We start from the raw sequence: 72,089 nt of genomic DNA, 5'->3' as shown, positions 1-72,089 counted from the left end.
GTTACCCGGGCCCGGCCCTATTCTTTATGGTCGGGTTCGGTTCGGTATTTGTTGGATACATGTGACCAAACCCTACCCTAACCCTATATTTCGTGCAAATTCGGGTTCGGGTTCGGGTTTCGGTATGGTAAAACCCAAATATATGAAATAAAAGAATATTAAATCTCTTCATCGTGAACGCCATTTTCGGTTATTAGATCTCAAGATCTCAAGAGAAAACCTCTTTTTCATCTAATTAATCAAAAGCCATCTTCTTTTATTGGATTTGATCTGTTTAACTTTAACATCGTAAAGCCACCCAACAGTCATCAAAGATTCAAAACACACAGGATTGCATTTTTTGAAAAGCAAAAGAAGAGAAAAGTAGACCAAGCAAAGCAAGCAATTCCAAGACAATAACTCAATAAGATTGATGGTTTTTTTGGGAGTTTCGACTTCTTGTGGTGGTGTGAATCTGACCTGTTGATTTGACAATAAGATTGATGGCTTTTTGGGAGTTTCAGTTTCTTGTGGTGGTGTGAATCCGACCTGTTAATTTGCTCAGCCTTGGTGACCACATTTAGAAAGAGATATTGAGGGAGGTGCTGCAAATTTTCTGAGTGAATGCAAACTTAGCAGCACCATCAAACCCACCAATCTCTTCATCATGAACGTGTGATTGGGTTGTCTTGTTCTTGGGGAGTTGTTGGAGGGAAGAGAGAGAAGAGTAGTAAGGGTACGGTCAAAGGTAATTTGTCTTGAAGACCAAAAGTAAATAGTAATGAGCAAAAGACTAAAAGTTTGTTGAAGATAAATAGATAATAAATGAAAATATAGTTGTTGGGAATTATGGTCTGGTTCGGGTTCGGGTTTTGGTCGGGCATTTTTACCCTATATAACTGGGTTTTGGGTTCGGGTTCGGTCTGGATATGGTTTCGGGCTTTTTAACCCTTTTAACGGGTTTAGGGCCAAATTATCGGGTCGAGTTCGGGTCGGTCCGGGTTTAGATAGTGTGACCAAACCCGACCCTATGTATTTCGGTCTGGGTTCGGGTTCGGGTTTTGTCAGGCTCGGGCAGGGTTCGGTGCCGGTTTTTTTTTCGGGTTTTGGGCGGGTTTCGGGCAGAATGGACATCCCTAAGTTTAGTCCAAGTCCTACAAAATCACCAAGGCACACTTTCAGACTTACTAAATAGGAATTAATTAATTAGTTGGTCTCACTAATATAAAATTGGGCGTAAATATGTAACATTTGCATATTTATCACTTTCGCAAAGAGTCTATCATTCCAAATTAAGATTTTAACTGGCTTATCGTGATATGGGCATTATACAATACTATTGTGTTAATTAATTCCTTAAATATTAGGGGATAACATAATGGTTTGCTACATTTTTCATTAGTTGTTTTGATAATTCACTTTGATTAGTTGATAGCGAATGATAGGATACTGATGGATAACAGTTGGGGAAACCAAAACAAAATGGGTTAGTGCCTAGTGCAGTGGTGGTAGACGGAGTGTGGAACTGAAGATATCCTTAGGAATGTGGTGTAAGTGTGCGACATCATATCAGCGTGCAGTTGAGGTTTAAAAGAATATCTATGCAGCCTAATAGCCTTGTAATAAAGCCGCTGAGTGGATTGAAACTTGAGAATTTGAATTTTGAAGTGCAGTTATTTTTTGAAAATCGAGATACATTCTAGTTAGTAATTCATCGAAGATAAATAACATCGTTACTACAAGTGACAGTTTCCCCAAATTATTGCCAAGAAGACAGCTAACCCAGCCGTAACACATTCGGATGCAACTTCCAAAGCACGCAAAAATATTTTCATTTCATCGTTCACTTATGCTACTCTTAGAATCGCTTAGGAACCTTTTATATCAATTGACAACCACCAACTCAGGCTGGATTAAGGTTAATGATACTGAGGGATCTCATAACCATTCCTTTGTTTTTTCTTTTTATTATAGTACACCATCCGTATAGGGAACCTAGTTGGTGATGCCCAAGGAACGTTTCCTGCAGGCTACGTAACAAATTATGTGGCCGAAGTATGGCTTGTAAGGGAAGGACGTACTAAAGCTAATTTCACCTGTGAGTACCCTCCGTTCCACACTACAGTACACATGTCCACATAACAGGTTGTCCTTCTTCAGGTCATCCAACACCATCAGACCGTACCCAACGACCCAACACCCAGGTCGACCAAAGCATCAACTACAGCCATTTATGGAAGGATATCAACTAGCGCAATCTCGGAGCTCAATCAACGCCACAATCAAGGAAACATTAACTTTGTAACAACACATTAATGGCGAATCATCAAGATAGCACACAAGGTGGATCTACACTTCATAACGGTCCAAAGCAAATATGGAAAGTCAACCCACACATCTATAAATAGAGAGAGATGAACTACGTAAGACTTGATTCAAGTTTAGCCCGAGAAACTTGATACGTAGGCAACTCTTATCCCAAGAAGAGTGCAACCATTCCCAATTCTCCATATCATCAGGTTGTTGTCCAGTAAACACAACATCTACATTGGCGTTGTCTGCCAGTTCATTTCCTTAAGAAAAGCACACTTACTCTTTTCTCAAGCCCACGAAGCTGGTAAAAAATCACCATGGATACCTCTCTTCAGATGTTGGCAGAACAAATAAAGATGTTACAAGACGCTTTCGTCACTTTACAACAAGAGAATCAGACGATGCATGACCAGGCCACCTCCAACGCAAACAACGGCACGACAAAAGCAGTGGAGCACAACGCTGTTGCAGCCCTCACCAACACCACCAATCAACGCTTAGAAGACTTCGCCCAAAAATTAGAGAAGTCAAACGAAAAAGCCAACGCGATCCAGATCGCTTAGAAGATGCTAGAAACGTACAAGGCATCACCATTCACCACAGAAATCAGAGACAAGCAGCCTCCTTCAGAGTTCATCCAGCCAAAGTTCCCATTAGCGACGGTACCTCCCGCCCAGCAAGCACGTAGCTTCGCCTAAAATCCTTGCACTTCTCTACCCATCCGGACTTCGCCTACCCCAAGGGCAAACTTTTTCCAGCTAGTTTGAAGGACGAAATTATCAATCAAATACAAACATAAGGGACCCCCCAAAAGGACCCAAAGTCAGCTCAAGGCCTTTGAACAGGGTTAAGCTTGACTCAACTATAACTACCACTCAAAGGCTAGTTATCAGTCAATATGAGTTCCCCCAAAAGAAATGACCCAATCAAACACACACGAGGAGACCTAGGTGATAGCTACGCTCATCTAATCAGGTCGTGAACCAAACAATCACGACTTTCGAACATCAGACGATCTACCATAGTTCAACAGGTCATCATACAACAAATCAAAAAGCAATGAAAGCAATCACATTCATGCAACATTCAAAGACGATATCAAAGCAGAACAAGTAAGTAATTTAAATATTTTACTTCTTACAAAATTTTGGTTAGATACTAGAGTCCCCCAGGTTATCCTGAGAAAATGACCTCAGCACCCCCATCATAAAAAATATCAGTTATCAGTATCAAACAAGAAAAATATTTAAACTTTGTTCAAAGAAGCTTCAACAAAACCTCAAAACAAAACAACAAGATCAATATCAATCAACACGGGAAAGATTCTCTACATTCAAGGGATCCATTGGTCCACCCTCTTCACCAACAGGGCCACTAGTTTGATCACAACTTGCATTCACAACTTTTGTGGAAACCTCTTCAGTTGACAGAATATATGGTTGGAGCAGCACCAAGGTCGGATGGTAGATCAAGTTGTCTACTAGCATCTGCAACATCACTATCCACAGCTACTGTTGCAGCCCTACTTTCGACCAACTTCTTGAGGGTCTTGTACTTACGTTCTAGTTCCAGATAGTCATCCACTAGAACGTAGACATCCCCACTCTCCACCAGATCAACCAGGTCGTTGTACTCTTTCTGAGCTCGTTCAGCAATTCCCTGTGCATTTTTACACTCACCGACCCAGCGTTGAACCTCCACTTTGGAAGCATCAAGAGATAGTTGCAACAAAGCCACCTTCCTAGCAAGATCCCCAACCTGCGACCTCAGCCCAGACATTTCAACCCGTTCCACCTCTTGAACAGCGATCAGCTTGTCATAGGCCTCTTTGGCAACATCCAAATCCTTCTTGTAAAGGTCGGAGATAAGGGCCATCTCTTTCAGCTTTCTATACATAGCCAGGACCTGACAACAAGCAAAGTAAATCAGAAAGCAGTAAAATCAAAGAACAAGACAAGGCTTAAGTCAGAGAGACACTTACAAAGCAAAGGGAGCGATCCATATCTCTCAGGTTCACCCCCCAACTCCTTCCCGGTCTCCAGCTGGTGCCTATCTCCATCCAAGGCAATGCTCTCCAGCAATCCTCCAGCAACTAACGAGGACTTAAAGCTACAGTTCTTATTCATCACAAACTTCCTCAATCCACTCACTGGGTTCTCATATGTGACAAGCCTATCCAGGACGTCCTCTCCACTCTTGTAACTTGGGGCCGCACTCCCCGACCCCTTGCACGTCTGGGCAACTAGCTCAGTCTCACCGGCTTTTTTCTTGCCCTAGGTATCAGCAACCCCCACATCAACAACAAGCTCCTTTAGATTCATCTTCCTCAAAGGAGCCCGACCAGAAAAAGTACGACCTTCCCTAGCACTAGCTAGGTCATTCCTTATACTCATTTCAGGACCTATTCCCCCCCTCAGACTCAGCCACCTCAGAGTGCCTCTTCAGTTGAGGCCTTCGGAAGGGTGCAGGAGCATCACCACCTCCCCCTCCACTTCCACCAGCATGACCATCTTGGTCACCATCACCTCCCTCAGAACGTCTAGGAGCAGAACGGTTATTAGCAGCTCCTCCAGCCGTTCTCCCTTCAGAAAGAGGTGCCCTCCTTTGGCTCTCCCTCTCCATCTCAGCATCCGAACTAGAATCAGAGATGTCAAAAACGAGCTTACGAGCCTTTTTCTTTTGCTCCACCTTCTTCCGGTTGATTTTTTCCTCTCCACGCTTCTTAAAGTAATGGGCAACCTCCCCCAAGACAGTTTGTTTGTCCTCCCAACTCAAACAAGCAAACTTTTCTATAACGTCAAGCTGAGGACGACCCCGAATAGAAACCTCTACACAAAAGGAAACAAAAATATCAGAATGTACAACATATTAAACATAATACTTACATACGACCTACAAAATAACTACCTACCAGCCCACTTTACAGAGCGGGTATTCAACTCACACCCAGAAGGGGTGTAATTACCCACAACCAACAACGGCCTATGCCCCCATTCCTCCTTACTCACCCCCACAATCACAGCAGACTTCCCCCTTACAACCTAAAAACTAAAGTTCAGTGCAAACAATCTCTTCACAGAGAAATGCTCCAACACATCTCCTAAGCAGATGTTATAACCCCTCTCATTCAACAAATCCAACACGTGGAACACCCTCCAACTATTCCCTACGAACTGACAAGGGGCTTTTCCACAAAAATTCAAAACCTCAACAATAAGACGGGAAAATGGCAACTTCATCCCAGCTTTCAACTGCCTATAACAAACTACCACTCCCCCATCCAGAGGAACATATTCACTGCTATACAACCTCCTCTCTCCACTTAGGTCGTATATGGCCAGGTCGGCATCTACCCAACCAAACTCCTCCTTCAGATTAGCATAAAGCGACCTAGGCCCCAACTCCTCAGCCATCGTCTCCACTGAAGAAGACGATGAAGCCCCAACTCCATTACGAACTCTAACCTCATCACCCCCATCACTTAAATCCTAAAAACTTGATAGGAAATTAACCAGCCTAAATAAACAGGCTAATTAAATCCTATTTTACTTATACTAATACTCGCAAGCGCACGAGGTCTATCGTAATAGGTGCGCAAGAACGAGGTCGATCCACAGGGATTGCTATTTAGGAACAATTGAATATTAAAATACTACTTAACCTAATCCGAACTATATTGGTTTATGAAGTTTTGATTAACTAATAACTAGTCCTATTTAACTTAATTATGAAAACTATAGAACTTATATTAAATTATCAATGGAGAGACTACTAAGGCATTTGAATCCACCCTAGACTGTTGTAAGAATCCTAATTCAATTAATTCAAAGTTCTATTTTAATTACGAGTAGCACGAAGGAAAGGAAACTCTAGCTTTCTCGGAGATGTGAACGTTGAGCTCTTATATAAATCTATATATTGGTTTGATCGAATTTCAACAAACGAGATTATAAACTCCTAGCAAAAATCGTCTTCTTACAGCACGACTTCTCACAAGTTTACATAACCGATAAAAACGATGCTTTGATAAGAACAGAATATTTATCTAACGATTAACTAGTCAAGTCATGAACTTTTAACATGCGAGATGTAATCAATGAAAGTATTCTACTAATATCAGCGAAATCAATCAGTTATTAATTAATATGGAGAACTATGAATCAATTAAACAGTATAAACCTACGCAAGTCTAGGGCTTCCTCTAAGCCCTAGCTTTGATTTAGTTAGACATAATAAGTAGAACTGTAAAAACAGAAAAGAATAAACCCATTGATAAATCCAATAGAGTACTGCGGCTGGTTTATCTTCTTCTGCTCCTGTTCCAGCTCAAAGTCTCGTTCTTCTTCTGCTCCTTGGTTCCAAATTTGAAAGTCTCGACCTCTCTCCTCGTTCTCTGGTTCGGTCTCCAAATTTCCCGATCTTCATCACTGTGTTCGCACACCACTTTCAGCCAAGAGACGCGACGCTATTATTGATGCTTTGCTTGTTCCTCGCCAAATGACGACCCCCACTCGTTTTCTATCCTCCTCCTCGAACCAAATGACCAGCCTTTTCTCCCTCTCGACTCCCTTTATCCCCTCTTTTCAGTTCTTTCCCTTCTTGGTTTTGGTATGGGATCGGCAGTTTTTTGTTTTCTTTCCGATTCACGAGAGTCCTTTTTAGAAGGAAACAAATTCTTTCCTTTTGTAGTAGCAAGAGTAGGTAGCCTTTTGGTAAGGAAGAGTGTGGGTTGTTTAATTGTTTGGTTCGAATTTGTAAAGTTTGAATGGAGGAAAGTTTCTATGTCTCGTCGCGAGAGATGAAGATGGAAACTAAGGTCCGATTCGGTGCTCTTGGTTGGACATGAACCGGTATGGCCATTAGTTGGTTTTGGGACTTTAGTCTTGAATACGGGTTGGTTTGCAATTCTTGGGCCTGAACCTAACTTTGGCCCATAAGCTAACAAATATAATCCACGCCTTGACTCATGATAAATCTTTAAAGTAAGGTTCCACCTTTTGTTGGTCACATGCCCACTGAACTAGATCAACGTACACACACTAATATCTTCGAATCTCGACAGTTTCAACACTTTTAATCAAGTTATTCTAATTCCTGTAAAATCACTGAAAATATACTAACTTAATAAAACAAATAAAATAAACGGACTAACTGATATAAAATTGGCCGTAAATAATGTAACATTTACATGCTTATCACTCCCCCATCTAGAGGAACATATTCACTGCTATACAACCTCCTCTCTCCACTTAGGTCGTATATGGCCAGGTCGGCATCTACCCAACCAAACTCCTCCTTCATATTAGCATAAAGCGACCTAGGCCCCAACTCCTCAGCCATCGTCTCCACTGAAGAAGACGATGAAGCCCCAACTCCACTACGAACTCTAACCTCATCACCCCCATCACTTACCGTTCTCTCTTTCCACTGATCTACCTCCACTTCCCCACTAAAACTATCACTGGTCATAGACATTATGAAATCAAAAATAAACAAAGATCAAGTTTTTTCAAAGAAATGCACCTGGAAAACAAAAGGACGAGAAAGGTTGGTTTGTTTTTCTTTTTCTCTCTGCTTTTTCTTCAGGTGAATTGGTAGAATGAAGAGATGAAAGGCCTTTCCCACACGAAAACCCTTTGACTGCACAAACCTCGAGAAAAAAAACAAACCATTTCATATTCCCACAAATGTAATGATAACTCGCCCACAAACCGCCGCGATTTCGAGCCCACGAATCCAGCCCAACAATTTCCACACATTTTTCAAACACCAATTAAACCAACCAGCTGTCCGACACGTGTTTTAAAGCTTTATTTTACCTTTCCTTTTTCATACCATAACTGTCCAAAGAACGGATAAAATTAAGAGGGTTGTGTAAGTACCTTCCATTCTGTACTATAGTACACGTGTCCACACACCAGGTCGTATCTCCATAAGTTCGTACCACAATGCCAGTACGTCATAACGACCCAGACTCAGGCCGTCCCAAATCTCAGTTACCACCATATATGGAAGCAAATCATCTAGGGCAATCCTGGAGCTCAGTCAACGCACCAATCAAGGAGACATTAACTTTGTAACATCAGGAGTAATGGCTAATCATCAAGATAGCACACAATGTAGATCTACATCTGATAAGGCCCGGAGCAAATATGGAAGGTTAGCTCAAATATCTATAAGTAGAGAGAGATGAACTACGTGAGACTTAATTCAAGTTAACCCCAAGAAACTTGATACATAGACAACTTTTGTCCTAAGAAGAGTGCAACCATTCCCTAGCAAACAGAACACCAGGTCGTTCACCCCAAAACACCAAACCTCTACAAACTTCAACTTAAGTGTGGTTGTTTAAGTGGCATCAAAAAAGGATTTAACAAAATGGTTCTACAATTATACCCACACACGATTTTATCATTGTTCACTTGACAAGTTCTTAGTCATTATTGGTCGGAATCACTGAAGTTATATCAGAGATTCAGAAGGAGAAGAAGGTTCGTAACTTATCTACTTACCAATATCTACTTTCTTCTCTAATTATCACAAAAAAAAAAGTGTACAAAAAATAATGTTTGTCAGTGATATATTTTAACCTATCGATCCTCTATGCCCTAGGACTCCGGGAGTCTTTGCTCATCAATAATCACGGGGAGGAAAAATGAATAAGGAAAAATATACACGAGAGAGCATAAAGACAAGTTAGGGAGTAGAATACTTCTATAGTGTTTATAGTATTTGTCACTAATTCTTTTATTCAAGTGTTTATATTGATGGGTATCATTGAACCCTCTTTCTTGGTGAGTTAGGTTGTTTGACATTAATATTATTATGCATGTTGTTGAAATTGTGAGAACCTCTTTAAAGCATGTCAAATTCTTTTCTATTCCTTCTTAGATTCTATTTCTTAGATTCCATGTGATGGGTGCTAGACTACATTATTCTTTTAAATTGATTGATATGTTGTTTATAGTTTGAGTTGGTTTGGGACTCAAATTCACATATAAGTATAGCCTAATTTCCTTTGATTTCGGATATGGGTAGCCCGAAACATTATTCCATTCTATCTAGGAATAGCATAAAGACCATTTGAAAGATGAATTAAAATTTGGGTAGCTTCGAGACTTCTTCTTGCTCTTTTATTAGAGCTCCTCATTAATCCGTAAACTATTAAGCTACTCAAAGATTTATTTCTTATAATTTGTACAAGTTATGCTTATTTCTTGCAAACATTGAAGTTGATTTGTTTCATGCATATTGTGGTCATATGTCGTGTTCAAGTTTTGGAAGATGCTAACTTCTCATTATCAGACATGTTCAAGCTTTTCCCATTACAAACTCTGTTATTATATTCATCGTTGTACCCCCCAAGAACATGAGCAAAAAATCATTTTGCTTCTTCGGATGTTGTCCATTGCTCACAAGGAACTTAAAACTGAAGTTGAAGGTTGTTTCCATGACACTTGGGTGAAGGGGCTATTCGTTGTTTTATATTTACTTTCTCTCCTCCATATGTATTATTATTTGCATGGAATAAGTACAACTAATTTCTCTTTCAAAAAGCAATGAAGCCCTTTTTTTTTTATTGTATTGTCCCTGTAGAAGAATCACACAAAAATACATGCTTTGCTATATTATATTTTTATATATTTTTTCCTATTCCTTTCTGAACAGGAACACCTTTTATACAATTCTGAATCCATGGGTAGATTATGTACCTAGAGAGGAAAGGTGGTTCATCGCTTGAAAGTTGACCCGTACTTGCTTACATCTCTAGGGTGTTTATATAAGTTCTCCTTGATATGACACTTCTTATCTTTTATTATTTTGCTATGGTTTAGTGGGTAACTAGGGTGTTATTGATTCCAAAAATAAATGGGGAAATGGGGGTGTGTCCCCAACTGTCATGACATATGAGTTGTTAGTTTGTTGGACAAATCTGTGAAATATGCATTGAACTAATCAAGGGAGTTCAAAGCTTTGGCAATAATGAAAGAAATTAAAAATTATATAATTGATAGTTAAAATAACATGAGTGCTGGAGTGATGGCTTTTGCTAGAAGGGGATGGTTTGAAATATCTTGATGTACTACAAGCAATGAAGAACAATTGCTTAAAACCTTTTTTTTTAACTTTGTTGTTGTTCGCTTTGGATGGTCCATGTGAAACAGTGAGAGTGGACTAAAATACTTACTATATATCTAGTATTTTCCTAATTTACTACATTTCAGATTTTGTTTGATCATCTCTATGATATTGTTTGGAGTTTGAATATTATTAAGTGATCACCCTTACATTTCCAATTATGCCCAAAACTCCTGAGTTTTGACTTAGTTTTTGAACTAATATGTTGTGCTTAATCTTTCAATCTTTAGGGTAAAGGCCAATGTTTAAGGTTCATAGTCAATTACATGTTTTGGACTGCTTTTATGTTGTAATATTTATTTTTTCAACCGTTGCAATGGAATGTTGTTTTTCCATACTAATTGAGTAGGTCTTTTGTGTTTCAAGATTAGCTTTGCATTGGATTAGCTGAACGAATGTGAACAGAGAAGAGGTTCCAAGATTGAATTGTCATTTGTGAATTAGGAGGGTTTGTTAAATACTTTGTTGAATATGACCGGAGAAAGACAATACAACATTTTTGTAAAATCATTTGTGTTGTAGTTATTTAAAAAGCAATGTAGAAGTTTGTTATTGAAGTACTTTACACATGTTATTATACGACAACTCTTATCGTATAGAACAAATGAATTGGAATGTTTATTCCTTCAATTGTTTTTTTTACTTTTGACAGCTTGACAGCACTGTAAGAAATTTTAAAGATATTTCTTGCCTTCAATTCCGTGTTGAAGGCACGGGGACTAGCTAGTCAATATAACAAGGGAGGGAAGTTTTATGACCCACGACTGGGATTCCATCCTATGGTGGGCTGAGTGGTGGTTGTGATTACATATAACGCCTCGATTACTGTGTTGGAGTTTGATGGTAATTAAGACTTCCCATTAATTTAGCAAATCAATTAATAGTAATTAAGGCTTTTATCTATTAAATCAATAAATAATGATAGTTAAAATTTTCTATTAATTAAGCAAATCAATAAATAATGGTTTAATTGGTAATTAAAACTTTTCATTAATTTATTAAATCAATAAATAATGATAGTTAAAATTTTCTATTAATTTCGCAAATAAATAAATAATTGTTTAATTAGGTAATTAAAAAATAACTTTCCAATAATATCAAATTAATTAATGCTTTTGAGCAATATTTCAAAAATTAAAATAAAGAACTCAGTTCAATCAAAATTTTCAATTTTTTTATTTATAAAAGTTGATATTTAAGGAATCAAAAATCCTACACAACGATTGTTCTCACATAGTCACCACAGTTGTCAGGAGGTCACCCGTCTTATGACTAATCCTGCATGAGCAAGCTTCACTACATAGTTCCCACGAATCCATAAATCCGAAAAAAAATCTCTATGTTGGGATTTGGCGGACAAATTACTTATGTCCCAAATCTCAAACAACTTCATAGATGCTAGAATTCATACATGAGGCGACCCTTTCCCCACAGGCTAGGCACCTTTCCAAGTACATGTTTCAACCTCACTTCACAGGCTAAGCGCTACAGTATATTCCCACGGGTCGGGGTATTACACTTTATGCCAAAAATTTAGACTGTCTAAAATACTAAAATAAAAGTAGCATATTATTTAAGGTTTCTACCATTTTTCCAAAAGCAATTTACTAAAAGACAAGTCTACAAAAAAATCAAAATAAAAAATAAAAAATAACAAGTTTATTGAGAATTTCTTATAAAGATGATCAACGGTTCAATGACGCTTTTTCACGGGTATTTTAATTTCTTAATTGATAGCTTAAAAGAATTTAAAAACTGATCGAAAAGTTATGATAAGTACGAATTGGATATTACTTACAATTAACTTGTTAAAATATGGGATGAGACATACTCTAAAAAAGTAGGATTTCAATCTCAGTCAATAACATGCGAGGTGTTAAAATATGAGGACGACAAAACCATTATGCAACATTTTAAAATGGATAGTTAGTTTACATCGTCTCGATGAACAATTGGAATTATAGAAAAACTATGAGTTAACGAAAATGAAATAAACAAAAAAGCAACTCAAAACCATAAAATGAAATCAAATTATGAAATTTAGGAAAAGTACATACCTCCAGTGCATGTAGTCTTCGTTATATATATATGAATTAAGTTTCTTTTGAACTACAAAATTTCATGTTCAGTCCATTGAAGTATGTTCAAAATAATTTTTGAAGAGTTAATTTGACACAAATCTTTTTCGATTTTTTATTTCATGTCTTATACTTCACAGTTACGCTGAAGTAAGAGATGAGTCAGGTGTGTCGTCACTAGTCGAATAAGAGCAAATTAACATTTGTTGATATATCCTTACAATGTGCAAAGGATTGCTCAAAGTGTAGTTAACCGTTGCATTGAATATTCTCAATTATATAGCATGGTTCAATTACCTGGCCGGTAACTTTGGTATATTTGCAATTTACATAGGTTTTTTGTTTACATTTTTAGTGTCAACAGTGGTTGAATTGCTTCATTCCAAAGTAACAAACACAAGGGAGGTTTTGCCAAAATTCTTTGCGTCATGGCGTTCATGGGCTTGTTATAACACCCCGTTTATTTTCTTTATATTTTTCCCTATTTATTAGGGTTTAAAAATTAATAATATTATTTTTTTTTTAAAAAAAAGATAAAGATAAAGATAAAATATGATAAGATAAAAATGTGGGAGAGTTAGGATGGTTTGGTTACAACCGAACTCTCCCTCTCTGTTAGTATTTTTGGGGTTTTTGAAATACAAGAGAAAAACAGAGAGACGTACAAGAAAAAAAAAACAGAGAGAGAGATATCTATTGCTTGAGAGTGCTTGAAAGAGAAAGGGGCGGAGGAAGACAGCACCTTGACGTCAGTTTTCGAGTTCGCCAGATTTCAAGTTTGTTACATAAACAAACGTTTTCGCTTTTCGATTAATTCCGATGAGTAGTCTAAATCTTTTCTTTACAACTTTATTTGATTAATGAGCATATAACTTCTTTTAGTTATTTACTTAACTTATTAATTGGAATTTTGGGATGAAAAATTATTAATTTGATCAAAAGAGATAAATGCCGTACTGAGTTACTGACTCATGGTTTACTTCTACTATATCTAGATATTCGTGGGTATGTTGTTGTAGTCATGGGTGTTCTGTAGGCTATTGGTTGCTTTGAAGTATTTCATTATATATGTGAGAAGTTTAGATTTCTTTTGTAAGGCTTCGACTATAGCTACTGTTGGAACTATTAATGAATTGTATAAGTGGTAATGATTGATATGAATGCTATGCATGAGATGGCTACAAGTGCAAACCTTACCGAATACTATTTCAATTAATGATATGTGACCATGAGTATAAATGATTTACTTATGTACATGCATTTTATCCCGTTTCATGAATTTATTCAATGTTGTCTCTTTTGTTTTGACACACCATATGGTAGAATGGCGCTGGTGAAGTTGTGAGTAATCATTCTATCAATTTCTTGTGGATTTTGAAATTTGAAATTTTGGATTTACATATATCATTTGCCTTTACCTATATATGGTTATTGTCATACTAAAACGTGGACTGAGGTGGAGATGGTATTTGAATCAATGAATATTGCTTAGTTGGTTTAATTGTTTGAGTTCATACATATATTGATTTCATGAAACTAACAACTGGAACACTTATACTTATATCCTATTTTGGAGCTGATTTTCTTATAGTTCAAATTTAAGTTAGATTTTCCTCTAAACACGAAAACGTAAGGTTTGAAAGTCTGCTTTCCAACCCAATTGACCTCATTGCATTCCAAGGTCTGTGGAAATAGATATAATGTCTGGAAGTTTGGTTGACATAAAATAGCGCGTCAGAAATCAGTTTCTGTGCACTGTGTTCAAGTCCAGTTTTAAAATAGTTAGGGTGAGAGTTAGAATTTTTATAAAACATAAAAGAGTAAGATCTAGAAGTCTGCTTTCTATTCCAATTGGCCTCATCGCATTCGAAGGCCTATGGAATTAATTATGATGTCTGGAAGTTTGACTGGCAGAAAACAGTGCGTCAGAAATCAATTTTTGTGCAATGTGTTATAACCTAGTTTTCGTACACTTAGAATGAGATTGAGTATTTTCATAAAACATAAAAAAGTAAGTTATGTGTGTTAGCTTTTCAACACAAAAATCCTTGATGTATTTGGATACATGTGGAAAGAGTTGTGCCATTCGGAAGATAGTCTATCAGAAATCCAAATTGCTAAAATTAGGATTTTTACTATTTTCAACCTAAGTTTTCTTTTAGATGGGCTGAGGTTGGGACTTCGAGTTCTATATGAAAAATATGTCTACATACTCTAGTTTCTAAATAATTAAGTTACATGTCATTTAGATGAATGTCGGAAAAACTATAACATTGACAAGTTGGCTAGAAAACCTACCGTGTTATCCTTTATGTGTATGAACCTATTTTGGGAAATATGTCTAGTAATGAAATAAAAGTCTCTTAAACTCTTCTTGGGTGTTTTATATAGTGTTTGTAGTCTACTTTTAGGCTATGGTTTTATTTGGAACCAACATGGTTCATAAGATCATTTTTTTTAGAATCAAAAGTAGAGAAATATCCATTTGTGAGTTTTTGGATTTAAAGGTTCATAGTGTATCTCTAGTTATGAAACTTTACGTATATGATTGTGGGAGTATTTGAAACTTATTGTATGTGATTCTATATAGTATAAATTGTTGTTTTCTTTAAAGGTACATACAAGGATGTTGATATTTATTGGTTAGGAGCTACGTAAGGCTTGATTCTAATCTTGAAAGATTGGATACGTAGGCAGCCTTATGTACAGGTGCAACCACTATATTATATATTAGTTTTTGTGATAACTATATGTGTATAATGTTATCATTTAATTGTGTACGTGATTGTAGCTGTTTGAATTGTATTTGATTGATGACCATTTGTGTTGCGTTCAATAATATTTAAATGCGTGATTGATTTACATTGATGCGTGAAAATAACTATGCACATGTGATCAATTGTTGTGTATGATTAATGCTAGTACAATGATAAGTGAGCTGAGAATAATATTTTCAACGAGTCGACCGCACCTTTAGAACTCTCCATGTCTCAGGATTTGGTAATGTTATATTATGACTTGAGATGTCATGTGATAGGAAGGTCTTTATTGAATGTGTCATGAATGACCTGTTAGTGTATGGTGGGTATTCCTTGAATGTGGCTGGAATGACCCAAGGTATTCATTGAATGTGCCATGAATGACCTGAGATATTGGATGCCCATAAGAGGCTGTGATTATGCGCATGAAAAGCCCAGAAATGATTGTGACTCATAAGTTACGAGTTTGCAAGATGTAAATATGTTTTTGGAAGCGATATCCTCGCTTGGGACATATGTCTTGTAGTGGTACTCGGTGTGAGAGAGAGACACACGGGTATGTGTGATTTGGCAAATGTGTGATATGCAAATTGATAAACGTAAAATTGAATAATTTATCTACGAAATGAACGATGAAACTCAATCCGCAAGTGAAACTAAACTTAATTACGCATTGCTATCAAAGATTTCTATACTCTCAATTCTATCGAAATAGAGTGGAGTAAAAAGTTCGTTCCACTCTTAGTTCTTTAGTATTCAAGTTTCCTAGAGTGACTAATCTATTCAAAGTCTAATGAGAGCAATGGTGGGAATTATACTACGATGTGAATTAAAACTAGACATAATATAAAGATTATAATTTTATTAAATTTAACTAAACAATAATTGAATTCTAAATTAATAACTAAGAATTGAATAATAACAACTGAAATTGGATCTAACAATTTTAAATGACAAAATCGAAATGAACAAGAAATAACTATTTTATTTATCTACTCAATGAAGAACTATGATTCAAATAATTATTCTAAAACAATGTATGAAACTAATTAATTTAACTAATTTAATTCAAAAACTAGATCTACAAGCTATTTTAATGGATACTTCCTATTCTAGATTCTCTAACTATCTCTATCTTAAGAGCTAAGTCTTCTTTTATGTAAAGGAGGAGACCAGATCCACAATTTCGTGCATGGGCTGAGGAGCCATATTTTGGGCCGGAAAATCGAGCCCAAAGCCCAATTTTTTCAGTCCACAGAGCCCGTTTCAGCTGGCATTGACTTCAGTAGACTTTTCGTCCACTTTTGCTCCTCTGATTGGGTCAAGGCTTAGACCATTGGAAATCTCTTTCCGAGCCGGTCGTTTTGACATAAGGTAGGCCCAAATCTGAGGCTTGAGTCCAAAGATATGGTCTTCGAAGTTCTCACGACTTGTACAATCGTTTTACGCCCGTGTTGACTTTTCAGCTTTTGGCCGGGCTTCATAAAGGCTTTGTCTCCTTGAATCTTGGCCTTTATCACAGAACTTCTTAGCAACCAACCCTTTGCTCCTTTATATATACCAAAGTGGCACATTTCGCACATAATTGAGTTCCATACACGAAAATACATAAAATCAATGATTAACATTAACTCTTATTTATTACTCGCATAATTGGTATAAAAATAGTATTATTAAGGGGTTAAAACTATAGTTTTGGGCTCTTATCAAACCACCCCCAAACAGCATTTTGCTTGTCCTCAAGCAAATATGAGAAATTAGCATAAGTGACTAAAAATAGAGTTCTAACTAATCTCGTTTTCACGAGTCGCGATTGCATTGACCATATCGCAACAAGACCTTAAACCACTAGAATTCCCTAGTGGACGAGTTATAGCCTCGTGAGAGTTTTCCAGTGAAGGTACTCACAAACTTTATCTATACTACAACGACTCAAAAATAAAACTATTGTTTCCTTATCTATGTCTCAATTATCTATACATCTCACTAGCAATGAATACAGAATAATCAAGTTGAAACCTAAGCTAATATATGCATAATAATCTATTATCTACGAATAAACATATTTACAATGAGTAATACTATGAGATGAACTAGCAGGTCCGTTTCTGAAAACTCGGAATAACGTCCTTAAGTAGGTCCTCACATAAATGTCAAGACAAAAACCATTCTAATTTATCCGCTCAAGTTTCGCTACTCCAGTGTGCAGTGGGTACACTTTACCTTACAAACTCAATGACACACAAGGAAGCCGAAATCAAACACATCTGCCACTTACTATCACACTATCATATTCCTAATTGAGCTAGAGGTCTTTATTAGGTGTTGCGGAGATTAGAAGATGGTTTAAGAAGGAAAGAAATAGATATTCAAAGAGAACAAGTCTGAGATAATAGACTCTTCATATTATGTAACTAGAAAAAACCTTATTCTTTACTTTTACTCTACACTTTGTTTCCATCCTTAGCCATATTTTTTTTTCTTTGGCTTTTGACTCCTTGATTCTATTTTTGGAGTTCTAACTCTTTATTATTATTTTTTTATTTTTTTATTTTTTATTTGAATAGAAACTTACTTTTCTCTTCTGAAGCGACTAACGAGTTCTTGATTTCAAAGGTTATTCTCTTTTCTATTCTTCATCTCTATTCTCAAACTTATTCAAAGAATTGGGTAGGTTAATTTTTTATTTTGTTTTGTTTTGTAACAGGATAAAGGATTTGTTGTTTATGAAAGGCTAAAGAAAGGCTCAGAGGGACGACTAGCGGAAAATAATTCATAGGTTGGAATTTTTGGCTATATCGATCCAAAGAGGGCCTAAATTCTCGCTTAGGATATGGTATAGTGATCTAGCAAGTGGACATGTGATTTCTCTATTCGGATTTACTTCTCCCTTGTGTCATTTCTCAAATGTGTCACTCATATAAGACTTTAGGCTATATTCTCACAGGATTTGTAGAATGAGTGCTCTAACCTAGATTTCAGAAATTTACTGCCAACAATCATAGATACTCATGTAATATATTTATAGGTATATGCAGGATTATTACCTACATATTAGCCTAAGTTTCTAAAAACTATTCTAATGCAAAAGCTACGTGAGACTTCTAGATTATTGAGAGCATAGAGAAAGAAAACAATACCAATATTCCTAAGTGTATAACATACTTTTTATTTATCTTTTTTTTTAAAAAAAAAAATTGATTTTTTTTTAGCTAGAAAACAAGTGCATATTATACATATCTATATCCTAACAGATGCCTTAATTACATGTGTTTCTATGCCCCCAAACAAGAAGAATGCTTTGTCATCAAAGTATTTTAAATAAAGAGGGTAGGAAAATACCATTGAAACGCGTGAAATTCCGGAACATCTGCAAAACAAGGTTATAACATATGATAAATATAAAATGAGTAGTTTACCTACGAAATGAACGATGAATCCAAACGTAAGTAAACTAAACTTATCCTTTTAATTATCAAAGTTTCTACTCTCGTCACGGGCACTAAAAGTAGGAAGTTCGTTCCACTCCTAGTTCTCTAGCACGGATTGTTCTCTAAGTCTAAGAAATCATTAAGTCAATGAGAGCTTTTACTGAAAATATTATACTCACGATACTTAATTAAGATGATCACTAGAAATGAACTACAAATGCTATGGAAATACTATTGTTTGACTCTAGATAAGGAATTAGAGGGAATTCCACCTCGAATCTAACTTAATGACCTAGCATAGATTGTGGTTCGATTCTTACGTTTTTCCGGCAAGAAAATTCGAGTCTAATCCCTAGTTTTCATGGCATTTCTACCAAGTACTAACTAGCATGTGAGGTCCCCACCCATTCTCATGGCTAAACGCTTCTAGAGTGGAATAGATGCTACAACGCGTTTCTATACTAAACAACTAAGGTTTCATCAAGGCTTCATCAACCCCTCTAATGGAGGTTTAGCCTTGAGTCATCAATCTAACATTTACCATTGAATCTAAACTAAACATAATGTGAGAAATTGAGAATTACTTAATTTAGCAATAATGAATCTAATTTAATGGCCGGAATAAAACAATGACAAGAATTGAATTTAGATCTAAAATGGAAATGACAAATTCCTTGATAAAAAAAATACTACTTTATTTATCTAATCAATCCGAACAATGATTCGAGATTTAATCTAAAACAAGAATTTAAATGGAACTAAAACTTAATTTAATTAATAAAACTAGATCTATAATTCTATATCTTAATTTAGGTCTAACTAGCTACCATTAACAAAGAGCTAAGCTTTTGTTTTATACATCAGATCCAAAATTCGTGCATGGGCTTGGAGCCATGTTTTGGGCGAGAGAATCGTGGCCCAAAACCCAATCTTCAGATCAAAAAAGGCCTCTTCAGCTGCAGTTGGCTTCCACAGACTTTTCGTCCACTTCTGCTCCTCTGATTGGGTCAAGGCTTGGACCATTGCAAAGCTCTTTCCGAGAGGTCGTTTTGACATAAGGTAGGCCTCAATCCGAGGTCTGAGTCCAAAGATATGGCATTCGGAAGTTCTCTTCGACTTTTGCTCCTTTATCTCGCTAAAGTGGCACATTTGCATAATGGACTTTGAAGCCCGAAATGCATAAAAACACGTCGAGATTAACTCTTACTTATTATTCACATAATTGGTCTAACAATATGATTATTAAGGGGTTAAAACTACAGTTTTGGGCTCTTATCAACATACTAATATAGAAAAGAAATCTGACGCAACTCTATAAGAGTTCCACCCGTTATGGGGTTAATGAGAAAAAGATTGCTTGGGACATAACCAGACACTAACTGAAATTAACACTTACCTGCACTCCCATTTAAACATTTTCCTCCTCATTTCCCTCTTCATCCTTAATAAAGAAATGAGGTTCCTTCGCATCCTGCCATGCCATGGTAATTTTCCAGGCTTCACGCCACTTATCATCAACTATAGCTAACCTGTCAAGCGCCACTTGGTCAGATAGAGTGTAAGGCGCAATCTGATGAGGTTGTATCCTCCACCCTTGCCAAGTCATTGCACGGAACGATCGATTAATACAATTGGTGGGTCTCACAATGTCGATCCCAACCCAATCCGTGAAACGGGCACAAAAAACAGGGAAAAAACATAGCATTATACGACAAATTAAAACAGGCATAAGAAGGTACTCATGCCTCTTGCCATGGGCGCGGGCTAAACTAGACATTAAGGTCTGGGGAATATCATAGAGTGTAATCCCCCCCAATAAAGCAAGGAAAAATATCACAAGTTTACATTCACGGAATAATAACGCCATTCCCCTCTAATGTTGAGTATAATCCAAAACATAACGAAGCCCACGCTCATGGAAATGGCTACCAAGTAATTTATAATCCCCTTGGGTCCTATCCTAAAGATTCTTGCCCGTAATGCTCATGCAAATCATCATAGTTATACATGTACATATTATCTACCAAATAGGCCCATGAGTCTTGTATTTCGGCCGGCATAGCAAGTCCAAGCACAAAGGCTATCAAGAACCTAGAAATTTCCATTTGTTCATCCCCGATGGTGAAGGAGAACACTTGTTCTCTATCTGGCCTATAAAAAAACTTACAGTTATCATAAAAATAAGATGTAAGTGCGGGAGAATAAAGATCATCAGGACTTACCAATAGTGGCTCCCATCCTGCTAAAATGATCACTTCGCGAAACCACGCACCATAGGTGGTGCTTTGGAATAAGTCTTTGAAAGATTGCTCAGGGATGACTTTAGGAGTTGTCATCTCAAAACTACTTTCTGGGACCGCCGCAACTATCCTGGAACAATCCCGCAGAAAACTGGAAATTTTTGGTGCCCACAGGGGTCAGGGCGCAAGGTGCGCTCAAGCTATGCCTTGGATGGGCGTAGGTGGCACTCTGGTGATTTCCGAGGTCCAGGGACTTGGGCACAGGGTGCGCTCACTGTTAGCCTGTGATGGGCACGGGTGGCGCTCCGGATGAAAACTAGAATTCTAGTGTTTTGGCGCGGTAGCCTTGTTTTGAATGAATAGGCGAGTCACGCCAAGGTAGGATTTCTCGGCGAGCTTAGAGCGGGTGTGGCTCTCTCAGCGCGCAGTGCACTCCGAGGGGAGATGATAGGCCAAAGTGCGAAGGAAAAATAAGGTAAAGTGGGAGTGAAACGTGAGAGATGAATGTGAGATGTAGTTGGGGTTGTGAGTGTAGAATGAATGCAGTTTTTATAGGTTTTAAATTGTTAAAACGAATCGGGAAGTTGCCCAAAAGTTTTAAGGCAATTGTCGAAAATAATAAAATATCCAAACCTGAAAACGGAAATAACTCATATTCTTGATTCTAAGACAACCCTAATATCTTTTAGGTTGAATTTAGGATAGAAACTGCCTAACTCATCGAGATTTCATCCTACCACAATATCTATTCATAGCGATGCCCATATCGATCATATTCTCAACCCTCACTCCAAAACAAATTCTAAAATAGACGAACATATAAACGAATTATGCTAAGCTATTTAATACCACTCCCAAACAATTCGGGAAGGTGGGATTAATGATAACAACCACGCACAATTCGAAAATAACCAAATTATATTAAATTTTAATTCAAACAACATAAAACAACCAAATTCAAATTTAATTACTTAACTAATATCATACTAATAAAACAATAAAAACAACTAAATAACAACGAAACACAAAATTATTCGAAACACCTAGCCATGTGCTGAAGAAGGGCCCTGAGATGGAGATTGGTCATGGGATGAAGAAGGGCCCGATCTATTTGTTCTTTGGCGACGACGCTTATGCCTCTCAAACTCATCTGAAATAGAACCCTCCAAGGGTGGCATGCGTCGTAGAATCTCTACTCGGAACAAGCACTGTGCTTCCATCTCACCTTTATTCGTGATATCTTGGGCTGGTGACGTTGGTGGATATTCTCCATGTTAATCAAGATATCTTCCTGACCCTTTTCGAGTATTCCAAAACTCATGTTAAGGTTCGTTTGTTTATTTCGAACTATAATCTGTCTATCTCGTATATCTTCACAAATAGCGTAAATGCAACGCACGCTAGTATGCAACACTGACATGCGTTCTGAATCAGACGTACACCTCTCCAAGACATCTTCATCCAACCATGCCATGTCCTCCCCTTCCTCATCCGAATCCACCACCCTATCCTCCAGCAACATCCAAGTCTTTTGGATACACTCCTTATAACTACTTTCATTTGCATGCAATTTCAACATTATCCGCTCAGTTCTTGGTTTATTCCCCCAAGACAACATTATCTTCGTAATTAAAATAGGAAATGGTGCGATACTCTTCCCAACTCCTCTAATCATATTTAGCAAAAACTCGAGGATACAGAATCCATACATCTTTTCTTGCAATATCCAGAGAACGTGCAGACATGTGAACCCGATGTCGCTCACTTTCTCTTTCCCAATGATGTTCTTACCAATCCACCGAAGCTCTGACCCGGTTGGTTGGTTCAGATGATGACGGCCGAGCGAGCCAATGAGAAGTTGTATTATATTGACCCTCCATAAGGGTGTCGTTCATCAATGCATGAACTCCAGTATACTAGGACTCCTACACTGTGGCTTCTAGATTTCGTCCAGGCGTAATGCCTAAAATTTCAGCCAATTTTGCTCTCGATAATTCTTTCCTAGTCCCAGCCACTTTCATGAACATTTTCTGACCGGCCAACTCTCTCTTCTTATAGAACTGCTCGACCAAATCGCAGTGGTAGAAATCATCTGTCGAGTACCACAACCGATTCCAACCCCTGCTAATCATCTCATCACCATAAAACGGCGTGAAGCGGTCTGCCGTAAACGCTTGTTCCGGCAACAACCTTCGTCTTTGAGCCATTGATATCTTAGAACGATTTGGGGTTTAAAAGGACTGTGGGAATGGAGTTTGAGACTCCCTTACTAACAAAATAGTGGGGGCATGGTAGTTCGAAATTCGTTTGGTTTTGGGTGATTTTCGGTGGTGGAAATTTTTGGGATTGGTGGAAGAGTGTTTTGGAGAAGAATCGAAGTTGGAATTGTATTGTGGGCGTGGGTGTATTGAGGTTTATTTTTATTGTTATTTTTTGTTAGGTTTTTAAATTTGGAAATGGCGGAATTTGGAAAGAATCGCATTTCAATTTGTTTCGGAGGAAGGAGACGCATGTGCGTGCGTTGGGCCCATGCCCAAATTGATTTCCTGATTTTTCGCGCAACTTTAAACTAAAATTCCCACTTCGTTACCTGTCTGATTTATGCGAATGAGATATGGAAATGATCAGGAGAGAATTTCCAATCTAATGATCCATAAAACACTCTATTCCAACTATGGGTGACATATAAGAAGATAAAAAATGCCTCGAAATACATGCATGATGTAAGTTATGCGAACGAATGAAATCTAACTTAATAGAAAATGTCAACCCGAATCATAATACAATTAAATGGTCTAACCAACACAACTGGAGAGTTGAACAATCCAAAATGGAAGGAACACCCCACCCCCAAACAAATTTTAGACACAGAGTTGAGAATTTTTATTTTATTTTTTATTTTCTTAAAAGTGGGTCTTTTAAAGTCAGATTCCTGAGACTTCTCAACTTACTATGGTTGTGATTTTAACATTTTTTAATTTTTTTATGAATAAAAGTTAATATAATAAAAACAAGAAAGCAATAAATACATAATTCACACCATAAAAGAACATGACTCAAAAACCGAGAAAACATGTAAGAGTGGAAAACGTGAATTATGTTGACCGTGGACTTAGGATCCGGTAATTACATCCACACACTCCATAGGGAAGGCCCGATTACCTAAATGGTGCACTTATCAGTATACGAAAGTGATAGGAAGTACACCAGACAACCAAATGCGTCGTTTATAGTCAGATACGCGAGACTTTAACAAATAATTAGATATATATATTAATACACTATAGTTTCCATATATTAACAACCTAAAGAGTTGTGGGTCTTTCTAGAAATAAATAACATGGAATGCACCCCCAAACATAATCAGGCACCAAGATTTCCTACGGCGCAACCTAATAGAATGAAAACGAAGTCTGATAGACCTAGAACGTAACCGAGCATGCACCTTCTTATTCATCTTTGAACGAGAGGTTGTCCAAGTGAATGAGTGTGAAAAAGTGGATGGTTGTGGAACATATGGTGGATAAGGATAAGTACTATAAGGAAAAAATGGAAAGAATGAGAATGTGGGTTTAGGACAAAACTCATTCATGGTGTAGGTAGGAACTGTCTCAATTCTGAAAATGTAGGTATCATATGCCTTTTCTTCGGGAATTATATCCGTATTAGGCGGATTTAGAAAATCATTAAGCACAGAAGAAATAAGAGGGCCAAGTGCAAACTCCAGGTTCTTTTGAAAAGGCGTAGGATGGGGTACATTGATGGAAGGGGAATGATGTGAGGTGGGTGAATGGTTATCAATAGGAGGGAACTCTCGAGGTGGCGAAGAAGAGTTGCAAAAGAGTTGAAGGAAATCTTCCTCAATTCCTTCCACGTCCAAGGAGTCCTTATTAAAGTTGGAACGTCTAAAGGAAAGGAATTTGTGCATATGGTTTTCTGGAAATGTGTTATTAAAGTAATCTTGCGCTAAGCTCTCGATCATGCTAATCTCTCCATCTATAGATGAATCTGGTAACTATTTCATCATTTTAAAAACATTTACCTCAACCGAAAGATGGCCAAAAGATAAGGACATCGAACCATTTTGGCAGTTTATAAGCGCGTTAGCAGTTGCCAAAAATGGACGCCCTAAGATGATCGGAACAAAGTCATTAACGACTTCTGTATCGAGGATAACAAAATCAGCAGGATAGTAGAAATCCTGGACCTTGACTAGTACGTTTTCAACCACACCCTTAGGATACTTAATAGACCTATCCGCTAATTGCAACATCATTTGAGTAGGTTGCATCTCTTGTAGACCTATTTGTTTGTATAAATAATACGGAGTAAGTTGACACTTGCCCCCAGGACTAATAAAGCGGTGGTCGTGTGAGAATCTCTTAAGGTGCATTGTATAGTAGGACGACCAGGGTCCTTGTACTTCACAATTCCATTATGTTCTGTTAAAGTTGGAAATTGTTCAGTGAGAAAGGCGTCTTTTGGAATATTTGTCCTACTCCTAGTAATGCACAACTCCTTAAGAAACTTAGCGTGGTGAGGTAATTTTTTAATTGCGTCGAGAAAGGGTAGGTTAATCGTTAGATTTTTGAAAACGTCCATAATCTTGTCAAAGTTTGTATCTCTTTTCAACATAGCTAATTTCGGGGAAACAGTGGTTTCTTACTATGTTTAGCATATGGTTCTATTGGATATCTAACCTTTACTTTTTACTTCTTAGGTTGTGGTTTAACTGGTACCTCTACAGGGGTAGGATCTTCAGTTTCTATTTTTGGTATCTAGTATAATATCTCTGCCGGGAAACTCCTTGTGGGGTAACTATAGACATAGTTACTTTGTTATCCACCACTCTGCTGAACGAGAGTGGTAATGGAATTTATCTCTCCCTACGTTTGCAATTTCGCTACTAGTATTACCGCTACTTCAAAGGCGTGTTTGGTGTTTTAGGATTAGGTATTGCTTGTCCTGGAAACACACCTTTGGGTTGTAGTTTCTCTTGAGCTAACTGCTGTAAGGAAAGTTGGATGGCTTGTAAAATCTGTTGTTGAAATTGCATAAAGATATCAAAACGATCCGGTTGTGGAGTAGTATTTGCTACTGGTTGTGTGACAGGAACTATGTCACGTTGATTATTATTGGGTGGATTTTTGTAGTTATTATTTATCGGAACGATACCTCTATTAGCATTATAATTATTATTGTTATAATTATTATAATTACCCTGACCTTATGCTTGACCTTGTCGTGGTTGAGCTTGGTTAAAATTGTTTGTTTGCCTAACATTTGTGTTAAACAACCTTGGAGGTTGTTGATTATTCCGCCAACCGAAGTTGGGGTTTTGTCGCCAAGCTGCGTTAGGTTCGCTATTAATGGAACAAACGTTATCTTGTTGTGATTGTTGTTGCTCATAAGCGAAAGGACAATATGAGTCGGGATATTCTGGACTCAAACAGAAATTACATGGATTGGAGTTGACATTCATAACGGGGATAGGCGTTTGTTGAACAGAAATAGCCTATACCTTTTTAGTTAGAGATTCGATTAAATTTTTAAGTTCCGGATCAGGTTTCATCTCAAACATATCGGCGGCCTTTACTGTTGTAGAAGAACTAAGCCGTTGGCGATATATCACTACTACCCCCCATTATTATTACGCTTTAGTCTGATCTTCTAAAAATTTATAAGCCTCTGAGGCTCCTTTACTTAAGAAACTACCCCCATTCATTATGTCAAGGACTTCTTTATGGTGGTGTAGAAGTCCCTTGAAAAAGGCACGAACTAACGTGTCTTTCGCGAGGTTATGATGTGGACACTCTATAAGTAGATCAGTGAAACGATTCCAAGCCTCTGAAAATGATTCATGAGGATTCTGTCGAAAGAAATGAATCTTAGAAAACATTTCATCGGTCTTCAGTGGTGGGTAAAAATGTTCCATGAATAGTTGAACAAGTTTAGCCCACGAGTCCACAGAATTAGGCACTTGGGCAGTTAACCAAGACACCGCCTTATCGGCTAAGGTGAAGGGAAATACCCTCAGTTTAATTTGTTCAGCACCTACTGTAGGATGGTGGAATGTAGTAAGGACTTGGTCAATCCTACGCATGTGCTGATAGGGCTTTTCATTGTCTAACCCATGAAAAACGGGTAACAAATTAAATATATTTAGGGGGATTCGGAAATCCCCCACTGGGTCTGATAGAACAATGCAAGATTTAGGGCTATCGTTCAAGGCTTTGTAAAAGTCAGAGAGAGGAGACTCTCTTTCTTCAGCCATTGCTTCAGGTGGTGTATGTGGTATGCTAGCTAGAGGTGTAGTGAGTGGTATACTAGAAAGACTTGTTTGTTGCCGTTGTCGGTTAATTACGTTAGGTGTTTTTCTTCGACCCGACCTTAATCTCATGCAAGGCTAAGACCAATATTAATGAAACACAACAACACTCCAAACAATCCTGATATGCTAGTATGAACCTCTAACAGAAGATGTGAGGTGTGAAAGAAAATAATACCTGAAAGCCTCCTTGCTTCGCTTATGAATAGCGTCTTGTTTACGCGTGCTCAGTGTATATAACAAGTTAGAACACTGAAAACTTTGAAGAAATGGAAGTTCAAAACAAACCTGTGGAAATCGGGTAGTTTCAGCAGTTGAGGGCGCGGGTGCGCTCAGAATATGCCTAGGCAGGGCGCAGGTCGCGCTCAAGCAAAAGTTAGGATGCCAGGCATGTGGGCGCAGGTGGCGCTCCAAGTTGGCCTTGGTAGGGCGCAGGTGGCGCTCAGCCAAAAGGTGGAGTTCCAGGCATTTGGGTGGAGGGTGCTCTCCACTTTGGCTTTTGCCGGCAGTGCGCCCGAAAGTAATTTTTCGTGGAAACTTGCAAAGTCAAAACGGACATCCACAAAATGAGAATCCAAACAAGGGTGGGTGGGTTATGGGACTTTGAAAAACTATCAATTCTAAAGAAAACAATACTAAAGAGTACTAAGATGGTAGAGGCGCCATTTGATAAACGAAAAATTGAATAATTTACCTACGAAATGAACGATGAAACTCAATCCGCAAGTGAAACTAAACTTAATTACGCGTTGCTATCAAAGATTTCTATACTCTCAATTCTATCGAAATAGAGTGGAGTAAAAAATTCGTTCCACTCTTTGTTCTTTAGCATTCAAGTTTCCTAGATTGACTAATCTATTCAAAGTCTAATGAGAGCAATGGTGGGAATTATACTACGATGTGAATTAAAACTAGACGTAATATAAAGATTGTAACTTTATTAAATTTAACTAAACAATAATTGAATTCTAAATTAATAACTAAGAATTGAATAACAACAACTAAAATTGGATCTAACAATTTTAAATGACAAAATCGAAATGAACAACAAATAACTATTTTATTTATCTAATCAATAAAGAACTATGATTCAAAGAATTAATCTAAAACAATGTATGAAACTAATTAATTTAACTAATTTAATTCAAAAACTAGATCTACAAGCTATTTTAATGGCTACTTCCTATTCTAGATTCTCTAACTATCTCTATCTTAAGAGCTAAGTTTTCTTTTATGTAAAGAATGAGACCAAATCCACAATTTCGTGCATAGGCTGAGGAGCCATGTTTTGGGCCGAAAAATCGAACCCAAAGCCCAATTTCTTCAGTCCACAGAGCTCGTTTCAGCTGGTTTTGATTTCAGCAGACTTTTCGTCCACTTCTGCTCCTCTTATTGGGTCAAGGCTTAGACCATTGGAAACCTCTTTCCGAGCTGGTCGTTTTGACGTAAGGTAGGCCCAAATTTGAGGCTTGAGTCCAAAGATATGGTCTTCGGAAGTTCTGCTAACTTATACACTATTTCTGCCTGTGTTGATTTTTCAGCTTTTGACCGGGCTTCATAAAGGTTTTGTCTCCTTGAATCTTGGCCTTTATCACAGAACTTCTTAGCAACCAACCGTTTTCTCTTTTATATCGCCAAAGCGGCACATTTCTGCACATAATTGAGTTCCATGTCTGAAATACATAAAAGCACGTAATTAGCATTAACTCTTATTTATTACTCGCATAATTGGTCTAAAAGTAGTATTATTAAGGGGTTAAAACTACAGTTTTGGGCTCTTATCACAAATTGTGGAGTAGGAACTAAATATGAGGTCAATAAATAAGTGATTAATAAACAAAACACGTTGTGAAATTGAATGAACTAAAAGTATGTGAATTTGTGTGATGTTATGAATGTGAAGTGTGAGTGTAAATAATATTAGTGAATGTTTGTGATCTTTTATGTGATTACGAAATGACTATAACTTGATATGTCATTATGAAAATATTAATGACTTGTGATAGTCTGAGATCTATGGTTATGCACGCAGAAACTTTATGACGTAATGATGTTATGTGAATGATTACCCTTGATATAGATATTATGATAAGTGGCATTCCCCGAATATGCGGGACGAACCAAGTTGTATCAATTAGACTTAAATGTCTTAAATGAGGTTTGATTATGAATGGAAATTTGACTGGCTGAGATAAATCATTTTATTGTAATGTCTAACTCTGTTTTGCAGGAGGGTAGGATCTATTAATCTTGTATGCAGAGGTGTAAATATCCTACCCTAAGACGACGTGTTGGCTTAAAGGTAATTAAGGTGTATCAAACTCATATTTCTTTAGGTTATCATATGTGCATTTAATAAGTGGAATGTAAGTGGTATTTATGTTGTGAGTTATTTTGGAAAGTGGGAATGATGAGTACTGATATATGAGATTCTTAGAATTATATATTGGGGGTGAAATATTACTTGGGAAGAAACTACATGCCGTTTTGAGAAAATGGAACTAACTTGTCTTCCAAGTTGAAATGATTGTAATAGTATATTCCTTTATTTGAAATATTGAACAAGTTGTTTTTATTTTAGTCTTACTCATACTAGCAAATTCAATTTGTTGACTCATGTTTGCTTTGTTTTGCAACGTGGGTGTGTTCTTGGAAACATAGATGGTAGAGTGCAGTGGATGAGGACACGTGATTTGGATTTGCTCTTGGAGTCTTCTAGTTTAAGTTTTTCTGAAGTGTACGGTTTTGTTTTTGAGACAGCCGTAATAAAGTTGGTTAGTTTCTTTGTAGTTTTATAATAGGATTGAAGGATTGTTCCTTTTGGTTTGAAATCTGATCTTAGATTTTAATATTGTGGTTGATAATAGGTTATTAGGGTTTCGTTTCATCCTGAGTTTTCAGATGATTGAATAGGGTGACGATTGAAATATTTATATCTTGGATAATTCCCTATTTTAAATTTTTTGGAAATTTGGGGTGTGACACGTGTAGAGATAGCACTAAAGATAAAAGACAACAACATAATTTATGCCTTCATAGCTAGCTGGAGCATTTCATATTCATGTTGTGTAATCAAATTTTCTTTTCTTTTTTTTTTTGTAGTTTTTTTTTTCAATATCGGAAACTAAATCATTAGGAGGGTGTATATACATGCTAGGGATACATATTGCCAAAGCATGTGTGATATATAAAGTTTGTGGACAAGCACGTTTAATGTATCATATTAGTCAAAATTGTTTCGGTGGGATGAATTTTTCACGAGTACTTTTCCTTTTAGTTTTATTTCTTGAAATTGTGAAAAATACATGAATTAAAATATATATGTCCAAGACAAAAAATTGTACCAAAATCATAAAATAATGTATCAATAATTATTATTTAAATAAGAGACGAACAAAGAGATGATTTTTATTAAAACTGTGGCTAGGAGAAAAAAATCAGTGAATCTAAATAAGAAAAAACTAAAAAACTAAAAAATAAATAAAAATAAAAAAAATATTAAAAAAATCAATGCAAATCAAGAAATTAAAAAACAATCCGCGCCAAAGGCACGGGCATTACCTAGTAAGTTAGACGGAGGCAAAGAATAAAGTTTTAAACATAATGAGATAACTTTTGGTGACGGATTAACTTAAAATCGAACCTTTGTTAACGTTATCGTTGCTGATTGATCTGCTTTTGATAGCGATTTCTACAATTAATAGATCGCCTTTGTCTTTGTTGTTCATTTTCTGTCGCCGATGCGAACCATTTTGGTTATGTAAAACACAAAAACAAAAGCGTAAAAACGAAAGTGCGAAAGAAGCAGTAATGTTTAATTGAAACGAAGAAAAAACAAAGTACCCCTAACATTGAGACTTTGACTAAATGAAAATGAATTAAACTGATGACAGAATGAGAGATCGATAATTTGGAAACAATTAAGAAAATTTGGTATAACAAAAAAGAAACATTGAATTAGAATTTGTGGGTGAGAGAGTTTCAGATGATGATGAAAAAGCATTGAAAATCATTTTTTTTTTTTTTTTTTTTTTTTCATTGTGATTTAAGCCGTTTTTTTCCGTTGTGATTTAAGGAGTGATGGAAAGGGTACATCTGTTTAGGTTTTTCTCGATTGTAATTTAAGTGATCTAAAGGGCAAAGCGTGTTTAGATTTTACCCTTTGTTGTGACCTATCTCTTCTCCTCCTCTACTATTCTATTTATAATTCCCCTCCTCTCCCTTGGGCCCTCCATCTGTCCATTCATCTTGCGGTCTATGGATTGCCATGTGTTAAGTTCCCATACGACGTTAGGGTTTCGCCCTTACTCCTGCTAGGCACGTGTCCAGATGGTTCAATTCCATGTCAGCTAGCCTTCCGCGCCGCGGCTCTCCGCTGGCGGTCCTCGGTTCTCGGCCTCCATACTTGGCTTCCATGTCCACGGTCTTAAATAGCATGTCCGTCATCCCACACCCCGTCCTCTTCCTGGCTCCATTACCCACCAGACCCTCGGCCCTCATAAACTGGGTCGCTACAATGCCCCCTCTCGAGCTCGCGAACCTCCCGAATGTTCGCGGGCTCGAGAACTCAAATCATCTGCCTTTTTCCGTAACTTCTGCTGCACGCCTTTCTATTACTGACACACGTGTCACCCGCGTGCTTGGTTCGGGTCGCCTCGTTTCTTCCTCCTCCACGTGTCACCTTTCCTCTGGTTCCACTGACGGCTCCTTGGTTTTCGATCCTATTCCTTTCCCCTTTTACCCCCTCCACGCTTCAACTTCTACTTACTCCTTCTTTCCTTCTCATTTCTTTCTCACCCTTCTACTTCTTCCTTACCATACGCCATTTTTGAACCTTCCACTTTCCTTCCACGCTACTCTCGCCCCTTTTTACAGTCAACTCCTTCCCCTTTCTAGTTTTCCTCCCTCTCCTCCACTCTACACACCGCTGCTTAACGCGTCGCCTCTGGCTTTGGATTGGTGCACCAGGTTGGTAATCTTTTCTCTTTAATTTTCGCATTTCTTTTTAAATAAACCGTTCATATTCCTTAGCTCCCTCCCATGTCGGTTCCCAATCCGGCGGTCCGGTTTCCTCAGCGGTCGTATCGCGGAGGAGTCTTCTCCTCCGCCTGATCCCACCGCGGCCCCCTCCACCACTGGGCGGCCTTTCAAACTTCCACCGCCTCCCCCACGCTCCCGTCGACCTAATCTGGAAGCGATTAGGGTTGGCTATGGCATCCCGACGACATCATCCTCGAAAGCGCGCGCCCGACGCGGACTCACTTCCCTCATCCGTTCCCCAAACACGGATGCCTCGTGGTCACAGTCGGCCAAATTGTCTCTGGCTTGCGACTACCGCTGTCTCGACTAGATGTCGAAGTATGTAACCACTTCAACATTCCCCCTTGCCAGGGTATCGGCAATTTTTGGCGTATCATGTATGCCGCGAACTATTATAACCTCCATCATGAGCCCCGAATAGTCCTCCGCGACATAATTTCTCACTATTACATACGCAAAAGTACCAAAGATGTGAGTGTTGGGTACCACTCTTTCTGTGTCCGTCTCGGTAAACAGTCCTTCATTCTCAAACTCACCACCTCGGACAAAACTTAGCATCACTACCCCCTATATGTCTCTGGTAATTTCTTGTCCGCGGAGGTTCCATCTGAAGTGACTCTCAACCATCTCACCTTCCCCCTGGTGGTGAGTTAAACTTTCTTGCCTCTCTTTCTTATTATGTTGACTATCTTTGCGGACTCACTCCTTATCTCTATTTCTCTCCTCGCGGGTTGGAAGTCCGACTCCAAATCCGATTTTTACGTCGGCCCGAAGTCTGCAATCTTTGAACAAATCCGCAAACTGGGGGCTCTTCTCGCTGAAGTCCTCGGCATAGATCCCTCTCATGGCACCCCCTTATCGATGACCCTCTCACGCACCTTGGGTAAATATTCAGCTCCCTTTTATCGTCCTCCGCCCCCAAAAGAACGAAAGCCTCGTCCTTCACCGTCCTCACTATCCGCCTCCCATCCTTCCCAAAGTAAACCTCGCCGCCGCGGCTTCACTCGTAAAACTACCAAGTCTCAGGCTCGGGCTCGTGCTCTAAAGGAGATAGTCAGAAGGTCCACCGCACACCTTCCTTCTCGGCCCCGCCAATATACATCTCCTTCCTTCCGTTCCCTTACTGACTGGGACGATCAATATATTCCCCCCAATTCCCCTCCAGCCGACTCATCACCTCCCCCCATGGACGTCTCCAAGATCAAGCTGTTTGACAGCGACTCAGACGATGACGTGACTGAAGTCCCTCCTTCCCGCGCTGTCCCGGCCTCTGCTGTCCCCCACACGTCCGCGGATCTCTCATCTGAAGAGCCCCCCCACAAGCGCCGTAGGTCTTCTCCGCGCCAGCCCTTTCTCGCGGCTCCTCCGCCTCTCCCATCCATCCCACGGCCCGGCAAAGAAACCGCTCGCTCTCTCCCTAGGTCTGCGACTCCAGAAACTTTCCGCCCCCACTTCAAGGTGCGCGGCCGCTCGGTCAATGTAGAGGATTCTGCTCTCGAAAACCCTGCTGTGGCCTCAGCCATGTTCTACGCTCCCATCTTCCCCGCGACTTGGCTTATGCTGATTAAGGACCTTTGAACGAAGATCGCGACCTCTTTGTATGCCGGCTGGGAGAAGGTATGTCTCTCTTGCCCACTTTACACTTTCTGCTTTGCCCCTTATTCTGACTGCTCTTCCCTTGCTAGGTGAGCCTGGACATGGCCTATATGATCCGCGGCCTCTTCTCTTCCTTGAGTTCTGTGGAATCCTTGGAGAAGGAGGTCGGCGGCCCTGATGGACTAAGGGCCACCTGTGAGCGCCTCCAAGCTGATTTGTCGGCCGCGGACATGGCCAAACTCCGAGCTGAGGATGAACTGAGGACCGCTGAAGCTTCCCACCAGGCCTTCATGGACGGAGTGAACGACCGCCTAAGCAAACAACGGGACGCCCTTGTCCTCCAACATAAGGAGAATACGGCCGCTCTCCTTCTGCAACACACTCAGGACATGGAGCAGCTGCGGATAAGCTTCAAGGCTCAGGCTGACAAACGGGTGGCCAAGAAGCTTGCTGAGGAACATGTGCGTTTACTCAAAGAAGGCCGACTCCTCCCCGAAAAGCCCCCCTCTCCCATGTCGGAAGATCCAGCAGACGCGGTCCCCATTGCCGCAGAGCCGCTTGTTTCGGGGTCAGTTGACGTTGCCCTCCTCGATCCGCTGCCTGAAGATTCTGTTTGCGAGGCCGCCTCCCCGGGCCCCGACTCGAGTGCTCTCGACCATGCTCCTCTTGCCGAAGATCTGGTGCAGAATTTAGACTAGCCCCACGTTGGCTGTCTGTTATTGTAGTAGTTATTTTGTAACTTACTCTTCCAACTAAGTGTGCCATTAATCTTATTTGTTCTTTCCCTTTCACTTGTATGTTGGTGTGATTAGAAACTATTTCACTCTTTCCGATTACATGTATGATCTCTTAGTTTTATTTGCTGCTTTGTCTGGCATGCTGCTGTTCGTCATTTCTTGTCTCTATTCCTTCTCACTTCGTCATTATCTACGCGGGGGCCTTCTCTCTTCTTGCCCCCATGTGTGATCCCCGTCTCTCGCTCGGGAATGTCTCTTTTCCCTTCGGAGTCACTCGTTGACTCCGAGTTCCATCGGGGCAGCTCGACATGCCGTGGACCCGATTTGAACCATTCGACCGCGGAAGGCTCCTCCCCACCGCGGCCTCTTTTTGGAGTGGCTTCGCCTACCGCTGAGCTTCTCTCTTTGCCCCCGGTGCAGCATATGCCTTTCTTCCGCGGACGGCTCTCCCAGATCCGCGGCTCTATCTTGAGGTGGACCTCTCGTCCTTGGGCGTCTCTTGCCCTCACCTGTGTTTAGCCTGACTGTTGCAGTTTATGTAGGATGGTGAAATTTACTCCTCAAAAGTGCCATTGTATTATATTTTTACAAATAACTCCAGTGTATCATTCTGGACTTTCGTTACATTCAAACATGAAACTTTTTTAACATTCTCACATTCCATGGCTTTTCTAGCACTTTTCCTTCCGCTGTTCTTAGCTTGTAAGTACCAGCTCCTCCTACGTCGACCACTGTATAGGGCCCCTCCCAGTTCGGCCCGAGCTTTCCGTCATTCTCTCTCTTGGTACTCTGCGTCACCCGTCGCAATACGGCATCCCCTACCCTGAACTGTCGCGGCTTGACTCTCTTGTTATAACGTCTCTGAAGGCTGCGGTGATATTCCTCTAGTCTGATTCGCGCCTCATCTCTTCTCTCTTCTGCTAAAGCCATATCCGCTATCAGTATGCCCTCGTTCAGCCCCGTCTCCACCGCCCTTGTCTTCGTCGTGGCTGCTACCATTTCTGTGGGAATCACGGCCTCTACCCCGTAAGCCAAAGCGAAGGGAGTTTCCTTCATTGATGTTCGAGGCGTGGTCCTGTATGCCCATAGAACATGACCCAGTTCATCTGCCCACACTCCTTTCTTATCCTCTAGCTTCCTTTTGAGATTGTTCATAATGGCCTTGTTGGAAGACTCTGCCTGCCCATTGCCTTCTGGATTGTATGGGGCCGAGAACCCCTGCTTCACCTTGTATGCTTGCAAGAACGCCTTCACCTTGGACCCGGTGAACTGGGTTCCATTGTCTACTATGATAATATATGGCAACCCAAATCTACAGATGATATTCTCCCACAAGAACTTGATCACATGAGTTTCCTTGACCTGTTGCAGGGCCACTGCCTCAATCCATTTGGTGAAATAATCTGTGGCCGCCAACATGAATCTCCTTTTGCCGGTAGCCATGGGCAGCGGGCCCACTATATCCATTGCCCACATCGCGAAAGGCCACGGACTTGACACACTATGTAATGGTTCCGCTGGTGCAAAGATCATCTGAGCAAACTTCTGGCACTTCTCACATCGTTTAGCATAGTCCACGGCATCCCTTTTCATGTGTGGCCAAAAGTAGCCCTGTGATATATCAATCATACCTTTGTTGTTCGCCTGGCCGAGTGACTTCCGCAGTCTCCCCCATGCAACTCCGCTAGCTTCTAGGGCTAACTTCGGCCCGAGACACTTTAACAAAGGCCCACTGAAATTCCTTCGATATAGCTCCCCCTCTATGAGCACGCGTATCTCGGGCGACGCTCCCAGATCTCCTTTTCTCCCATTTATCTTTCACTACGTCCCCCGACAAAAAACTCTTGATGGGTTTAATCCATCCCCCTTCTTCCTCCTCTGCCTGACATATCTCCGCCATTCTTTCTGCCCCCTCCTCTGTACTAGGTTTCTCCAATCGCTTTACCTTTATCACCCTCTCTTCCGATTCAGGGATTGCGGCCGCCACGTATGCTAGGGCGTCGGCATGTCTGTTTTCACTGCGTCCCAAGTGTATGAACTTAACCTTCGCAAACCCGGCAGCCCTATTTTGCAGCACTTCCAAATATTTTGCCATGCGTGGGCACCGCTACCAAACCCTCCGTTTGCGACACACTACCAAATTTGAGTCGGAATACACTGTCAATTCTTTCACCCCCACCTCTTCTGCCATTCTCATGCCCGCTATTACTGCCTCGTACTCTGCTTCGTTATTTGATGCCGCGAACCCCAGCTTCATGGTTAATTCTATTCTGTTGTTTTCTGGCGTGACCAACACCGCCTTATCCCAATCGCGCATTTCTATAGCCGACCCATCGGGCGAAGACTCTCCATCCATTCCTTCGATCCTGGGGTCCAACCAATCTGTTCCATGATCCTTTCCGCTCCATGACCATCTCGTTCCCCGGTGGGGTCCTCCTCATTGAAACTCGCTAAGAATTCGCCACCGCCGCTTGCTTTTTCCATTGTTCTAATCTGATACTGTATCTCGTAAGAACTCAACACTACTGCCCATTTCAGCATCCTTCCCGACTTCTCAGCTTTCAATGATTGCTTTAGTGGCAAATTTGTCACCACCACTACAGAGTGCGCCTCAAAGTACGGTTTCAACTTCAGGGTCGAGAACACCAATGCCAAGGCATATTTCTCTATTCTACTATATCTGGTCTCGGCTTCCAGCAGTGTTTTACTTTGGAAGTACACCGGCTTTTCCAATTTACCCACAATTCTGACTAGTACCGAGCTAATGGCGTACTCCGTGACCCCCAAATATAAGTACAACTTCTCTCCCTGTTCTGGTCGCGACAGCATAGGGGCCTTACCTAAATAACCCTTTAACTCTTGGAACGCCTTCTCGCACTCCGGGGTCCATTCGAAATCCCGCGTGTTTCTCAGCAACCGATACAACGGCCTACACTTATCTGATGACTTCGAGATGAATCTATTCAAAGCCGCGACCCTTCCCACAAGTCTCTGCACCTCCTTGACATCCTGAGGCGACGGCATCTCCACTAGGGCCCTTATCTGCTCGGGGTTGGCTTCTATTCCCCGGTGAGTAACTATGTATCCCAGGAACTTCCCCGTAGTGACGCCGAACGTACATTTCTCTGGATTAAGTTTTAAATTGTATAACCGCAGTATTTTAAATGTCTCTTTTAAACCCTCTAGATGTTCTTCCTCCGACATGCTCTTTTCCACCATGTCGTCTATGTAAATCTCAATCCCCTTTCGGATCTTGCTTTTGAACATTTTCTCCCCTAGCCGCTGAAATGTGGCCCCGGCGTTCTTCAATCCAAACAGCATTCTTGTGTAACAGTACGTCCCACCTTCCACCACGAAGGCTGTCTTTTCTTGATCTGGCCCATACATGGCCACCTGGTTATATCCCATTGACGCGTCCATGAAAGAAAACACTTTAAACCCCATACATGGCCACCTGCAGTTCTATCTACCAGCTCGTCTACTCTCGGCATGGGGTAGCTATCTTTGGGACATTCTGAATTCACGTCCGTGAAGTCGACGCACATCCGCACCTTGCCATTCTTCTTAGGTACCGCTACCACATTTGACAACCAGTCGGTAAATGACACCTCTCGTATTATACCTGCCCCTTTCAACCTCGCAACCTCCTCGTGAATTCCTTCGGCGTACCTCGGTCTAATCCCTCGCATCTTCTGTCTTACTGGTTTTGCGTCCCCCCTCATATGTAACTTATGACATGCGAACTCCGGGTCCAATCCGGTGACTTCCTCGATCATCCAGGCAAACACATCTTGGTTAGCAGACAAGAACCGTACTAATTTGCTCTTCCATTCCTCAGACAGACTGGACCCCACTGATGTGAACTTCTCTTCACCGTTCTCCCCCAAGTTTACTACCTCTATCTCATCCAAAGTCTTCGGTCCTCCTATTAACTCCGCCGATCCCTCCTCGACGGGGCACTATAATTGTTATGCCTGCCTCTTCCTGGACCGCGAGGTCTCTTCCTTTGACCCGCGGATCAATCTCTTCACTGTACTCTGGTGGCTATTTTTTGCCGACACCTGATCCCCGCGGACCTCGTATACCCCGGCAGGGGTAGGGAACCGAATCACTTGGTAGTAAGTGGAGGGAACTGCTTTCATCTCGTGAATCCACCTCCTCCCCAAGATGGCGTTGTACTGCGAGTCGGCATCCACCACCTTAAATCTTGAAAACACCATAACAGGTCCCGCAGTCACTGGGAGCAAGAGCTCCCCAAAGGTTCCGTCATGCTCCCATTGAACCCATACAAATTTGTTGGTGAGGGTCTCAGCTGCTTCCTTTCTATCTTCATTTCTTCCATTGCCCCTCTAAATAGTAAATCCACAGCACTGCCGCAGTCCACCAACACCCTCTTTACTATGTAATTTCCCATAGTCACCGTGACCACCAACGCGTCCTCATGCGGGGAGTCGATGGCTCGGAGGTCTGCGTCGGTGAACGTTATACTCTTCCTTCCTTTCGCGACCCCGTAATCCGCCCGCGACTGCCTTGCTGTCTCATGTACTTGCTGTACACTTGCCGCTCGCCTTATTCTGTCGCGGTGTGCATTGTGGCTCAATATCTCTCCACTAAAGATCCGCCGATCGTTCCTGTCCTCCTCCCTCGGGTAGGCCTGCTCCCCTTTTTCCCCTTCCGCTACAAACTCCTTCAATAATCCCTTTCCTATCATCCTCTGAATTAACCACCTTAACGCATAGCAGCCGTCCGTCTCATGATTGTGTATTTGATGATAAGCACAATAAGGTCTGCCTTGTACCTCCACTGGCTTGGTTCGCGGACCCTCATACCCCTGCAAATTCTGAATCAATGGTAGTATTTCACTCAACGACTTATTCAGTGGCACTTGCTCTTCCTCGCGATAGGGCTTTTTGTCTCGACTCTCCCTCCTAGCCTCTTCTCGGCCCCCTCGGGCCGCGACGAATACCTTCGATACCCGCTGCCCCCTTTGTCAGAGGGTTCATATTGCCGACGCCCCTCAGCTTTGTCCAACGATAACACCGCCTTTCCTGGCCTTCTCACCTCCTTCTGCATGGTGTCCTCATACCTGATGTACTTTTCCACCCTCGGATACAAGTCCTGTAGTGTTGCTATCTCATTCTTTGCTACCGACTCATGTACCCTTGTTCCCGGGCGCAACCCTCTCTCGAAAGCTATCACCGCCGTCCTTTCGTCTAGATTCTCCACTTTCAAAGTCTCCACCTTGAATCTACACAAGAAATCTCTCACTGATTCTGCAGACCTCTGCCTTACGTTGAACAAGGCCGCGATGTCCACCACACGCTTCTTTTGGTGTATGAAGTGATCAATGAATGCCTGCTCCAACTCCTGAAAGTTATTAATACTCTTAGAAGGTAACTTTGTAATACCAATCGGATGCTCCCCTTTTAAGCTTGCCGAAACATCATACATCTTAGTCCGTCATACCGCGGCTCGCCACAACGGCATCTGGCTGCGGAAATGATGAATGTGGTCACCGGTCTCCGTTCCATCATACCTCTCAAACCTTGGCTGGTTGAACCTCTTCGGCACTTCCGACTTCCATATCAAATCTGCCAGTGGGTTGCGATTCAACCTCGCCACCACCTGACTCGCCGCACCTCCTGCTCCCTTGGTCTGTCCCAAGCTAGCCTTCAGATCGCTGGCTATCATTTCCCTGACTTGTTCCTTAGTGAGCCCCACCCGTTTGTTCTTCCGCAGTTCCCCTTCCTCCTCTTTCCCTGCTCTAGACACCTCCCTTTCCGAGTCCTCTATTGTTTCTCTCTCCCTTCTTAACCCCTCATTTTCCTCCCTCAACCTCGATATTTCCTCATGCAACAACCTTGTTTCCTCAACTCCAGACATTACTGTCTCTTCCCTATCCTGCTCCTCCCCTTCGTTCCTTATTGACTCCACGTCCGTCTCGGCGACTGTCGTCTTTTTTGGTCGCCCCACTCTTCTTTTTGTTGCCATCTCACTATTTTTCACTCTCTCTTTCTTTTCTCTCCCCACAGACGGCGCCAAATGTTGTGACCTATCTCTTCTCCTCCTCTACTATTCTATTTATAATTCCCCTCCTCTCCCTTGGGCCCTCCATCTGTCCATTCATCTTACGGTCTATGGATTGCCATGTGTTAAGTTTCTGTACGACGTTAGGGTTTCGCCCTTACTCCTGCTAGGCACGTGTCCAGATGGTTCAATTCCATGTCAGCTAGCCTTCGTCTGCGGCTCCCTCGGGTCGTCCTCGGTTCTCGGCCTCCATACTTGGCTTCCATGTCCACGGTCTTAAATAGCATGTCCGTCGTCCCACACCCCGTCCTCTTCCTGGCTCCATTACCCGCCAGACCCTCGGCCCTCATAAACTGGGTCGCTACACCCTTTGTGTGGAAAAAAAAAGGAGTAAGTGGAAGTCCAACATTCGGGTACTTTTTTGATTAAAAACTTTGGTCTAAAACCGGAAATACAGAACTAATTGAAAAACAAGTATATAAGACTAGGTATTGACCGTGTCTTCGACACGGGATGGATGACATTTCAAAGTTTTTGTTCTCTAATTGCGAACTTTAAAATCCACATCTTTTTGTGCCAAGGAGAAAAATGTTTTATTGTGATTCTAGCATATGGCTTTACAGCTCCTAGGCAAATTCTTTATGAAGGAATTACCATACACTACAATATACCAACAATTCCAATCATTTAAACAAATGTATACATACGCAAATTCCGGACAGTTTTATTGCCATTTCTAGACGCCATTTTATAGGTCAATACGTCTTCCAAACTGAAATATCCACATGAAAAATCAAATACAAAAGATGCATGAAGAAGGTTACATCCAAAATCAACACCTCCATAATACCCTTAGGAGTGCATAATCATGATACAATCTTTTTGTAATGAAAATTTGTCCTTCCGATATGCATGAAACAAAATATGTATCATGAAATGTGTAGAAGTGTCATCCTCCTGTCCTAAATTATTGAAAAGCTCCAACACAATCGCTATGCTCCCTTCATTTGGCATAGCATGTGTTCTGCACCTATGTCAAGCAAGCTCAGTTGGCATAGCATGTGTTATGCACCTATGTCAAGCAAGCTGCTACTCAAGATTACACTTAAATCAGCTACAATGGTAATTAGGTAGTCTTGAAATAATGAAATCATTCAGCAAAACTGGCATACAAATTATAGAATTTTGCTCAATTGTGTTATCACCGTATTTGTAAAAGAAACCACTTGACCAGGAGGTATATCCAAATTTCCAAACAGTGAAGTAGCTCACATAAAATATGGGTGTGTCAGTTATTCAACCGAGATTATTTCCAAGATATGGCAGTCCATGTAAGGTAGCTAAAACCAACACACATATAAGGAGGAAGGTACAAACCGACAAAATGTTGATTTCTAATTTCATAGTTGAGTGCCCAATGTCACTTAAACAAAACTAAAATGCTCCTGCCATTGACCATCTATACAAACCACATGTTTTACAAACTAATTGTCTAGAAATGTAGAATTTTCCAGTGACCTAAATAAATGAAATTGTTGGGGAAAAAAAGGATAAAGAACAAAAAAATAGTACAATATCAACAAAAAAATTTGACCACAAAACTTAACAAAATGCTAAGTATTCGTTATAGCTTGACATACCAACTCCCCCATTTCTGGACTGGGACTTCCATAGGAACCATTTAAGATTGTCAACAACGTCCTTTTTGCTTACAACTTCCAACCACAACTATAAAGGTGTTTGACTGATGTCCCTTGAACCCTGAAAAGTTATATATGGAGAAACCAAAGGTTCAAATCTGGCACCATTTCTAGAGTATTTCTCGACATAAAGAAAAATGAAATAAACATGGTTTTCTTGACCTGGAAAGTGAGCATAATGTATAAAGTTATACCTTATATACAATGACTTACTCTTACTCTTGAACACGAATACTTTATATTCCTGAATCCATCGTGTGTGCTCAGGGTAAAAGCAGATAACTAATTTCTTAGAAGAGCATAATGAATGACTTATCAATAGGTTCATTCATTGGGATTATTAGGAGCATAATGCTTAATGATGACCATGTCTGCGACTCATGAGAATTGCTGGTTCACTATCATGGCTTGTGCACAATAAAACATCCAACTCTAATATATATATAAACTTGAAAGGTAAAGAGCAAGAGATCCAAGTTCATCTTTCCTATATCAGATACAAAGGGCTACCAAAAAGATGTCAATGAACTGAGTTGGTGGAATTCCTCATTTTACGCATTAATCCAAAATATTTCACCCGCAAAATGGAGAATATGAAAGCCAAAAGCACACTACCAAATCGGACAGAATTGCAAAGAACTTAATTTCTAGTAACAAATCCCCTGAGCTTCGGTTACAAACATAATCTCCATGGGGTTATGTGACTAATATCAGTGGTAGAAATCAAATTTGCTAAAGACGATAAAAAAAACCCATATATTATATTGTTGAAGATACAATGGAATAAGTCGAGGCATTGATTTAGTATGCCTCAAGGATGTGTTATAGGGACTCATTGCTTTAAAATACTTCATAAATGTATACAACCAATTGTTCCATTATTTTCATAGTAGTAACAAATCCTAATTTATCAACATAAAGTGTTGCTTAAAAAAATACCCAAAAGAGACTTTACCTAGCTTGTTGCTCTGAAAAATGACCTTTACAAATGTCACTTGTAGTCAATTAGAATATGCAAAACAGGGGTAAACTGATCAGATGACATATGCAACTGTGATCAAAATAACTGCACAACATGTCTGAAATTATAATATAGCTAAACCTTAGATTCAACTTCTTTGGAGCAACAATTGTTCTTATTTGAAATTAATAGAAAAGAATTACATTAATTAATATAAAAGGACAGTCTCAAACCATAAACCTAACAAAATTCATGCAGATCCACAACAGATGTGGTAAACTTTTAATTCCAAAATGACTTGCGAAAAAATCTAACAAATTTAGCTTAACAAATGAACTAAATTTTGTTCGTCTCGTAATTGTTTATCCATATATGATCCAAATTAAGCTTCAAAATGGTACCTTGAATGCATGTTGTGCTTTGGAACCAGTAAGTTCCAAAGTCCTCAACCACAAAGACCTTTTGAATATAAAAGAGTCACTTTATTTCCATTCTTTCTTGTAGTCATTGCCAATCACAAACCTAAACAAATAAAAGGAAGTGGAATTGTGTAATTATATAACAGAATGGCTCAAGAAATGGTGTCAAAAGTGTATTGCAGATGATAACAACAACAAAAATAGCAAAACAACACAGAAAGTAAGACCTTATTAGGAAAATTAGTCCAAAAGCAACCCCAAACCTCGTGCCTTAAAGAAAAAATGGAATGGAAAACACAAAGCAATCTATACTAAATATAGCCCATTGGAATTACTGTCTATTTTAAACCAATTCCAGATGTAGGTACACTTCCTAAATGATTTTATAGTGCTACACTTTACACTTCGCATTTCTTTGTGGTGTATACAGAAAAACTAATAGAAATGTTAGTTGAGAAAAAGGAGAACTCCATATGTTAAATGGGTAAGTGAGTGCTAACATGTATTGATGGAATGGAATAGAATGCCAACCTATAACAAATGGAATGTAACCAGAAATTGGGGGTGGCCTTGAAATCCAAATGAGCAAGTTCCAATAATCCATACTGAAACAAATATTTTGCAACACTTTAGACATCCCACATGCAAACTGAACATCCATTCAAACATTTAATCCAAATCCACGAGGTCAACAATATTATCTAAAATAAAAAAAAATCATATGTTCGACAACATCAATAAAATACCAAAACCTGACTCCAATTCCAAATTGAACACTCAAATAACATAAATACACACAAAATAAAATAACAATAATAAATTCAACATTACAAACTTTTTCAGCAAAATTGAGTTTGAAGATTATCAAACCAATTGTTTGCTATTTTCCAACTTGCGACACCATGGAAGCCAAAGAGTGATGTAGGAGGAAGAAACCTTTTTACCAACCGTTTCTGAAATTTGGTCATCTGATATTGCAGGAACATTTTTTTTTCTTTAGCCTACGACTACGAATCTAGATATTCCATCTGTTTCTTTTCTTTTTATCTTAAACAACCAAGCCCATGCAAGATTTAATATCAGAAAATAAAGGTTCACAAAGAAAACAATGTATATATATTACATTCAACAAAGAAACAAAATAGTTAAAATCAGGTTCTTTTACCTTGGCATTGAAATTAGAATCTAGAAGAATATTGGAAGATTTCAGGTCTCTATGTATGACAGGAGGGTTGCAGTTCTCGTGAAGGTATTCTAATCCTCTAGTCAACATCCTTTAATAGAATTCATAAATATTAAAAGCAATGTGATTTACAAAGTAATATAAAAAAGGAACACTCTCACTATATTCAGATTGATAAACACACCCTGTTGCATCCAAGGCAATTTTCATATGGATCTCCCAAATTAAAGTTGATTCATGAGAAGGTCCTATACCAAAAACACGGATGACATTTCCAATTTTTCTAATTTCAACTTAAAAGGTAATAAGATGAAAATTAATAACGTGCAATTGAGTTTCCAGATATCCATTCTGCATCAATTCAGCAATGATATGATAAACCAAGGGAAAGAATATTTGGATGGCGAATTTTACTGAATAAGTCTACCTCATTCTGTAATTCCAGTTCAAAATTCAAAGAAAATTACATAAAGTAAATAATCAAGCATCAAGATAGATGCAAATGAGAAAAAAAAAATTAAGTTTACCTCAGATTCCGTTTCTACATCCTGCCCACCACCATTCATTTTCTTAATAGCAGCAAGAAAATTGTTATCAAAGGAAAGTGGCGGGTTTTGTTTTTCTGTTATCGAAGAAAGTTGTTAGCGATAACATTTTCTTAACAATAGCAAGAAATTCAATTTGCTAAAAACAAAAAGTAAAGAGAAGGCCAATGAAGTTTGGTAGGCATTCAATACATTTGTGCAAAAGCAAAGTACTAAAAAATTAGAAAATAACAATCGACTTACACATGCCTATATCCAAAAAGCATTATTAAACAATTTCAATGGAAGTCTGACGTACTGAAGTCGGGATGGTATTTTTCCAAACAAATAAGTGGGGAAACCTCCAATGACATAGAAGATGAAATGGCAACGTTCGTCAGTTTTCCAATATCATTTTCAGACTTTATAAAAGGACATGATTATTAAATCAGCATGGCTTACATAGAGATGATGAATATTCGAATATATGAAAATAAGAAACTCCAGGAAAACTACCTCATCATCCGGGCCGATGACCTTTATCGTGCATGTCCGCCATGGTGCGATATGCCACCGATATAACTTCTCCTTGTAAAAATATTTGATCAAGATGTGAAAGGTATTCCAATATGGAGATATTTTCAATTCATCCATCTTTCTCAAAGATCTGCATTACACTCTCCATTTCACCGCTTTGCGAAGCTTGAAGCATTGTATTTAACATGACCAAGTCATATCTCTCATGTCCGGCTTCAAAATCCCTTTATGAGATGCTTTGCCTCATGTAAAAGCCACTTCGACAATAAGCTTTGAAATCATGATATTGTCGAATAGCCATCTCAAGCAAATTATAGTTGCACCAAAACACAGTTAACAAATGAAATTTCTTGCTCTGCTTTCTTTTATTTATGTACTAACTGAGCAAAATCACCAAATCTCTAAAATCACATTTACTACAATTTTTGAAGGCACATAATAAGACCAATAAAAGTTTTTAGAGAGAAAATAAAATTCCATGCAAATTGCATCATAGTTAACTTTATAGATAGTATGGACTACTAAATCATCTTCATTCATGTTTATCTCAAAATTTCGATGCTCTATGAGGTCACGAGAGAAATACTTTTAAATAGGGGTCCATCCACTTAAAACCCTTTCAGAAAGATCACTACCGTTGGGCTTATGGATGTTACCTGTTAATTCCATTGGGACCAGAGTCCACAATTTGATTCGTTACACAACTTGACGGCAGATGAATGGCCTCGAAATTAAAATGCACAAACATGTAGATTTAAGAACTTGAAGCAAAGAAATAGGGTGAAAAGAAGAAAATAAGAGAAAACAAAAAAAAAATGCTTAAATTCCATTATTAAGTGCACTTCAAAGATTTAGATACAATAGCCTGGTATACATTAACCTTCACCCACAGATTTGGAATATCTATAAAATTCCATGAACTTGTTGATACAATTATACATGATAAAAGATGAGTGTTTATAGAAGTAGCCATAAAGTAGATATGGACTACCAAACCCAAAAAATGATAAAATCCAAGTTAATTATATATAGTATATACAAATATCTATGTGAACTTCTGGTAAGATTAAAAAAAAAAAAAAAAAGGAGTATATTTCAACCGTATACCTACCCGATTTTACATCTTTTGTGAGTTTGTGACCATTTCATTGAAAATTGATTTTGCTTCATTCACATGTCCCGCCTTTGCAAGACCATCCATCAACAAACAGTATGGCATCTATAAGAAAGTCAATGTTTCAGTTCAAGTAGGACAACAAACTAAAACAAAAACAAAAAAAATCAAGAGAGAGAAGAAAAAGGCATCATCCCCTCTGCATTTTTTCAAAATCAGATATTTCCAAGGTACACAAACCTTAAGCTATTAGAGTAGCCCTTAAAGCTATCGTTAAGCAACTGAATGAAATTATTCTAGAAAAAATATATAAACAGGCAGATTTTGAAATTCTAAACCATTCTAAACAAACATTATAATATAGAAACAAAGAGTTTATATTATACACAAATTTGGACAACTGCTTCAATATAATTACAGTATAATAAGCCCTTGCATACCTCATCATGAGATAAGCCCAATGTTTCGAGTTCGAGTAGTAATTACCTCAATTTTTCAAACAGTCCACCTCTAACATAAACCTTGAGTAAGGTAGTCATGATAACCTGAAGCCATAAATTGTTGAATGGAACTGAGAAAAAAAATATAATAAAATTTTATTATAGAAACATACATGAAGAAGTTGTTCTTCTGTTTTATGAAATGGCCATTAGAACTACTATTAGTTTTAGTAGTTATTCGGAAAACAAAAATCATAAATTGATAGATACGTACATGTTTATCAAGCAATACCAAATCCAAAGCTCAATCGTTGCCCTTTATTCTTGATAAGATAAAAACTTTTGATTAAATCAATTTTGATTGATGTTTGTATATTGATAAGGACGAATTTTGTGGATCTGGGAGTTTGTTCTTTGTTTCTCTTTTTTGATAAGGCCAAAGAAAGGGGTGGAAGTTGCGGATGACGACTTGGAGTTGGCGACTCAAGCTACATCGGCTAAGGGGCCATTTGTTTTTGTCTCTTATAAGACATTGATGTCTTATAACCTTTTATAAGATGTGGCCCAGTGATTTGTGGCATGTTTTTTGGTTTGTTTTTTGCCTCTTATAAGAGGCATTCTACTAGAAATGTCTTATAAGAGGCATGATTTCTGTAAGTACCAAAATTGGATCTACTACAATTTTGTAAGTCTTGTAAGTTGGAAAAAGACAGAAATGCCCCAAACACACTACCCTTTGCCCTCGTTCTCTTCTGCCTTCTCTAAAAACTCATTTCTTCCCAACCAAAGCCGCCACACCCATTGCCTCCATTTTTACTCCACCGTGTAATGCTATTCTTCTTTGCTTTGCTCCAAATGCGCTTCGTTCTTCTTTGCTTCGCCCACCAATCACAAGCTCATTTTTGTTGTTGTTGCCACCATAAGTATCTCTAGATCACCACTTGTTTTCTTTTTTAGATCATGTATATGCTTTTAATGATTCATTTTCTAAACTTATTTATCTGGGTTTTGGTTCTTTTTGTAAATGGTAATTTGGGTATTGTTTATTTGATGTGTATTGAAGATAAATAATTGTTTATAAAGGAACAAAGTTGATTAGTTAAGAGACAATGGTTTGTACTTGTTCTAGGTACATTGTTGTGGAGTGTTCTGAATTAACATCATCTTATTTGGAGCTTAAATGTTGTCCTTGTATGTCACCGTATTTTATAGAAATTGGTTAGTTAGTGTAGTTCCTATTGACACACCCACTTCTACTGAATGAGGATAGTCCAACTTAAGTTTGATGACTTGTCTTGTGGATGCATTATTGTTCATCTAATATAAAATATAGAGAAGTGGCAATGTTGTGCTTCAAGAATTTATTACCAAATGCAAGTTCTCTCCCGTTATAGAAACTAATATACTTGAAAAATATGGGTTGTGAACATCTCTTCATTCTAAATGTTGTCATGGGAACACGTAAAACATCTGATAGCAAAGTCCTACGCAAGATCCCCTTGGAATAAATTACTTCGTTTCAGAAAAAAAAAAAAAAAAAAAAAAAAAAAAAACTACTACTAGGATATGTAATAATCCATTACAATGAAATACTTACTATCTGTGGGTTACACCATCATCTTGCCATTCACTTGTATACATAAAACCTTATTCTGGAATGAAGTTAATGATATGGTGATGCCCCAAGTAGGGGATCCATGCTAGCCAACCGAAGGTGCGAATCCTATAAACCCACTTCGGTTGTAATTGTTGATATTCAAATAACACCACCTGTTCCCGAGAACCATAACAACAACAGATGAACTGAACTTAGAATACCACATATCCATGAGAACATCTGTTATGTCTATTCTCTCAACTATTTGCTCTGATGAACATGCAACTCCAATTTTCAGTATGGAAATCAAGCATTCATGCATTTGATCACGAATTGTACGAGTTGTTTTGAGTTGAATGCTGAAGATATATAACTATCATATCCGAACTATGCTTTGAACAATGAACTATATGCATTGTTATTTAAATTTTCAAAGTGCTGAAATAATCTATAATGAACTGTTTTTCTTTTTTGTTTTTTTAAGGCACTTGTTTGTTTACGTTAGAACATATATATCATGGCTAATAATGTCGACAATGAGGGTAGTACTAAGAGTAGCGCGGCCAAGGTTCACCATGTATTTACCAATGTCCCTGGATTAGCTCAAGCTTTCCTAGACTTGTGTTTGGAAGAAGTTATGAAAGAGGGTTACCAAGGTTCATCCCTAAAACCTATTAGCTGGAAACGCGTAAGGGATACCTTGAATGATAAGTTTAAGTTAAACCTTGAGCAAAAGGCTTTCAAAAATAGGTGGGATGCGCAGAAAAAGAAGTATGTGGCTTGGAGGAATTATGTTGGCAAGAGTGGTGGAGGAATCAATTTTGCACTTGGGAATATTAATTGGCTAGAAGAAATTTGGGCTGATGTTCTTCAGGCAAGTGCTATTATATTGCATAATTTGTTTTGTAGTAATTCAAATTTGTTTTTATTTTTGTGTTAATTATGTTATTGAATTATTTTGTTTGGTCCAAATTAATATAGAGGAACCCGGCTGCAATAATCTATAAGAAGAAGCCTCTGAGTAATGCAAAAGAGTTGTACAAGTTGTTTGAGGACACTTTGACGACGGAGGATGCTGCTTATGCTACTGGGGAGGTTGGGTTACCAGATGATCACGTGGTGATTGATGACGATGATTCAAATATGGTGAATGATGATACCATTCCAATTCCAATCCTAGATGTGGTGGTAACTGATTGCTACTGAGATAATGTACACATCAATACTCCTCCTGTTAGCGCACAACCTAGCACCCCCACCCCCCACTTTGAACAAGGTGGAACTAGTAGTGTTGCTAGTGATGGTTCAAAAAAGAAGAGGAAGAAGGTAGTTGATGAAGAGGAATCTGATGGTGTGCAAGAGATAATTGGTGTGGTGAAGAATCTAGTGACACATATGGAGCTTGAAATGATTGAAGTGAAGAAGAACATGGAGTCCTATTCTATGTCTATATGCATGGGTATTCTGAATTATCTAAAAGAAAATGAGCAGATGACTATGGATGTGTATATGGGTGCAATGGTGAAACTTGCTGCAAATAAGGAGTTTAGGAAAGCCTTAGTTGAATTGGAGGATATGGAGGATAAGAAGATTTTTCTCACGGATTGGTTAGCATGGGAGTTTAACTTGGTGGGGATGTCTTAAAACATACTCGGTCTACTTTTTTTATTATGTTGTAATGTGATATTTAATTAGTTATGCATATGACAATGCACTATGCAATGCACTATTTTTGCTATGATGGAATGTTTTTGTTATATGCATTGTCATTTCATGGATGTTTTTTATTTTGATATTAGATTATGGCTAGGGTTCAACTTGTGTTTTCCATTGTGCCTGGATTGGCTCAAGCTTTTCTTGACGTATGTTTGGAAGAAGTTAGCAATGAGGGATACCAAGGTTCATCCCTAAAACCTAATAGTTGGAAACATGTGAAAAATGAATTGAATGAAAGATTTGGATTGAGTATAGATGCAAAAGTTTGTAAGAATAAGTGGGGGAAGTTCTCAAGAGAAAGTTTATGTCATGGAGAAATTGTGTTCGATTAGCGGGTGGAGAATTTAATTATGCACTAGGGGGTTGTGATTGGACGGAAGAAGTTTGGGAGAATGTAATTGAGGTAAGTGCTTGTATTCAATTATTTTTACTCATAGCATTGTGTGTTTGATTATCCATTATCATTTGACTTTGTTTATTTTGTTTTATTTTGTTGAAATAGAGAAATCCAAATGTTCAAGTGTACAAGAACAATCCCCTACCTAATGCAAATGAGTTGTACAAATTGTTTGAGGTCACCTTGGTTTAGAAGAATTGAGTTTGGGGTTTAGAAACGTCATGAGTGTTGAGCAAAATTATTTTTATGTTGTATTTGGATTTAAATGTAATGTAAGAATTTCTATTTTGACATGTTACTTGTATGTGAAGTGGTTATGAAATTAGTCGTGAATTGGTTCTATGTAAAGCAGGGTTATATTTGTCAAATAACCATCTATAAGATGTTGTATGTTTGTTTTTTCTTTTTCTGCAAGTGCTTAGAGCATCTCCAATCGAGGTGTAAACCGTATAAACATGTAAAATTTACACTCGTACTTAAAAAACACTATTCCTATGCAGTGTGTGAACCGTATAAAATAGCTAATAGCTGATAGCCCGGGTGGAATATATACACCTCTTTTCCACTCTATTAAAAGACACGGATGTCAGTTTGACTAACGTCTCGGTTTTAATAAGGAACATATGGCATTAAGAATGACATCTCACTATTCATGAGGCTTGGATCGATTGTTCACCAACAACAGATGATTTCTCTTCAAAATGGATTTGGATTTCCACACAATCTGATTCAATACAATCAATTTCTTTCACCTATAATTCTTGCATATTGTTTCCAACTCTTCTTGTTGGTATTTCTAATCCTTCTCTATTTCATTTATTTACAATAATTCTTGCAGATGCTGTTTTTGGGTTTATTAAACTTTCGGATTGGTGCCGAGTTTCGACGTGAATGTTATTCTATAACACGAGTCTCGAACAACTGTTACTGCTCTTTCTCTTCCTCATTCTCTGTAAAATAGTAAAATAACAGTGCCATGATTGGTTTCGTCATCGAAAAATTTAAAATTAGCACTTATGAATGGACCAAGTTACTCCTCGTCCTCTTTCTCACCAAGTTCATGTGAATGTGAATTCAATCAAACTTTAATGTGGGGATTATATGGAAAATGACGTCTTTGTCCTTGAATATAGCAAATTTGTAATTTTTTCTCCATTAGAGACACCCCAGTGTAAGGGTGGGAATTTGGCCCTAACGACCCTAACCCGGCCCTGACCGACCCGATCCTACAACTAAAGCCCTCACATAGTTTAGAGGCGGTAGACCTACCACTAATGCGCTTCTAAGCGGGGTTAGGGCTAAGGTTCTGAAATATAGGCCCGACCTTAACTAAGCCCTAACCAAGCCCTAGTTATAATTTTACTATAAAATACACAACTAAAAATATCCAACTCCTTGTTACATATTTTCAATTAAAATAACACTGTCCTTTGTAATTTATCACTTACCGTATGGGTACTTCTAATAACTTGTCTTATATCATAAAAACTTGTAAACTTAATTGTTTCTATCTCACAACTCACGTACACCTCACAACTCCCTATCTAACCTAGTCGCCAAGAACAATAATGAGCACCCGGCACTAAATTTCTTAATGAAACATATGGTTGGCGTCGGTAAAAAAACTCATTCCATACTCTTTATTTGTCTTTGTTCTTCAATGTTAAATGTAATTTTGGTGAGATTTGAGTCAAGAAATAACGGTTTATGTCGGTGAAAGCTCATTCCAAAATGCTAATGCATGTGATTTTAAATGTAATTTTGAAATATAAATATGAGTCTCTATGTACTTAAACTAAAAAACAAATAGTCCCTAGATAATTATTCATATTTAGGGGGGGTATTATGCATAAAAAAAAAAAAATAAATAAAATACCCGGATGAATTGATAAGTAGCCAGATGAATCAGAGAAGAAGCTACTAATAATCCAGTTGTAGAGAATCCAAAGTGATGCAGTCCCAAATTCTACAGTCACCAGCAAGATTGGGTCTAACAAACCCTAACTCACCCTCTCTCTCTAACCCTACAACTCAAAACCCACAACACCAACAACGTCAACAACCGTTATTAAGTAGCACAACGACGACCTCTTCGACTCTCCTATCTCTACTCCCACCTCTCCCTCGTGCTCAATCTCTTCTCCTTCAAATGTCTTTACTCGCCGCTAAACTCTTCGAAGTCTCGCCAAATCGTTCCCTATGGCTTTCCTCTTTTCGGGGCTCGCTTCCCACTTTTCTCTCTTCTCAAATCAACTTCACTACTCTCGATTCTTCTTCTTCTTCTTCTTCTTCTGCCAAGGAAATACTCTCTTTGTTCACTTCCTTGCAAACACAACTCTTTGAGGCCGTTGCCCAACTCCAAGAGATTCTTGATCTTCAAGATGCTAAACAAAAGATTCTTCGTGATATTCGCGCTAAGGATTCCGCTCTTCTTTCATTTACCAAGAAAATTAAAGAAGCGGAGCATGTTCTTGATGTTCTTGTTGATGATTACTCTGACTATCGTCACTCCAAACGCTCCAAATCTGCCATTGGTACACTGCATACTTTATCCGATATTTTATCGTATGCTCATCGGATAAGTTATACCACGTTTGCTCCACCCGAATTTGGGGCTGGCCAAGGCCCACTCCGTGGGGCGTTACCACCTGCTCCGCAGGAAGAGCAAATGCGTGCTTCACTGCTTTATGCTTTTACTGATCTTGATGTTGGATTACCCAAAGTTGTTGAAACTGAAGAGAGGAGTATTGATGCTTTGGTAGAGCCGTCTGCTATGCAACCCAGTGAGGGAATTGATCTGGCAGCAATCAAGGGGCTTATTCCCTCACAATTTACAGTTCCGTCTGGTTGGCAGCCTGGAATGCCAGTCGAATTGCCAAGTGGTTTACCATTGCCACCACCTGGGTGGAAACCTGGGGACCCTATTCCCTTGCCCCCAATGGCTGCCCTTGCACCCAAAGCTGAGGAGCAACAACCACGGCCTGTTACCCAAATGCCCCCCAGGGCACCTGAGCCAATACAGGTTCAGTTTGTGCAACTTGATATTAATCCAGATCAGGATGAGTACAGCAGCGAGTATAGTAGCGATGTGGGAAGTTCTGAAGAGGATGATGAAGATTGAATCAAGTTGTCCAGGATAGTAATTACATTGCCAAGTTATTTGAGGTAGTGAAAAAACTTTAACGTACTATATTCTCTTATTAGACCACTTTTACATGGAACTATCCTACTTTAATTTTTGACGACTTAGAATTTGTAGGACAAACACTCGCATCTCATGCTTTTGGGATCTTCTGGTTTTTACATTTCATTCTTACCATTCACGAGCCTTTTAACTTGCAGGATTTTGGTTTCTCCTTTTTGTGATGTGCATTCTCTATTGCTTTCTCGGGGTTTTCCTTTTTCGGGTGGGGCACTCGGGGTGGGGGTGTGATCGGGGATTCACCTTTTTTTTCGAGCATACTTTACTCTGTGTCTTTCTGAGGTGGTGACTTGTTGAGAACAAGAGATATATTGCTGAATTTTATGCACTCCTGAATGTGTTCTAACATCGAAGACTAGTAATGACACTATGAAATGTGACGGGAAGCTAATTATTACACCTGTTAATAGATTTCATTATAAAGTAATCAAGTACTTTCTGGAGTGCATAATTCTCTGATATTTAAAATTTCGTGCAGACTGTACTGAATCGCTGGTTTGCCAAACGAATTGAAAGACACTGGATGGCAAGGTAAGTTAAATGTTGTTGGTATATGATGCTGGTGATATTGATACTTATTATGTGTCTTTTTTTTTTTTTTTTTTTTTTTTTCTGGGATAGATTATTATGTGTTGTAGCCAACTTTTTATTAATTTTGTCTTCTGTTGCATGTGTATGTTAATTTTTTTTGGCATTTTGAATGCTATGGTGTTTTTCTAACTAGTTTAATGATTAAAATAGAAGAAGAAAATCGTTACTCGTTGATATACTTTAAAAATATTTTGATGATTTGATTCAAATATTACAAATGGACTCCTCACAAGTTGCAATTTGAATCAAAACTTAGTAATTTATAAGAAAAAGAGAATTGAATATGATACTAATTTGGAGATTTGGAGTAAATAAAACTTAGTAATTTATAAGAAAAAGAGAATTGAATATGTATTTCTAAAAGTAAGATTTGTGCCGATCAGTTCTGTGGTTAGTAATTTAGTATGTACATGTAAATAGGTGCATTTGTTAGACAAACTAAATTGCAGGTCTTTCTGATAGTATGTACACTGCACTAGCTTCCCCTGTTGCTTCCTGCAACTATGTTAGGAAATGGGAAATCATACTAGTGCAGATCTAGTTATTATGGTCCTTGAGGTTCTTTCTTGGTGATCTTCAGAGCTCAGATGTGCTGTCCTTGATGAGTTCAGTTTCTCTTTATCAAGTCATTGACTCATTGGGCTAATATATTAGTGGGCCCTCTTTTTGGTTATTCGTCTTTAGTTTATTCCTTATCATGTCGAGCCTATGTATCAGTGAACAAATGACATAATGTGTCTTGTGAGGGGCGAGGCCCTAGGTTTTTCCTAGTGGCTCCCTGGCATAGCCTTTGACAACAAGATGCAGTTATTTTCACTCAAAGATTCCCCCCTGGCCCCTGCCGACACAATGACCCATATACTGACTCATAACAATTCAGTGGTTGCACACTGGCAGTTGAGAGTAGGGAGTGGGTGAGAAAGAAACGTTAGTCTTGGGAGAGTAATCTTTCTTTCTTCCTATATTTGAACTAACTGAATACAACATATTGAAAATATTGGTAAAGAATCATAATGCGATTTCCTTTAAAGTGACTTACGTGTGTCAAAAGGAACTCACTGTAATGGACTAATGTAGGTAGCGACCTGTGAGAAGTTTTTGGAAGGTCTTGTGCCTTCAAGTGTCTGAGAAGTTAAATTGCAACGTGAAGATTGTTTTGGAAGTGGAAAACTAAATTTTGCAGGTACTACCAAGAGAGTGCTGGATTGAAGATTATATTTTGACCAAAAAGAAAAGAAAAATAAACCCCAATGTTTGCAAGTAACTACCTTGAAGTTGCTGGATTGAAGATCCTCTAAACCGAGGTTACCTTTAAATTGGACTATGCTGTGGTGAAAGAAGAGAGGAAAAGATGGGCCCAGATTGGATAAATGCAGATCAGAGAAATGAAGTTTTTTTTTTGACTGAAATGAAATAAAAAATTCTGATCAAGATTGGTAGTACTTTTGGAGATAAAACGACGAATTGGATACCAGAAGAAATGGATACAGTAGAGGAATGCTAAGGTGAAATCCCCACAGTTACAATTGATTGTGCGTAGAGATGCACAACATAATGAATTGGGTTGTCTCTCAAACATAGCAATTTCCCTTACAGTATATTGAGGAAGGGGTAGTGTCTCAGCATATTGAGTCGAAACTTGTGTGCTTGGTTTGAAGTCACGAAAGGGAAACTGAAGAAGATATGACAAAGAAGGTAATAGTCAAAGACATTCACGTGAGGATTAGGAGAATAAAAGGGTTTCATTACTAAATGGCAATGAGGAGTAGCCTTTGGGCTCTTGGGGGGGGGGGGTTTCAAGCCAAGTTACATTGACACGGACACGTGTGTCCCGTATCTGACACGGATACGGAGTGTCTAACACGGCGAAATATCAAAAACTAAGGTATATCACACACAATATGTGTCCGACACGGATATGTATCCGATACAGATTATTTTTGAAATATGCCATGTCCATGTAACATAGCTTTCAAGTATTATTTATGCTTGAGAAAGGAAAAATGAAGATGAGCAAGTGAAATAGAGTAATGCAAAATGGATTATTTTGGCCCTCTTCTAGAAATCAGTCTAGATGAGAAAATGGTCGTACGACATTTAGTTTTTTTTCCTTGCTGAGTGAAGATATACTGTCAGGGCAGGTCGAAGAGATCCCCAACCTGAAATTTTAATAAGAAGAAAGATACAGCTGGCAGGTCCGGTCGCAAAGAAGCAACTACGAAGAAGCCCTCATACGTAAACACAAACAAAAGTAGTTGTAAATAGGCATAAGAGTTGAAGATGGTAAGTGAACTGCTCGAGTTGAACAGAGAGAAGAGAGGATGGATATGATCTAGGGTTAACTAGTATTACTACCCACCCACCTCCCCCACTAGATGGGAAATTAGGGTCTCCCCCCCCCAAACACGCGGTCAACTTGGTTTGACTTTTAACTTTTAGGTCAAATAATTTAAAATGACACAACTACCCCCACCTAAGTAAAATTAAACATTTTCTTATTGAAAACAATGAGGGCAGTTGTGTCATTTTCAGTTGCTTGACTTGAAAGTTAACGGTCAATCCAAGTTAACCGTGTGTTTAGGGGGGAGACCCTAATTTCCCATCTAGTGGGGAGGGAGGGGGTGTTAATACTAGTTAACCCTATGATCTATTTTAAGACGGAAAAAGGGAAACATACTCTCTTTTGATGATGTTTCAAAAAAAAAAAAAAAACAAAAGTCCTACTAGTTCGCCTAGAGGCCCTCATTAGTCTGCCTAGCACGACTAATCGATTCGTCTAGACCCGCATAATCGGCCCACCATTTGTGTACTAATTTTAGGCCTAGGTGAGAAGGTTAGGCACTGCCTAGACGCCCTTCTAGGTCATTTTTTTGAACACTGCCCTCATCCAGTAGATGACCTAATTTGTTTATAAAAGGTCTGTCCAAAATAAAAAGAAATATAAAAGCCCAATTAAACATTTAAATTACAAGCCCCCAAATACCAATTAAAAAAGCTCATTAGGGCTTAGAAAATAAAGCAATCGGGAGTCTTCTTCTCCAACAATTCTGCCTCTCTCTCTAGTTCGATTTGCCTCTCTCTCTCCAGTTCAAGCACTCCGACCACTCGATCTCTATGCCTCTCTTTTTTCCACATCTGCTCTCTCTCAAGTTCAAGCACTCCGACCACAAATCTGTAAGTGTTAGTGACACAAAATTTCTTGTATATAAACCGAAAGATTTAAGATTTAACTCGCGATCTGCGATTTTTAGACAAATCGCATGCGATTTAATGCGGTTTTGACAATTTCCAGTTTTGCCAATGAGTCAACTCGATTTATATGCGGTTTGAATTAACTTGCGAGTCAACTCGCGGTTTTTACCGGTTTCTACAACACTGATTGTCACATTGGCTAGAGCTGCTTAGTAGATACGTATGCCTGTATGAACTTATCCATGTCATTTGCGTGTCTCTATTTCTTATAGATTCTCCTCCTGTGGTCATTATACAAACAGGATATATAAAAGCTCTTCTACAACATAAGTGACTACGATATCATGAAAATATATGCACTGATGACTGATTTGAGATTTTCATTCTGGAACTGTGTGACATGCATTATAATTTTATAAACTGTATATTGGATGCGTCAGATCTGACTTATTTTGGACCACCGCCTTTTTTTGTTTTTTTTCATCTTTATGAGTGCATCAGGCATCTTTGATTCACAGGTCCACATGTTTTCCCTTTGGACCACAACATGTGGAGTACTTGCTTGTGAAGTATGTCCATCTGGATGTCTGTCTACCTAGACATCTCGCGAGTTACGCAGTTGCACTGTGTGGAAGCTCAATATGACAATTCTTTAAGAGGGATATCAGATATGTTTAGGGATGGATATCATGTTCTTGCTGATCTAAAAACTCGTGTGTGCGTAAAAAGATTACTGGCAGCTTTATGGGAACTGTACCCTCTTCTCATCAGATGCCAACATAGACTGATTCTAACTTTTAGACCACCAACTCTGAGAACCATAAACTATTATATTTGAAACAATGCCACTCATATTAGTGTATAAAAAATCTGTCAAATTTCGTGTAATGTGTGCTGGTACTATATTTTTTACTATTTGCTAAATGAAATGTGGGAAATAATATCTTAGGACCACAAGTTCTTTTTTTTTTTGAAAAGTTAAGTTGGGGTGAAGGTACCCCACCCATATATCGTAGGACCCCCCCACATGTTCAGAGCAGTTGCTTGTGAGATGTGTTGCAAGTGTCATATATTATTAGTAGTGTCAAATGTACCAGTTTGTAAGAGCAAGTCCCATAGGAGTGCTATATGGGCTACTAAAGGGATGTATCACCCCAAACGCTAAAACATGTTTCCAATGGGACTGCAATGTGGGGTCCTAAATTTGGCTGGTGTGATAAACCCAGCTAAATTTAAGGTCTTATCTAGCAGTTGCTTTAATTAGGTTCAGGATTACAGACGACAATTTTTTATGTTTGTGCGTAAGTTGTGTACAGACAGCAGAAATTGTGTCGTTTCTACCCTTAAATATTATTATTAGCTATGTAATCTCCAATTTGGACATAAAATCCAACACCAATTATAAACAAGACGTAATCTTTGAGTTTATAACAAAATCTTCAAAATTTATCAATTTTTTTTTTGTAATGTTGATTTTTAGGACAAAAACTCCAAATCATTGTATACATAAAAAAAATGATATTTTGGAATAAGAATTCCAAAATTCTATCCTATATTAGCTAAAATCTTTTTCTTATTGATTGGTTTGAGTAAAACTATTTTCTATCGGCTGGTTGTATTTATATTGATTTTTTCAAGTGATGAGGACTCCGTTGTTGATTGTTTGTATTGTGGGTAACAGATGGCAATTTTTTTTGCCGTGGTTTGTTCACCTATGCTTAACCTGCTAAAAAATCCCATTGGAGCGGTTTGACATGCAAAGTATGTCGTGCAAGCTAAAAGTTTCAAATTATTGATGTGGCACCCTACTAGCATGCTATATTTGGTCGCCGCCATTGGACTTGCTCTAAGGAGTTGGTAACCACGATAAGTTTTTCATATAAACACGGCTGTCATAGAACACTTATCAGTTCACCTAAAGGATTGTCACATGGATCAGGTCACCTAGAGATAGGGCAGGGAACGGGTCAGGTTTGGGCCGGATATGATTAAACCCGTATTCGACCCGAACATTTTTTTTGCATATTCGAATTTGAATCTGAACCCGATTTGGGTACCATTTTTCCATACGGAATTCAAAACCGAAATGAATCTCGGGTTTGTCGGGTAATCAGGTGGAACAAATATTCCAAAGCCATCTCCGCAAAACCCCTAATTGTTTAGGTTAAATCACAACACAAAATTGTAAAACAATCAAATCAAGAATTCGATTCCGAAAAAATAGAACCCACATGGCCACACTAAAGATAATCTTTGGGAGAGACTCAAATAAATATAAAAACAAAGAAGAAGATTATATCAAAGGTTTAAATTTCTGTGATGTTGTAAAATTCTTTGAGTCTGGCTTTATTTTGTTTATCGATGGAAATAATGTTTCACTTGTAGAAGAAGATGAATAAAGATTTGAAGTGGGCGGGAAGAGGAATGGGGGCGGCCTACTGGGAAAGAGATAAGGATATGCCTACGAAGTGCATTCAACTTTAGCCCTTTTAGTTTAATATACAACAACCACTTCATTCGGATGTATAATCGGGATTTTTTTTTTGTTTTTTTTTTTTTTTTTGGTAAAACCAAATTCGAACCCAAACCTGATTGGTTAGCAGATATATAGCCCGAACCCAAACCCAAACCCAAACCCGATTTAGTAATCGGTTAGGTATACATATCCGAACCCGGGATAAACGGGATTCGGTCGGTTCAGATTTCAGGTCAATATGACCCGATTCCCTGCCCTACCTAGTGACTGCTTATGTTTTGGGACAGGTCAGGGTATGAGTTGGTATCTGTTTTAACTTCTATCAGTGGTGTCATGCGATCTGCTATGGTGCCTTGAATCAATGCCTTCTTCATGTTAGCTCTGCCATCTTGCTGGAGTAGCTAAAGGCCTACTTGACATAGCAATGCACAGATTTATTGCTTTTAGTTGGGGTCCAACAGTAGGGCAATTTAGTCTAGTAGGGCAAGGTTTCCGCTACTATTGATGCATTCGTTGTTAAAAAGCACCATATATTGCCCAACTCAGATGTTGAGCAACGGAAACACCAAAATTGTTACATTATTCTCTCCGGTGATGATGAAACTGCAGCTACTATTTCTGCACGAGTCAACTTACAGGGCGAGTGTACTTAATAAACATTATTCTCTCCGGTGATGACGCATAGAATTGAATTAGAATTTCAGCAAAGTTTTAAGAAGCTTTTCCTGCAGAGTAGTTATGGAAGTCTGCTTTCACACACTAACACATTTCATTGTGGAAGTACACTTTTTGATAAGGGTGTCAACGTAGCCTGACCGTATATATAAATAAAACTTTGTATATGTATAAGTTACCTATCACTTTTTATATAAAATTCGATCGAACATCTTCTGTCAAATCTAAGCATAAAGTTTTAGTAATTTTGTCTAGTTAAGTTTGAAACGAGATCATCATTAGCACCTATATTCCAAGTCATTTAGTTGAGATTTTTTTTTTTTTTTGAGTTTGCTGCATTTGGTACCTATCCCTTTCATCAAATAGTTTGAACTGCATTGGGGCCTGGTTCTCGAGTCAGGCCTTATAATCTTTACCAAAAGAAGAACCTAACTGTGTGGCCCATTGACATGCCTGATACATTTTGATAGATCTAACCTGTGGGTTTATGCCTAATGACTTGCTTTTGTTTTTCTTACATAAAAATCGATAACCAATGACACAATCTCTGTAGCAATCCATGCTTAAGCAGTCCTGATTCTTCACTAGTAGAATCTCTACTAATAGATGTTAGATATTAGACATTAGGTATATGAGTATCAGTGACTTGAAGATAGGAGATCTCTGATATGTCCCACTTGTTTATTGCAGGATAGGAAATCTCTAATATGTCCCACTTGTTTGTTGCGTTGAAATTGATCAAAATTCAGTCTATCTAGAAGTTTTAGATTTGAAGACATTAGTCGGGGGCGGTATGGATAAGGCTGAGACATAAAACCATGGAGGTATCATGTTTTCTTTCCATCACACTTTGTTTTCTCTGGACATGTCCTGGAACATTTAGTACTGGGACCTCTCAAGTTTATAATGGATGAAAATTGTAGAGTTCTCAAGGTATCTTTCAGAGTGAAATCAACCAAACTGGGAATTCAACTTTTATTTGATACTCAGGGTATGTGCATTGATATGCACCATAAATAGTATGTGTTATGCAAATGACCATGTTGTTCAGTTCAGACTCTGACATAGATTTATGTCAACTTATTTCGATCTCTAATAAGTGTTAGGACCTGCGACCCCCAACTTTTATTCACTACAGAAAGGGATGCAAGTGATGCAGATAACAGATATACACACAAGCTCAAAGTGTCTTTTTGAATTTCTTTTAAACTCCCATGTTGTGTTCATAACTTACTGTATTCGAGTTGTAAGTTGTAAAACTGAAATGAATTACATACTTATGTGGGTCATGGATACTTGTTTTATTATGTCATCAGTGCCTTCCCACTTGTCTTAGACACTGTCTGGTGATTTTCATGTGAACCGGCTGGACTTGTTGAAGTCATGGAGTCATCCTTCCACCTAATCTTCTTTTGTTCCCCATCACATATCATAGTGTGTACATCGGCATTGGTGGAGTAGATAATGAAAAGGGACACTACAGCTGTGTTTTTTACCCAGCAATTTTGCATAAATTTTACTGTGACTAGGGGGATCGTTCACATTATTATGGAAAAAGGGGAGATCAATCACCGGCTTGGCAGGTTGTTCAACAACCAAAATACTTGCAAAAGGAATTAAGTCGAGTTAAAGGGTTATATTACTGCCGGACCCCAATTTGTGTTTGGCAGACTCCAAAAAAAACAATTATTACAAATGTGTTATTGGTTTCAAAAAATTTAAAAAAAAACAATTATTACAAATATGCTATTGTTCTCTAAAAAATTTGAATTCGAAACCCCAAACTTAAACGACCCGCTTTGGAGTCGTTTGGATTTAAAATCCCAAACGACTTGCACAATGTTTGGGACTTAGTCCAAACGACCGGCCACACCGGTCAAGAGTCTAAAAAATAGAACTTCATATTTTTTCAAAGTTCAAATCCCAAACGACATGGCACATTATTTTTGACTAAATTCATTTTTTCAAAGTTCAAATCCCAAACGACATGGCCACATCGTTTTTGACTAAATTCATTTTTTCAAAGTTCAAATCCCAAATGACATGGCCACATCGTTTTTGACTAAGTTCAAACGGTGTGGCCATATCGTTGGAGACTTAGCCCAAACGGTGTGGCCATATCGTTGGGAATTTTTCTAAGTCTAAACGGTGTGGCTATTTTTTTCTGAGTCTAAATCTCAAACGACATGGCTACATCGTTTTGGACTCAGTCCAGACAGTCTGGCCATGTCGTTTGGGATTTGAACTTTGAAAAAAAAATTAAAGTTCTATTTTTTGGGCTCTTGACTGGTGTGGCCGGGTTGTTTGGACTAAGTTCCAAACGGTATGACCAAGTCGTTTAGGAGTTAGTCCAAACGACCTAGCCGGGTCGTTTAAGTTGGGGTTTTCGAATTCAACTTTTTTGGGACCAATGACATACTTGTAATAATTGTTTTTTTTTTAGATTTTTTGGGACCAATGGCACACTTGTAATAATTGTTTTTTTTGTTGGAGTTTGCACAACACAATATGGGGTAGGGAAGCCCTTACAACTAAAGCCCTCACAGAGTTTAGGGACGGGGCGACCGGCCCCTAATGCTTCTTAAAGCGGTCGTCGGAGTTAAGGTTACAAACATAGTCGATCCTAACTAAGCCCTAACCAAGCCCTAGTTATAATTTCACTATAAAATACACAACTAAAACTATCCAACTCCTTTTACATATTTTTTCAATTAAAATAACAACATCATTTGTAATTTATCACTTACCATATGGATTCTAATAACTTGTCTTATATCATAAAAAACTTGTAAACCTAATTGTTTCTATCTCACAACTCACGTGACACCTCATAACTCTCCGCCTAACCTAGTCGCCAAGAACAATAATGAGCACCGGGCACTAGCCTTTAATGAAAAAAATAAGTTGGCGTCGGTAAAACTCATTCCATACTCTTATTTGCATTTGTGTTCTTCAATGTTAAATATAATTTTGGTGAGATTTGAGTCTGAAATAACGGATTTATGTCGGTGAAAACTCATTCCAAAATGTGTCTTGTGCATTTTAACCGTAATTTTGAAATATAAATATGAGTCTCTATGTCTTGGTTTTATTAGATTGTGGATATGCATTTTAAATTGTTGGACTTATCAATAATTATTACTAGATTGGTTGTTATTCAAATTTCAAAGTGGTGGGACTTTGAGTTTGCAAATCTTTGAAATTTTTTTGTAATATAAATGAGTTTTAAAACTCGATCACAATAAAAGAAGAAAATATATATGCCCGGCCCTAAACTGTTAAAGAGGGTTTAAGATAGGGTCAGGGCTTGAAATTTAGACTTATGACCCGGCCCTATAGCCCGGCCCTAATAACTGAAAGACTTTAAATATTTAAGACCGAACTAGCCCGACCCAGCCCATTGCCACCCTAATATGGGGTCTGTCAATAACAAATACCTTAAACTTTGTTGCCATTTAAAAGCTTGCATTATCCTTCCTTTTGTAGAGGTTTTGGTGGTGTACGCATAAAGTACATGAAAGTTGAAACACCTATAAGTTCTCAAATCACCCACCAGGCCCACCTATCTAGTTCAAATTCTAACTAGAAGAAGTTTAAAGATTCGTCAAATAAACAAAGAACAGGCAACAGCTTATGTGACATATGATCTCGCAAGTTGTTAATTGCAAACCTTTTTAACAATATGCTTCTCATCATTTGTATCTGAGGATGCAGCATCTTTGCTTTTGTAATTCTGTAACAATATATAACTTTATATGAAAAACTGGTGGGAGAAAAGAAAATTGAAGGAGAAGTTTATTTTTTGAAAACCCTTGAATCTTACACATTAAAATCGATGCACAAATATGTTTTGGTTTTGGTGGTGGGTACAAATAAGAAAGCAGTGACGCTACCAGTGTTCATTAAAGCAACACTCATAAGCTGTTTCCTCGCATTGATTCCCGTCAGCATTGTTTATAGTAAACATGCACCAAAAATATGTTAATCTATAGCAACATTCATTTTTCTCTTCATTGAGTTTACACTTGCCTCGAAAGATTCTTCCCTCCGTCGTTAAAAATATAGGCAACATCACCACCACCATCAATAAAAACACTGATACAGTGTTGTTATTCCTCATCTTTTGATTTCCTATCTCACCCCTCCTATATCAGTTGAAAGGGAGGGATTGTTAAAATTTCTCCCGAGTCTTTCATTTTTTATTTTGTTTCTTTCACAAAAATTTATATTGCTGAAGGTTGTTTTATTGGTTTTTGATTACCAAATAGAGAATAAAGAAGAAACTTATTCTTTGTGGTTTATTGGTTGCCTTCACATTCTCGGTTTTAACTCGTGAGTTAGTTAAAAATCATTATTGTCCTAGGAAATTTTCCTTGACAACTAATTTTCCTATATTGTTGGAGTGATTTTCTGTACTCCACCGCTGTAAAAAAAAATTCCTTGGATTATATCATTGGCAACCACCTATTCAATTTCAATGAATATCTTACCCTTGGAGACAAGATCAGAAGTCAGAAGTCAGAAGTCAGTGAGGATGGCGAACAGAAACATCTTATCTAACATAGCGATCTGCAAAAGTAATTACCTCGCAATATTAATACTTCTCTTTCTAATCGACATAGAATGGTCAAATGCTACCCGTTCCGTGGTGTTTTACAATGTATTGAATCCCTATGGAAAGCATAATGCAACAGTTCATTGCAAAAGTGCCAATAGAGATTTTGGTACACAAACAAATACCAGTAGTTTTGGAGATACTTATGTTTTCTTCGATTTCGAACTTTCTTTTTTGGATCTCTTTAGGAATCCTGCTGCGATTGATTGTTATGTATCTTGGGATAATCGGACTGCTAAATTAACTAGTTTAGAATCTTTCTCAAACTTATAGGGATTTGTTACTGACGGACCATATTGTGTTGGTCGAAAACTCCAAAAGAAAAAACAATTTTAAATGATCCGGTCCCAGGTCGTTTGTTCCAAGTTTAAATGATCCAAACGTTTGTTGTTCAAAACCAAACGGTGCGGCCGTCGGACTAAGTCCAAAACGATATAGCCATGTCGTTTGAGATTTGAACTTAGAAAAAAATTTACCGGTGTGGTCACATCGTTTGAACTAAGTCCCAAACGACTTGGCCAAGTCGTTTGGGACTTAGTCCAAACGATGTGACCACACCGTTTGGGACTTAGTCCAAACGATGTGCCCACACCGGTCAAGAGGCCAAAAAAATAACTTTATATTTTTTCAAAGTTCAAATCCCAAACGGTGTGGCCATATCGTTAATGACTTAGTCCAAACGGTGTGGCCATATCGTTGGAGACTTAGTCCAAATAGTGTGGCCATATCATTGGGGATTTTTCTAAGTCCGATTCCCAAACGACATGGCCACATCGTTTTGGACTCAGTCCAGACGGTGTGACCAAACCGTTTGGTTCCGCGCACCTGACGAATCGACCTAGCGGGGTTTTCGAATTTTCTCATTCAGCCACTGTACACATGCATATTCAGCCCTAGTCACGTGCATATTCAGCCCTAGTGTTTAATGTTAGTGTTCGGATCATAGTTCGTGATTCCGAACGAAACTCCGGAATTCCGAATATAGAGTCGAAATATCCGAAATTCCGAATGAATTCGAAATTCCGAATGTGATATGGTCGAAATTTAATGGATTTCGGTGTTTGGATTTATCGGAATTCCGAGAATTCCGAAATCTCGAACTATGGTTAGGATATAGTTTTCATGGTTTAAGATTTAGGATGGTGGAAGAGAAAAAGAGAATAGAATAGAAGGGCTAAAAAGGGGAAATTTATGTTGGTTTGGGAGGTGCCAAACACAAAACAATTTTTTGAGACCAATGACACACTTGTAATAATTGTTTATTTTTTGGACTTTTTGGGACTAATGACACACTTGTAATAATTGTTTTTTTTTTTTTGGTCTGCCCAACACAATATGGGTCCGTCAGTAATATTTATATTGTGCTTACACCATTGACAATGATGGCATCCGTGGTAAATACTGGCCACTTGAACCATGGAAATCCGTACTGCCACCCAAGGGCGGGTATATAATCGCCCCTTTTGTACTATAAGCAAAATAGGCTTGTCATGCATTTAGCAGTTAGATTTGTGATTTTCAAATATTATTATGTCAATTCTCTAAGGCTCTGTTTGGCCATGTGAAATTTTGTAGTACTCGACCATATTTAGGTTATGGAAAACAAGTGGTGGATACTCAAAAAATAGTTACTCTAGAAACTGTTTGGTCTCTTTTTCTTTAGAGAGATTGTCTCGTGCTGTTTTTCATTGTTTTTTTTTTTTCAACTCCTCCAATAGAATAAAAAAAAAAAAAACACACACACACACACACACAAAAATCAACCAAAGAAAACCCGTATCAATAACTTCAAAAAGAAAAACCAAACTTCAATTTAACATAATTTTATTAAAGAATCAAAGTGATGGTCGGTCGATTGTAATGGAGACGGTGAAGAAGAAGAAACCATAGACTATTTATGTTTTTTTTTGTTGCTTGTTCCTCTTGTTTATGATCTCTAATTTTAATTTGGAATGGTGAAGGGAGAAATTTGTGAGAGAAGAAAATGAGTGGGTAAAGAAGAAGGCTCAATTTTTTGAGTGTATAACTTGAATGAATAATAAAATGATGTTTTCTCTTTTCTGTATTTTTCTCGTATATAAACCCAAAAATCCACTATACACGTTTTTTCTGGTTTTACAGTCTACCTTGTTTATACTCTACTCATTAGTTGTGGCCCCAATTCATGCGGCCAAACAGGGCCTAAATGAATCTTCATCTCATCTTTTATTCGTCTCGTTTCCTTGCAAATTATGTAATGGCCAAATATCATATACTATCGATATTTCAACCTGTTGATGAATGAGTCATGCCGATATTATTCTTTATTTTTCGATATATTTTGTGGTTTTGATTGGTGAAGGAAGAGGAAGTTGAGAATGGACAGCGTCAAGGCTTGATTGGATTAGACACCTGAAAAAATACTAAATAAAGAGGAATTGTGGAAGAAGAAATAGGATCAGATTCACGTACTTTATCAATAAAGCTTGATTGAAGAAGATAACTTCTCTTGCAATCTACAAATTATGCCTGTACTTATTCATGGTTGTGGAGTGAACTAGCTAGTTGTTAGTTGTTACACATGAACTAAAAATAAAGAGAAGTTAATTTTTCTTTTCTTAATTCTTTTAATTAATTGAAAGTTGATCAAGACATCAAGTTATGCTTTGCTCTTGTAAACCCATTTGACCTTTGTCTTGTGATAGATTTTTAAGAACTTTTATGATGTAATATTTCTTATGTTTTGATCATTTACCCAAACTATAATACTTCTTGTATTCTACAGAACAAAAGAACGAGCAACTAATAATGTTCGACTTCAAAGTGTTAAGCATTGCTGATCTGAGTGACGCAAAATCAGTGCTCTGTTTAAAACATGAGATGCCTCAGACGGTCCTATTTAGCATCTTAAATTCTTAATACAATTCGAGGGATTTTCGCCCTTTCTTTTATTCATCTTTAGGACCAAACCTTTTGTCTTGTTATTGATGGTCGACGAGGCTTTTGACTGCTTAAAGATTTTGTAAGATACGGCCATTTTTTCCAACACAACAATTCCAATGCATCAGCAGTACAATGTTGAGACTTGTGAACTTTTTTCATAGTCAAGTGTCCGTACTTTATATAAAGATATACAAACCTTGAAAATTTATAGGACCATGTGGGAAATTAGCCATCACATAAGAGTACTGTAGCTCATTGTCATGCATGCCGTCAATGGTGCGTAATGGGTATATGACTTTGTCACTCATCTCCGCACCTCAGGTTTCCTTTTAATCCTATTGATATCTGGGACCTCGATCATGTCATGATGTCTTGGAAAAGATGGGCAAGTAATTTTTATAGACTTTTCAGGTGGATAGATTGGATTATAAGACATGTAACTGACGTACGTGCCTCAAAATAACAGGTGACCGACAAGACGACAGTACGTATGGTTTCAAAAAGTCTAACCAGTCCTAGCAACTAGTGATGGAAATCTTCCTCAAGAAAGTCCGCAGCGAATGTTCGACGAAACCAACCAGGTTGTCCTACACTTTACTGCATGTTTGTAAAAAAAGTTTAATTTCTTTGCTGCAATGTTTGAATAATGGGACAACCCAAAATTAAATCAGTTACTGTTGTGTAATAATAAACTCCCCATTTTGATTATCCACCTCTCCCCATGACCACGGTTTTTTTTTTTTTCTTTTTTCGTTTGCTTTGTTCGCCGGCAAAAAAACAGCCCACTCTTCAATTTCTAGAATTTTAATCGAAAAAGTTTGAGTTGAATATAACTCAAAACCCAATTGTATAAGTTGAGGGGATGAAGATGCAGAATCACTAAAAAGAAATGAACTGGGGTGGGAATGGAAGTGTTTTTGGGAAGACAAAGCTACAGTTGATCTAAAATCATTTTGTGGTATGTTTGGTAATTAGATGGTTTTGGGGGGTTAGTTTGGTATTGTATTTGGTTGGGTTTTGTTTTGGGAAAACCTATGTTTTTTAGTTATGGGCTAACTATTGCTAGCTCGCAGGTGCAAATGAACATTACATTTTCAAATGATGTGTAAATGGGACAGGTGCATGACATTGTGTTCGGGCCTGCTATGGATCTGTTACGGGGCTGTTTCTGCAGTTTTGTACGTAATACCTGTTGCGTGCATACCAAGGCCCAAAATTTCGATATCAGTTCATATATCGGTGTATTCAAAAACCGATATATATCGGATATATTGATTTTTTTAGTGACCAGTCCAAATTATTTAAAATATCGGAAATATAATATCGGAAATATCAAAAATATATTGGAAATATCAGATTTATATTAAAAAATAGTCAAAAAATCAACCGATATATATTAATTATATCGGCAATATAAAGTTTCATATCGGAAATTCCAATATATATCGGAAAAAAGAGTTCAATATTCGGTAGATATATATCGATATCGGTGTACTAATTTACCAAGATATATCGGATATATCGCGATATTTTGAGTCTTGGTGCATACAATGATACAAATGCAAGGGATAGAGTGTGCTGAAGAAGCTAATAAAGCAGCAATTCGAAGTATGCAGTAGATAAACTGGTGTTTGTTTTTAGTTGGGATGCACTGTTTCGTTACTTTTGCTTGGTTGATTGGAGTAAGGACCACCTCAACTGACTCTCCACTCTCGGTAGGTTATAAACCATATCCTACTGGGGAGGTTATAAATAAACCATTAAGTCATTAACTGATAGATGTGAGTGAATGAGTCTTACGTTCAGCAATATATATGGTACTGTTTTCACTTGATTAACAAAAACGAAAAAGAACTTAACCAAAAAAAAAAAAAACACGTACGAAAAAAAATCCAATGTAAGCATCGATGCCGCGTGAAGATTATTCACCACAAAAAATTTCCTAACACAATCAAACATGCCCATAATGTAAGCACGTTTATTAGTTTAAATTACTACTTGTCTTTTAAAAGATATATGCCGCCACAGCAAAATTTCCCACCTGACAATGGGATCTGAGCAAGGAGTAGCCCCAGTTTAATTAGGATCGTCATATCTACACTCCATTTTTACCAAGAGTGTGCAGGCCGGCTCTACCCATAGCATAATAAACAGTCGCTTAGGGCCCCATAGCCCAAGGGGCCCCTAATATATTTTAGCCCACAACCCACTATTGTTTTATTAGCCAAAAGAAAACCCTATATTATTGTTTTTTTTATTTTAATCCGTTAGATAAACGTTTTTACATTGGAAAATTGAAAATTAGAAAATCATGTTAAACCCTTTCGTTTTCCCCGCGTTTTCATCTTCTCCAACAAAAAAACATAGATGCCTCTATAATTTATTAAAGTTCTTTATCACTCTATAACAAATAATCAAAATATTGCATTCCCATTGGAAAAAAAAAAAAAAAAAAAAAAAAAAATAAAAATAAAATAAAATGAGGCATTGAAGCAAATACTTCTATCTTACATCTATCATTCTTTTGTCTATTTTGGTTTTTCTCTATAATCCCTCATTCTTTCTATATATATTGTTTTATTTGGTGTAGATTTTTTTTTTCTGTCTCTTAGGCTAAGTCCAATGGTGCGGCAAAACACTAAATTTCGCGTAAAATGTGATCCAATGGTACGTTAAAACGTTATCCCGCCAACGCTATCGTTATAAATTTCGCTATATATACAGTTACTTTTAACGATATAGCATATGCTCTGCACGCCAGAACGAGTGGCGGGTAGGAAAAAAAATCCAAATAAAGTTGTACGCCATTGTGAATAGTGGTTAGAAATTTGATTTAATTTTGAAATAACTCTACACGCCACTCACTGTGGCGGTTAGAATTCAATTAATATTTCCACCCGCCACTCCCAATAGCGGTTAGAATTGAATTCGTTTTTTTAATAAATTTAATTTATTCAATTGTCATTCTATCCTACAAGTCTACACGCCACTCACTGTGGGTGTTTTTTTTTGAAAAGATAAAATGGGGAGATAAGTACCTACACGCCTGTGGGAGTGGCGTATACTTTTTCTTTTATTATTTTTTTTTCTTGCCCGCCATTGCTGATGGTGGATAACAAAGGGTCGATATTATTGCGAAAAACAATAACGATATTTAACAA

General features: G+C 38.3%; 2 protein-coding genes, 1 long non-coding RNA gene and 1 other non-coding gene across 7 annotated transcripts; 3 read left to right on the top strand and 1 right to left on the bottom strand.

Moving 5' to 3' along the window:
- Window positions 1-26,734: 26,734 nt before the first annotated feature.
- LOC147482831 (small nucleolar RNA R71) lies at window positions 26,735-26,838 on the top strand. Its single transcript, XR_015207121.1, has one exon. It is a non-coding gene; the product is annotated as a small nucleolar RNA R71 (small nucleolar RNA).
- Window positions 26,839-41,400: 14,562 nt separating this feature from the next.
- LOC147482830 (uncharacterized) lies at window positions 41,401-45,178 on the bottom strand. Of its 2 annotated transcripts, XR_015206755.1 has the most exons (4): window positions 44,913-45,178; window positions 43,730-43,850; window positions 42,308-42,428; window positions 41,401-41,756 (listed from the first exon to the last, which is right to left on the bottom strand). It is a non-coding gene; the product is annotated as an uncharacterized LOC147482830 (long non-coding RNA). The 2 variants fall into 2 exon arrangements; XR_015206754.1 differs by lacking the exon at window positions 41,401-41,756 and having other exon boundaries at window positions 41,840-42,428.
- A 4,481-nt stretch (window positions 45,179-49,659) lies between these two features.
- Window positions 49,660-50,786, top strand: LOC147482829 (uncharacterized). Its single transcript, XM_086579434.1, has 3 exons — window positions 49,660-50,016; window positions 50,124-50,330; window positions 50,460-50,786. Exons 1-3 carry the CDS (start codon window positions 49,660-49,662, stop codon window positions 50,784-50,786), a joined length of 891 nt encoding a protein of 296 aa, XP_086435560.1.
- A 2,257-nt stretch (window positions 50,787-53,043) lies between these two features.
- LOC147482828 (hydroxyproline-rich glycoprotein family protein) lies at window positions 53,044-62,726 on the top strand. Of its 3 annotated transcripts, none has more exons than XM_086577267.1 (3): window positions 53,044-54,420; window positions 54,936-54,988; window positions 62,082-62,726. In XM_086577267.1, the coding sequence occupies exon 1, from the start codon at window positions 53,207-53,209 to the stop codon at window positions 54,374-54,376; it is 1,170 nt and encodes a 389-aa protein (XP_086433393.1). In that variant the 5' UTR covers window positions 53,044-53,206; the 3' UTR covers window positions 54,377-54,420; window positions 54,936-54,988; window positions 62,082-62,726. The 3 variants fall into 3 exon arrangements, with proteins under 3 accessions (XP_086433393.1, XP_086433392.1, XP_086433391.1); XM_086577266.1 differs by having other exon boundaries at window positions 53,144-54,381; window positions 62,082-62,426; XM_086577265.1 differs by lacking the exon at window positions 62,082-62,726 and adding an exon at window positions 58,759-59,188 and having other exon boundaries at window positions 53,145-54,420.
- Window positions 62,727-72,089: the final 9,363 nt, after the last annotated feature.

This window comes from Coptis chinensis, chromosome 8 (genome assembly GCF_015680905.1).
Source record: "Coptis chinensis isolate HL-2020 chromosome 8, ASM1568090v1, whole genome shotgun sequence".
In the NCBI taxonomy this organism is placed as follows: domain Eukaryota; kingdom Viridiplantae; phylum Streptophyta; class Magnoliopsida; order Ranunculales; family Ranunculaceae; genus Coptis; species Coptis chinensis.
The sequence above is the reverse complement of the archived record's forward strand: the minus strand, read 5'-3'. Positions and strand labels throughout refer to the sequence as shown.

Excerpts from the sequence above, each read along its gene's own strand:
- LOC147482828 (XM_086577267.1), top strand. The coding sequence starts at position 53,207 with ATGCAGTCCCAAATTCTACAGTCACCAGCAAGATTGGGTCTAACAAAC.
- LOC147482829 (XM_086579434.1), top strand. The coding sequence starts at position 49,660 with ATGGCTAATAATGTCGACAATGAGGGTAGTACTAAGAGTAGCGCGGCC. Across the intron at positions 50,017-50,123 it reads TTTGGGCTGATGTTCTTCAG|AGGAACCCGGCTGCAATAAT; the intron begins GCAAGTGCTATT and ends AAATTAATATAG. Across the intron at positions 50,331-50,459 it reads TTCCAATCCTAGATGTGGTG|AGGAAGAAGGTAGTTGATGA; the intron begins GTAACTGATTGC and ends TCAAAAAAGAAG.